Source organism: Athene noctua, chromosome 23 (assembly GCF_965140245.1).
Source record: "Athene noctua chromosome 23, bAthNoc1.hap1.1, whole genome shotgun sequence".
NCBI classification, from domain to species: Eukaryota; Metazoa; Chordata; class Aves; order Strigiformes; family Strigidae; genus Athene; species Athene noctua.
The window spans coordinates 3,832,975-3,902,657 of NC_134059.1; the positions used below are offsets into that span (position 1 = coordinate 3,832,975).

General features: G+C 44.7%; 3 protein-coding genes across 10 annotated transcripts; 1 reads left to right on the forward strand and 2 right to left on the reverse strand.

Annotated features, from left to right (window-relative positions):
• Positions 1-2,922: 2,922 nt before the first annotated feature.
• ETV7 (ETS variant transcription factor 7) lies at positions 2,923-9,622 on the reverse strand. Of its 2 annotated transcripts, none has more exons than XM_074925284.1 (8): positions 9,500-9,622; positions 7,370-7,487; positions 6,920-7,084; positions 6,541-6,648; positions 5,462-5,653; positions 5,008-5,150; positions 4,551-4,651; positions 2,923-3,437 (listed from the first exon to the last, which is right to left on the reverse strand). In XM_074925284.1, the coding sequence occupies exons 1-8, from the start codon at positions 9,503-9,505 to the stop codon at positions 3,152-3,154; spliced, it is 1,119 nt and encodes a 372-aa protein (XP_074781385.1). In that variant the 5' UTR covers positions 9,506-9,622; the 3' UTR covers positions 2,923-3,151. The 2 variants fall into 2 exon arrangements, with proteins under 2 accessions (XP_074781385.1, XP_074781386.1); XM_074925285.1 differs by having other exon boundaries at positions 3,294-3,880.
• Positions 9,623-9,846: 224 nt separating this feature from the next.
• Positions 9,847-40,830, forward strand: KCTD20 (potassium channel tetramerization domain containing 20). Of its 6 annotated transcripts, none has more exons than XM_074925281.1 (8): positions 9,847-9,940; positions 32,090-32,289; positions 33,011-33,290; positions 34,173-34,275; positions 34,799-34,919; positions 35,810-36,007; positions 36,823-36,933; positions 37,534-40,830. In XM_074925281.1, exons 2-8 carry the CDS (start codon positions 32,139-32,141, stop codon positions 37,824-37,826), a joined length of 1,257 nt encoding a protein of 418 aa, XP_074781382.1. In that variant the 5' UTR covers positions 9,847-9,940; positions 32,090-32,138; the 3' UTR covers positions 37,827-40,830. The 6 variants fall into 6 exon arrangements, with proteins under 6 accessions (XP_074781382.1, XP_074781381.1, XP_074781380.1 ...); XM_074925280.1 differs by lacking the exon at positions 9,847-9,940 and adding an exon at positions 10,162-10,205; XM_074925279.1 differs by lacking the exon at positions 9,847-9,940 and adding an exon at positions 23,277-23,367.
• A 981-nt stretch (positions 40,831-41,811) lies between these two features.
• STK38 (serine/threonine kinase 38) lies at positions 41,812-58,543 on the reverse strand. Of its 2 annotated transcripts, none has more exons than XM_074925571.1 (14): positions 58,522-58,543; positions 56,314-56,446; positions 53,962-54,013; positions 53,694-53,816; positions 53,036-53,119; positions 51,095-51,218; positions 50,043-50,197; positions 48,830-48,932; positions 47,811-47,872; positions 47,154-47,271; positions 46,832-46,955; positions 46,014-46,109; positions 45,673-45,767; positions 41,812-45,083 (listed from the first exon to the last, which is right to left on the reverse strand). In XM_074925571.1, exons 2-14 carry the CDS (start codon positions 56,442-56,444, stop codon positions 44,953-44,955), a joined length of 1,398 nt encoding a protein of 465 aa, XP_074781672.1. In that variant the 5' UTR covers positions 56,445-56,446; positions 58,522-58,543; the 3' UTR covers positions 41,812-44,952. The 2 variants fall into 2 exon arrangements, with proteins under 2 accessions (XP_074781672.1, XP_074781671.1); XM_074925570.1 differs by lacking the exon at positions 58,522-58,543 and adding an exon at positions 58,310-58,512.
• Between the last annotated feature and the right edge of the window lie 11,140 nt (positions 58,544-69,683).

Here is a 69,683-nt window from a genome sequence, read left to right on the forward strand (position 1 = left end):
ACCACCCCTGCTCATGGAAGAATTCTCATGATTAAACTGGGAATCAGAGTTGACTTATGACCTCTTGCAGGCTTTTCCTCTTTGTAGTAGCATTTCTGGATACAGCCTGAAGATGAGATACTCAAAGTGACCCCGGGAAAAGTCTTGACCTGAAATGTGACTCTGAATCCAGACTTTTACCCAAGTTCAGATCCCTTCTGGGCTTTGGGACATGTTCAGACCTAATGGGAGAAAGATGTTTGCAAGAGACCCAAGACAAACCAAAAGCCCATTATCAGAGATCAAAGAAGAGATTTGCATCCAAATTTGTCTGCTTTTCTCATCAATACTGGGAGAGAATGAGGAAGCTGCCTGGAAATGCGGTCACACGGAGGGAGCACACACACCGAGGTTGGTATCTGCAGGCCAGCAACATTGGAGGGAAAAGCAGAACTAAAAGCATGGGGGCACAGCAGTGGATAACTGGCTTATTTACAGGAACTTGCTCCAGAAGATGAAAAAAACCAAGGGAAATGCAGAGGGTTACAATGGGCTCAGAAGAAGGCAGGAGTCATATCACCCATATTTCTTGGGAACAAGACAGACAGACCACAGGCTGAGGTTGGACATTGGAAAAAGCCTCCTCTGCAGAAGGGTGGGACAACCTCAAATGGGTGTCCAGAGGGGTTGGGGATCACCATCTGTGGAGGTCTTCAGGATTTGGCTAGCCAAAGCCACAGCCAACCTGCCTGGGTGTTGGAGGCGGTTGTGTTTGAAGTGGACCAGAAAGGTCCCTCCAAGCCAACACCAGCAACAAAAATACCCACAGTTTCAGATCTGAACCACATCAGGGGTGTTGAGGGCACCCACTGCTCCCTGCACCGGCCACAGTTTGGACAGACAGCACAGCCAACACATGGCTCGGTGGAAAACACTCAGCCTCTTTGTGCAGTGCCTCTGATTCAAGATGGTGATGGCCACCAGCCCGCAAAGTAAATCCTCTTTTCTTTCAGCCCTGGGACTGATTTTAGCTGCTTTCCTCAGCAGATGAGCAGTGCAAGACAGCCATGGGCACGCACGGGCGTTTGCTGCTGTGCAACACCTTGTCCCAACCACCGCCAGACCTGGGGCTGCTGAAGCAGGGACGATGACCTCCAGGGAACAAAGCACCTGCAAACCTTCAGGAAAGCCCACATGGGCCACCTGCCTGCGTGCCACCGCGCCTGGACTTCAGCCACAGCAAAAGTCACCAACTGCTGCGTGCTCTCCCTCTCACACCAACCACACCGGCACAAGTGGTGGTTACTCGGCTGTTTATCAAAAGGGATGGGTCCCCATTCCAGGAAAGCAGCAGGTTTACAGCCTTCCCGCCTCTGTTTACCACAAGAAGAAGAGACATATCACTCCGGGAAGGGCATAAGGGCTTCCTGGGAGCATGGAAAGAGCTCGTCATTACAGCCCATCTTTGGGAAGGTGCCCTTTGATTTTCACCCTCCAAGATCCTCTGGAGAGACGGCGGCACAGCCAGCACAAGGAGAGTTGAGTGCTTTTGGCAGCTTCCCAACCAGGAGAGGAAACCCCCGTCCAAGTCCAGCGGGAGCCTTAGTCACCACAAGAAAAAAAGGTGAAGAGAGGGCATCTTGCACGCTCCCTGTGAGCACGGCGCAAACACAGGGGTCACCGACTGCCACCTGCTCCAACAACACAAACCAGGCAGGCTGGAGAAGTGATGGGGTGTTCAGGAGTCATTGGGGCTGTTTCCACAGCAAGAAAACTGGGGGGATGTTCTGTTAGAAGGAGGTCTGGGAAAAGGCACCCATGTGTGTGTATCCCAAGGGGACGCAGGGCCAAGATGGGACAGTTGCCAAGGAGGGAGGTCTGCTTTGCCACCAAAGCTGTCCCTCAGGGCTGGGCAGGACTTATACTGACTCTCTGCCAGGTATCACCCCAAGAAAAATCTGGCTTCGGTCTTCTCTGGGACAAAAGCACCCTTTGTAGAAGGAAGGATGAGGTCTGGGTGCTTCACCGCACCTTCCTGGTATGGTGCATCCCCAGGCTGCAGCTTGACTGGGAGCTGGGTGACCTCCAGCCCCCTCTCCTAGCAGAGATTTTCACCTCTCTTCCCAGCTAAGGCCTCCCAAAGGCTGTGACGTTTTGCTCATTTACCCCACCAGAGCTTCTCATTTCCTTCTTCTCCATCACTTGACTTGTCAAGCACTTGCATTTTGCCAACAAGCTGATGATTTTTTTCTGGAAGTGAAACTTCTCAGCCAGCATTTCTGGAGGTGGTGTACTGTTGAGATTTTGCCCACCAGCCACCATGTGTTCCACCACCATCTCTTGCTGGTTTAGAGCCCACCAGCATCTCCAGGCTTCACTTAATGGGTGTAAAGTAGTTTTGGGGGAGCAACACCAGTTACAGCAAAAGGGACTGTAGTTTCAGGGTGGCAACAACCAGTTTTGGTGGAAACAGCCACCAACCCTTGCCAAAGTTTTTCACAAGACTGAGAGTTCCCCAGACCCATTCACAGCATTGCTGCCCCAGAAGTGGTGCCGATGCAGCTCTGACATAACAGCTTGGGCTTGGGAAAGGGCCCAGAGCAAAAATAGGAGACAGCAGGATAATTTATGCAGTGGTGCAAAAAACCTTGGTTGGAAGAAACTCACCTGCTCCCGTCAGCCATGAAACATGATGCTGCTTCATGACCAGGATCTGTGCTTGCCCACGTAGCTACCAAACACCGTGTGTTTGCACAGCATTCACCCGTCAGCTGCTGAGCAGCTTAGACTCTTGCACTCTGGTTTAGGGGCTGCCGAGCTTGGGGACAAGATCTGGGTGCTCACAGGAGCTGGTTTTAAATGAGAAAGGCTTGTACTTCCCAGTTTCAGACCTTTGACCAGTAAGAAGTGAGATTTTCAACCTTACACAGTCACAGGATTTTATTTCCTCAATGAAAAGCAAAAGTTAGTGGATATTTTTGGAGTTAAAAAACACACAAAGGTTTTTTCTTCCAGGTCACTAACAGTACCTGGGGTTGCACATATTCCTGCTTTGGACTCAAAGCAAATAACCACGTATCTGACTACGAGTGTGGTCATAGTCATTACTGGCTTTGTTTCTTTTCACATTTAGTCAACTAATTACAAAAAGCATTACACGGAGGGAAAGGAGTTAAAATGAGACCCAGCTTAGGGCATCTGTGCAGCCTGGAGCTCCAGCCAGGCCTGATCCAGGCAGGTATTTCAGCACACTCCCACCCTTAAGCACAGGATCAACCCCACAGGAGACAGTGACATTACAGCGTACAGTATATCTGCAATATAAGTCCGTCCTCAAGTCAGGGACATGGCTCGAATTCAGGGCAGTATGTTTGTGCTGAGGGCCGCTCCTTGCTGCAAAAGCGCTTCGGTAGATGCTCAGCCTGGAGCGTGTGCTCCGGTGTTCTCTGCACGTCTCACTGTAAGAGAAGAGCCATCTTTACTGGCAAGTTTGAACCTTAAAGACAAGCATCAAAATCTACAGAGCAAAAATATCACATTCACTCCCTGAGGACAGAAGAGACGCAAGCAGAAGACCATCCCAACACGTTCTCCTGTGCTTCTGGGGCTGGGGGGCAGTTTCTGGGTGTGTTTTGCTAAGGAAGCCCCAGAGATGTCACAGCTTTGGCTCAGAGCAGGTTTTGAAATCCAGGAGCAGCTCTGTGGCCTTCTGTCCAAGAGATGCCAACACTTCCCAGCAGAGCACAAGTCTGTCTATGATGCACTGCAAGTGCCACCTTCAAAGACTTCCTACGGTGAAACCTCCAGTGGGTCTTCTTTCAAATCTTCATGGTCCTCATTCTCCAGCTGCTCCAGTTTGCTGGATTTCTCATGGATGATCTCCCCAGGAGTCTTCAAAAACCTGCAATACATTTTTAAATGGCTTTAAGGGCATGTCCAAACACAGCCCCAAACCAGGCTGTAAAAGATGGAGCCCTTGACCTCATCAGCTGAGCCTGGAGCTTGCCAGAGCTGTACCTGCCATCCCTGGGCTTTGCTGAGGATCCCAGCTCTTGCCTTGCACCCAGGATGCACTGACCCTGGGGAGATAAAGCTCAGCACTCATCAGCTGGCATGTGAAGTCCAAACTAGTCCCAGGGAAGCAGCCAGCACTGGAAACAGGAGGCTCCTGACTTATTTCCACCCTTTCCCCTGTCCAGAGGTGGACTTCAGACCTGATGTCACCGGGGAACAGGCGGGACCTGTCCAGCTTGGGTGGGCCCAGGGGCATTTCCTCCAGCACCCACCCCACTCCATGCAGGAGAGGAGACGGATGCTGGCCCTGGGCCAGGCTGCTGGCCCACAGCCCTGGAAAGAGCATCGGATGGGACCCAGAGCCCTGGCAGCCCAGCTCCTGGCTTGCACAGGAGCCTGGACACAAAGGTCCAGGACACAAAACACAAAACCATCGGGGTGTTGCATTTGCTGAAGAGGATCTCGCTGGATGCTGCCAACATCTGGAGCCCACCACCTTCCCATGCTCCATCTGCACTGTCCCAGGCAGCTGGTTTCTCTGATCTGCTTCATCTCACCTGAACAACAGCTTCTGCCCTGGCTCCTTTTTGATGATGTTGAGCTTGTAGTAATGTCTGAGTGCTCGTGACATCTTCTCGTATGTCATGTTCATCCGGTTCTGGAAAGAAAAAAGAGGGGGGGGGGGCAGTGAATAAAAGCAAGCACCAACACCTGGTTTAGGTCCACCTGCAGTGGGACAACGTGTGGGACATTTGAGGTGGTTCTTCAGCGTTGCAGGCTGCAGTGTGAGTGTCTAACCCAGACTTGCTTCTGGGTCCACAGCCATCATGGTTTGCTTTCCAGGGGATGAGAAAGCCTTCCTCTTTAATGACCAGGAGACTGGCATCTCTCAGTAGCCCTGCGCCCACTCCATCTCACCCTTCCCAGTCCCTGTGCCATCAGCTCTGGGGAACAGGTCATGAAGCCAACACGCAGAAACCAAGGAACAAGAAATTTGTTCTCAGCTGCGTTTACCTTGTGGTTCCCCCAGAGCTGGGCAAGTCCATTTGGGTTAACGACCCGGAAGACCTTGGCTTCCTTGTCTTCCCACCTGATGTAAGGCTCATAGCGGCTGTCGGAGAGCAGCTGGTACACGTAATCCCACAGCAACCTGCAGTCTGAGCATTGGTGGACAATAAATATTCACAGAGCTCCCACTAAGGCATCGATGCTCCACTGAGGGTCAATCAGCAACAGGATTGCTCATGTTAGCAATGATAATAAATACAAGAAGAGCTCAGAGCTCACGCACAGCACTTTTATTGCTAGACCTCAAAACACTAGGAGGAACTACAGGTTTTGAGATGGGGAAACTGAGGCGAGGGAGCACACATTGGTGCATGGAATAAATGGAAGGGAGACAGATGGGCAGACAGGACAAAGCACAGTCTCATTTCCCCAAGGAACCAGGCTATACATTCATAATTACCTGCAATTTTCCCATCCACTGGGGCTGATGGGGTCATAGGAAAAGAGCAGATGGCATCTACCCTGCAGCTGCCCTCCGAGCTGTGATGGGTGAAGTTCAGTGGCTCTGCACGGCTGCGGGACACAGGCTGTGCCACGCAACCCAAGCAGGAAGAAACAGCAACTGGGGCAGCCTCAGCACTACGGTCTGTCCCTGAGAAAGAAAAAAAAAAAAAAAACAAAAAAAAAAACAAACAAAAAAAAAAACCAACAAAAAAAACAAAGCCTGTGGTGTATTATGGCAGGTTCCAGGAGATGTTCCAAAGCCCTGAAACAGGTGGGGAGGGACAGCCAAGGCTGGTTAAGAGCATAGGACTGGCCCAGGCAGAAGAGGCAGGTGCTGAGGAAACCCTGGGACTTTCCTAAGGCAGGAGCAGCAGAAGGCCTAAGGGGTGTTGGAGGAGATGCCAGGTACAGGGAGGATCGGATACAGAAGAACAGCTGGAATAGGAGAATGTAGCAGAGTACAGGCACTCCCTTGTACACTGTCATGGGGGCTTAAGATGTTCATCACCCTACAGCTGGGCCAGCAGAAGAGCTCAGGAAAGCACTCCCAGATCCACCTCCATGCAAAGCCAGGCACTGATACCAACCGATTCCCCACGCCTCAGGTCCCACCTGAGGGCTCTAACAAGCCTCACTGGCCCTGACCTCACCTGGGGCCTCTCCCCACTCCACACACTGGCCCAGAAGCTTTATTTAAGCTCAGCCCTGGCTCCTCTGCCTGGCTATTTTCCTTCCCTGTTCCAGATCTCAATCTGCAGACAGACTTCCAGTGTGCCCATAGTCTCGCCTGGTCACCATGGACCCACCTGATGATGTCTAGGCCTGGTTCTGATCAGACCTGCTTCATCACTACAAGATTCCTTGATGACCTGGGCTTTGTTAGACCTGGCTGCCATCCCCAGGATTGTCCTGCTTGCCTCACTAAGGTAGTGTGGGATGGGTTCATCTGGTTGAGCTTCAAACACCAGATGTATGTAACCCACTGCAGCTGAGGGCTGGCTCTGCGTGATGGACAGCTGCCACTCTTCATCATACCTTCCTCTGTGCTCCTGGCTTCCCTGAAGGGCGAGTTCAGCAAAGGGCTGCACACCAGAGCTCTTCTTTCAGTCTTAATGTACTGGAGTATTTCATATAACACATCACCTGCGGGGAAGGAAAGTCTGCTCAGATTATACTCTCTCTCAGGTGATGTTGTTGCTTAGACTTTGGTCCTAGAGAGTAAAAGGTTATTCCCCATGCCAAAGCATTCGCAGCCCAGATGGACTAAAGGAAGGAAGAGGGTTGTCCTTGTCTCCAGTACCCACTGGCCAGAGCTAAAGCCTGGACTGCTGCAACCCATCCAGCCCCTCGCAGCAGACCACAGCTTGTGCTGTACTGGAATGGTCCTTGGAAACACCCTTGCACTCGGTCTAACCTGAGCTTGGAGCTCGGTATCTGAAGTCATCCTTGGTGAGGATGCACAGGGCTTTGCCGTTCATTTCAAACTTGCTTTCATCAGTTTGCCGAAGGGAATACTCTCTCTCAGCCCATCTTAGCCAGTGGATCACGTCGTCCTTGCTCCACAGTGAGGGCTGGATTCCTGAAACCAGGGGCAGCCTCTGAAACAACTCAGTCTCCATCTTCAACACTGCTCATGGGCAGGGTGGGATACTAGTCTCCTCCATCACCAAATTTTCCCTCTATATTAAGCACTCATGGGTCAAAAATGGCCCAAAAAGAGAAAATGAACCCTAATGACTGGTCCAGCTTGTCCCAGTTGACAGCAGGGAATGGTCCCTGGGTGGAACACCACAGTACCCAACCACGTCCCACCTTGTGGCAGCTCTTTTTTTAAGCAGCATTGACTTGCTTAACATCTACTCACTCAGACTGCCTGGAAGCTTGAAGATCTCCCCCTCGCTGATGGGTGTGTGTCTGGCCTGGGATGGGGGTGGTAAGAAAGCTGTGACAAGGGAGCTGGAAGAGCTGACTGCCACTTTACCCTGGGGAAAAGAGATCAAACACATCAGTGGGGGAAAATTCCCAGTTCCGGTTCTGCCTTTGCTGTGGAGACACCTCCACTGTAGTAAACACCACTCAAATATTTTCTAAGTGGCTTCTCACAGTAGCAGGATGTGGTGTCAGAAGTTCTTCCACACTGGCTCTAGGTCCTTTAACAGCCCCTGGATAAACCTCTGGTTGCCCAAGACAGCATTAGTAGCCAGAGATCCCCCTCTCTTTCTCCAACTCTTTTCCTTAGCAGAGGTGCCTGCCCCCATGCAGGCTCTGGATGTGGGTTATCCATCCCCACTGCCCCATGACTGCGGGGAAGCAGAAGATGGAGCCAGGACTGGCAGAGCCTGCAGTGCCCCTGCTGCCTCCTGCAGGATCCTCAGAATGCTAGTTGGATGCCCAGGGTTTTAGGCCAGTCCTTCGATTCTTTAGAGCTGTGAAATCCAGCTGGCAGTAGTGTTGAGATTTTGTCTTAAGAACATTGTATGAAGAGATCTCTCTAACTTTTTCCTTGGTGATCATTCGGACAGAAGTGGAAATAGGCATCGCACGGTTTAGGGAGGTGTTCACTCATCTTGCTCACCTGCCATTAAGTCCCAGACCCTCAAGAATTACTCCTCCCCCTCGGTTGCTCACCAAGGAGCTGCCCAGCCTCACCAAACAGGTGAGATGGTCAGTGCTGGGAGGAGAGGCAGCCCCAGCACCTCTGCTGGGTTGGGGGGGTCAGCACGGCCCCCCCTCTGCCTCCAGGCTCTCATCCAGAGCACATGAGCCAGGAGGGAGCTCAGATCCTGCTTTCAGCCCCATCGAGATCTTGAAATATTACTGGCAGCCAAGCAAATAACATTCCTCTTAAAAATCTATTAACTTCAATCCCAGCAATTTCTCAGCTTCATTCTGTGGAAAATTAACAATTTTGCCTACAAATAGTATTTTCCAAAGTGGTTGTCAACGCTGGGTGCTTCAATACACCCTCAGGCGGATTTTCGGAGGTGGTTTGAGCAGCCAGCGCTCCTCGACTGCTTGTGGGGGTAGAGGAGCTGAGCCCCCACTGAAAATCAGCAGTGAAGAAAATCACAGTGTGCGCTGACAGAGCAGGTGGTGGCTGGACACATTTTAAATTAAAACCTGGTGTCTCCAAAACCAGGAGCGTGGGAGATGGGAGCAAAGCGCCTCATCCCTCCTGGAGCAAATGCTTCCCTGTGATCCAGGGGAGTTACAGCAGGAGAAAGGCAGCAGTTTGGGGAGGGGTTGAGGGGGTTTCTTTCTTCAGCAGAAGCACGAGTGTTAACAATTTGCCTGCTAGTGGTGTAACGATTGCTGGCGGTCTTGGGGTCGTTGGTTTTAGCAAAACAAGCAGCTGCATAATATTGCATGAGTAAACCAGAGAAACTCCAGTACAAACCCTGAACAGGCTTGGTAGCAATGCAATGTGTCTTTCGGATTCGTTCTAAGCAATAAGCTACAGAAAAAATAAAAATGAAATAAATTATGAGCGAATTTTGTCTGGAACTCCCCTAAAAAATTGCAGGTTTTTTTCTCATCAGCGTGAGATTTCTTCCATCGAGATTTACAATAAAAACAGACCAAAGGTTTGATTCTTTTTCTTGCTCCTAAAGATTTCTAGGGCATGAGACACATTCTGAATTTTTATTACTTTGTACCGATTTTATGTTGGTTTGTTTGGGGTTTTTTTCCTGCTTAGCCTTTTTCACACACGTTTCTGAGGCGGCGTTTCCTTGCTTGAAGAAGAAATACGGTCCTTGGAGCGGTTCGAGTGGGACAACGAGAAAAGGGGGATGAAAATGAAACCCCAGATATGTGAGAGCAGCTTTCGGCTCAGTCCCAACCGGGGGGCACGGAGCCCGTTTGGAGGTGGATGGGGTGGTCACACCCCCCAAACTCCCCCGCGGAGAATCAAATTCCGGCTCCTACTTGAGGGGGGGGGGGACGACCAGGGACGGGGGGAAACGGGACCAGGCTGGGGGCGGGCGGCTCTTACCTGCATCCCCGGTGGCGGTGGGTGGCCGCTCTCCGCCGCGGTGCGACCCGGTGCGGGCGGGTCCCGTCCCCGCGATCGCTGCAGCTTCGGCGCGATCCCTCCGGGAAACGAAACCGAAACGAGCCGGAGCCCCGGGAGGCAGGAGAGCGGCGGAGGGGGGGGCGGGCAGCGCCCGGGGCCGGGCCGGGCCGGGCCGTGACCTGTCCTGTCCTGTCCTGTCCCGTCCCGTCGTCCCCCCCCGTGCCGTGGCCGCCGCCTCCGCCCGACGAGCTTGGCTGCCACCCGCTGCCGACACCGGGATAGCGCCCTATTCCTCCTGGGGGGACCGTCCCGCCGGGACTGGGGCACGGCCCCGGGGGCGGACGCGCTGCTGAAGGAGGGAGAGATCTTGGGACGCGCCGGGGGCGGGAGAGGAGCGGGCACAACAGCTCGAATAACTGGGTTTGTCCTTTTTTTTTCTCCACCGGGTGCGGACAGGGCGGACGGGACGGGACGGGACGGCCCTGCTGCAAGCGGGGCCGGGGGAACCCGGAGCCCCGGCGGAGCGGGGCACGGACCCACCGCGACGCCCCTCCCGCACCCCCGCTTCCCATTGGCCAACCGGCTCCGAGCGCGGGGCCAATCAGGTAGCGGCGCGGACGGGGCGGGGCTTAGCGGCGAGACCCCGCCCACCGCCCGCCTGAGGGAGCGGCCTCGGCGGGACGCGGTGAGTGAGGCCTAAGGACGGGGGGGGGCGGCGGCCGGGGGCCCCTCCTCGCCCTTCGCGGGGTGCGGGATGGCCTGTGGCGCCTTCCCGGCCCTTCGCGGGGCTTGAGGAGGCTGCGGGGACCCTTTCCGGCCCTCTGGGAGCCATGGCGGGGCTCCGGGGGCCTTCCCGGCCCTCTCTGTGCTCTGAGGGCGACTCGTGGGCCTGGGGGCGCCCGTTGCACGCTGTGTGCTCGGGCCAGGGGCGGCACTCGAGGCTCGGCGGAGGCCTTCGCTGTCCCCTGCGGGCACTGAGGAGGGGGGCTGTGGGGTCGCAGCAGGCTCCGTTGTTGTGTGTGGGCGTGGGGGGCTGCCCTTCTCCTGTGGGTGCCTGGGGAGGTGCGTCTGGGGCCGCCTTTGTGTGCACTGGGGGACGGCCAGCTCTGGGGCCGGCAGTGCCTCCACCTGGCCCCTGTTTACTTGGCGAGGGGGCCTCAGGGGCCTCTCCTGCACTCTGTCTGTGTTTGGCAGGGAGCTGGGGCTGTTGTCCCTTGAGTTAGTGCTGCATCCCTACGTCTTTGACATGCTGCCCCTTTCCCCTGTAACATGTGGGAGGCCTCGGGGCCTGGGCTGTGCCCAGTGGCCTTTGGTGAGGCTGCTGCTTGTGACCACCACCTCGGAGCAGGACACGTCCTCCTGTCAGGGTGCTGGCTGGTCACACTGCCCTCCTGCGCATGTTCTAGGGTTGTAGGCTGGTGCGTTATTATTCTTAAGCATGTTTTTAGGCTTGATTCTACCTTTCCTCCCTCTTTTCTGCCACCACCGTGCTTTGAAAGGGAGCAGGAATTTCTTAGCAGGATTTTCCTGTGAACGGGTGCAGGAGGTGAGACCTCAGCCTCCTCTGTTTGTAAGAACCTTTTTGTGTCATGACTTTCCCTATCTTTGATCCTGCTCTCTCTCTTTCTGTACTGCCTTCTCAGTGACCTTAGGTAAGGTTATAATGCTAACAATCATGGGTATAAACCCGGGAGGCTGAGAACACACCTCTGTAGGGAGAGTGTTTTGAATTACTTTGCTAGGGTTACTGCAAACCCGAAGCCTGTTGTAGCAGTAGGTTATGGCTTTCAGGCAGAAAATTCACCTGTGCTCCCTGTGCCTGCCTTATCCTCACCACAGTCACAGACCTTCCTGCTGGCATTAGCAGAAAACGGGAACTGTTAGTGGGAAGGAAGTTGTGTCTGGACAGTCAACAGAAGGGATCAGCTCTCCCTTTTGAGGTGTGTCCTTGTTTACCCCAGTGCCTGGACTGTGAGGCTGCACTGCTGACAGTCACCTGGATTTCGGGGTTATAAATACTTCTGCCCTCAGTTCACAGAAGCATTTTCAGTGCTGTAAACATCAAAACAGTGAATTACTGGGCTCAAAAACTGTGGACTACTCTGTAGGCAAAGCTGTTTATAGGAGTTGTTATTCATCCGACTGGATTTGCACATGCTTTTATTACAGTGGAGCAATTTTATTTAGGCAAACAGTCACCTTTTAGTAAAATAAATACACTGATACTGTTTACAACCTCTGTGTACTTAAGTCACTAAAAAAATGCTCTTTTGCAAAGCAGCCTGTACAACAATTGCTTATACTGGCACAACTGTATTTTCTACAATAACATCCGTGTTAGAGGGTCTTCTGTTGTCTGATCTTATGGTTGAAACAGAGCAGTTCATGTAGACTAATCCTAAGTGAAACCTGTGCAGAAGACTGTCCCGTCTTCTTTCAGCTTCTCTTAAAGCAATTAAGAACAGGTTAAAGTAATCTGTGCTGTTATGGAAATAGGTGTGTACTGAGCTAAATTGGTGTTTGTTTCAAGACAGACTTATTTGCAGCACATGAAATGCTTTTTGATCTCTTTTCAGTGCTGTGTTTTGCTGCTAGAGGTGAAGGGGATGAGTTTTCTGTTTGATTTGGGCTTAAAAGGAGTGATCTTTCTGGTAGGAGCTCATCACATAATTTTATTTTTCGGGAGCTTTCTGTTTTGTAGTTATTCTGTATAAAGTTGAGTGGACTTCAGTGAGCCCAGTCAAGCTGTGGGTGTCTTCCTGGAAGAAGTTCTAGTGGAAAGGACCAAACCGCTTATTTATGTGCTTTTCAACAGTGGTGAGAGACAAGTTATAGCAAAGACAGTTGAGCTGTTTGATGTAGATTGTGTGTACCTGTACACAGAGAGAGTGGTTGGGTTTTCTGGGGGTTGTGGTTTTTTCCAGAAAGATTTTGTGACAATTCTTTGAGTAGAAGGTAAGATAGTAGTAATTCCAGGGCCTCAAAAACAGGAACCCTTGTCGCTGCTCATACTTGTGCTAACAGGAATGTATCATCTAAGATCCATCCCCAAAGTATTTTTTACCATCAGAATTGAGGAAACCCTCTTACTTTAGCTGTTTCGATATAAATCTAATCTTATCTCAGTCTTTTTGAGGTGCCTTCATATCTTGGCATGTTCAGTCTTGCCTTCTCGGAATCCAAGAGATTTCATAACCACCCGCTTTGAGTTTTCTGCTCAGGATATTGTAACTTTTTTTGTGTGTGGTGATTCAGTCTGTCTTTACAGGTCATGAGAAGGAAGAATCATGCCTCGTTTTATTAGTTGTTGCTTTGAGCACAAAGTTTGGGGCATGCTAGGATATGTTTGTCACTTGACCTGATCTTGAACTCGTTCCATGTGCCTATGACAAGGCAGCCAAGTGTTCAGCTCACAGTTCAGCAGTGTAGTCAAAGGAAGCGGAGTATAATATTGTTTAAAAGTAATGCTATTAACTCCACTTTAAATACCTGAAAACCCATAAGTAGAAAATTTGTGTGTAGAGAAATGTAAATAATGCTTCACCCTTTGTAATGAATTTGCTGTAAGACTTCAGTGCTGTATAGCAATTAACAACACCTTTGTCTCCTTTTGCCAAAAGCTATGATCATAAAGGAATACTGGCCAAGCAGTAGGTTGTAGTGGTACTGTATTAATAATTGCATCATAAAGTTGCAGTCCTGTTAGGAAAGTCACTGTGTGATGACAGGCCAACTCAGCGGCCAAGTAACTCATGAAAGGAGCCTTGCAGAGCTCCCTGAAATAGCACGTACCTGTGCAGTCTCTCTTAGTTACATGTTCTTGCCAAAGCTGATGTCAGAAACTCTTCCTCCTACTAGAAAGTAAAATCCTGTTTAATAAATGCAAAGTGAGCGTCCCTAATACATTAGCTTGGGAACGGACTCTGGAACTGCTGCATTCTGCGTAGAGATCCCTGAGGAGTATGTGGATAATGAGCTTTTTCTTTACAGGAAAAATGCTGAATTGGTGCCTGCTGATAAAGGCCACTTCAGCTGTCTAAAGGTTCTCCTGATTTTTAAATGAATTGCTTAATAGAAAGTAAATTTAGAGGATGGGTTCATTACTGGGTAATTTAACCCATATCCAGACAAGCAGCATAATAAATACTTTTTCTGTGGGGAAATGTAAAGGGATGGGGAGCCACCACCATTTTCTCTTCCACTTTATTCATAAATAGTGTAACCAGAGCTAATGTGTCCAGAAATTATCAATTTCGTAAAATTAACATTTTCTGTAGAAGCAATGTGATTGCAATATCTGGTCTGGGGGGGGGACTTGGCCAGGCTGCTGCTGAAAGCCCCTCTGATTTGAGATTCCTGATCCCAGCATCCCCTCTGATTCCAACATGACAGTCAGCTAGAGTGTGTTGGACCATCTTTTGCCAAGGTTAGTACAATTTTGGGTCTCTGGCTTTTGGATGGCCTTGCCATGTGAATTGTTGTCTACTGAACAGCCTCCCAGTTCTGAAAAATTCATAAATTTCATCTTCTGTCCCGTAACCCAGCTTGATCGCGTCTGCATTCTGGGGAGCTGAATCACCTTCCAGTGCTTGTTTCTTACTCGTGTGTGTGTAGGAAAGCTGGGACTCGTGCTCTGGGCAGCTCGGGTGGGATGAATCCAACCCCCTGTGCTCCAGAGTGAACAGGGAGCACTGAAGCATGCCCCATGCAGCCCTGATTTATCCTGGGGAGAAGGAAGGTGACCACTGCTGTGTGTGAGGGGGACCCACAGGAGGGACTCCAGCCAGCCTGCAGCAGGGAGGAAGGCAGGTTAGCAGGGTGAATATCAAAACTGTTGTTTTCTGAGGTAAGAATGGCAACTCTGCTACCTAGTCTGCCACCCTGAGTTTGCTGCTGCACATTCCCCAGAGAGGCTCGGGCAGCTCACAGAGAAGATGGAGCCCTGGATCTGTCTGTGCATGGCAGGAGGAGAGGCCAAGGGTGAGTGGTTTTGAGGGTGAAAGGACATCCTGCTTTCCAGAGAAGGGGGTTATAACACGAGGGCAGAGATGAGGAATATGTCCTGTAATCTCAGGTCTAGAAATACTTGGAGATTATGGTTTTTTAATCAAGACCTTGTTAGCACATACCCATGGAACTGGTGATTGGTCCTTTGCAGCAGACTGGTGACCAAACCTGGCTGGGTTGTAACGTACCAGGACCCCAAAAGGCAAAGTGGGCTTTCACATGGGTGTGTTTCAGAAGTCTCTTACAGGGAAATAATTACAGATGCTCTAAGTAACTGAAGTCCTGGGACTTGCCTTCTCTATGTCTCATTTCATCAGCTTTTGTGGCTGTTTCTCCTCCTGTCGCTTGTTCCAGTTCTAATTTGTGGTCGTGATGTGTCCTCTGACCTGAGCAGAGACTGTATGCTGGCCTGTGTGGGTTTTGGCTCCACTTGTCAGAGCAGAAAAGAGGGCTGGGACTTCTGAAGGGCGGCTGTTTCATGAGCACAGAAATTGAGAAGTAAAATCAACAGCTGTTAGTCTTAGAAGGAACATTGAACATGGGCTGTAGTTGCTAAAGTTCAACATTCAGTAATTTTGTCTGCAATCGCGGGAGTTGTTTTTTTCCTGACTTTGCCCTCAAAACAACCTTTAATGTGTTATGTACAGCTATCAAAAATGGTGTTAATCCTTCGATTGCTTCTGAGCGTGGGAATGTTCCATCATTGCATCGGTTTTGCTGCTGAACGCACCAATATAGTAATACCCTTGTGAACTTTAAATTGGAACAGGTTGTACATATCCCACTGTCAGAGTGGCTAGAGAACTAGTCAGCAATTCACTCTGAGAATAGAAAACTACCCGGGATCCTATACTGAAATAGCTAAAAGAAGCAAAAAAAGGGGCAAAGGAAATTGAATAAAGATAGAGGAATGAGAGCACAGCTCAGTGTGTGCCTCTGCCGTTTGTGGACAAATAATATGTATTAAAATTTGTTAGTCATACTTTCAGTGGCAAAAATGTGTATTACAAGAACTGGGAAACAAATGCAGCTACTAACTAGCTCATAAAACAGTGCTACATCCCTGACCTGTGTGTTGGGATGTAGTAGTTTAGTTCACTGAGAGTTTTCAGAAGGAAGTAGAGCATGGCAGCCATAAAAGTGGCAGAACTGAACCTTGTGCCTAATGCTCATCTCGACAGTGTGAGAACGTGCAAGTCCAGTGGCAGTTGCTGTTGTGACAGCAATAAGAAACGGTGTGTAATAATTAGTAATCCCTACTGCCAGCTAATGCTTCTTGTATGTAAAGTTTGGGTAATGTAGCTTTGAAAAACAGATTAGGCAGGCAAAAATAGTGAGGCCATATTTAAAAAAGAAGGGTTCCGTCAATAAATATAATTCTGGGTCTAGAAAGTGTAGCTGGATCTCTTGGAGCCCAGCCCAGTGGCTCACTCTGCTGGACAGCAGCTGGTCACGTTTCCTGATACTCATCTGTGAGTCCACATGATGCTGTAGGATGTCCTGTTGATTAAGCATATGCCCCAACTTTAGTGATTTTCTCAGTTTAATAGTGATTGACATTCTTTTTCTCTGAGTGGTATTTGTTTTATAACTTGAATGACTGCAGTTCTCACTTGGTGTGTTTTGAGAGCTTGGAGAAACTGGAGGGAAAGGTCCACAAAGGAGGTGAGTAGGGAAGAGCAGGAAGAGAGAAACCCTTCCCAGCCACTGCGTAGCAGCAGCTGAAGGAACAGTTTCTAGTAGGACTGGAAGTGAGCTGGGTGGATTTTGCAAATTCCCCAGTTCATGTACGATTGATGTCATCTGCTAGTTCATCATAACTGGTACAAATAACAGAGGAAAACAGAATAAGGAAGCTTTAGCCCATGTGTAAGATGGCTAATTTCTTCTTCCTCTGGGTGAGTGGATTAAAAATCATGGCGTTGCATAACCTCCAGCCATGGAAAAGGTTACATCTGTCTGGAATGTTATCTGCTGCAGCACTTGGTAGTTATGAATGAGTTCCCTAATCCATTGACATAAATGTTCTGGCAGGCACTTGCAAACCTTCTTGTGGCCTAATGCTTTTTGAGAAGACTGCCCTTCATCAGGTGTCAGGACTGGTACAGGCTTGGGAGAGGGACGCTTACACTAGCAAAGGCCTTTTCTACAAATATGGTTTTTAGAAAAAGACTTTACTGCATGTGTTGAGGAGGAGTCTTTGGAAATTCAGAAAAAATTTGCTTTATTTCTTGTAATTGTTCGGGAGGCCAACTAAGGAATACAAAAGAAATAAAGATTCTTTACATTTCAGTAAGCGCTGACTTGCTGTTATGATTTGATATGACGGAGTTTCTCATATATATAAAAGCACAATCTTTTTTCTTCAGGCTGTTTTCTATAGGATCTACTTTGCTCTTTTTCCTTTGAGACTAAGTTGCAAATATGAAAAGTCGTAAGATTATTCAACGATCAGATCATAAAATCAGATTATTCAGGTATATTTGTGAAATGCTTTAATATAAAGAACCTCAAAAACTCAAGTTTTTGCTCATATCCACAGTTTCTGAGATCCAATCTCACAGTGTGTAAATTATCTAATGTTTGAGTCATTTTGGACTAGATGGGTTTTAGCTTTTACCCTTAATGCTGCTTATCTCTGGATTAAGCTGTACTGCACAGCAATTTAAACCCTTCTTTTTGAGTATGATCGAAAGCCATTGGTTTGGATGCTGCACTAATGGAGGAAAATACTGATCACGTGCATTTCTTGGACATGTGGGAGAGGAGCTTTCTCATTATCACCTCCCAGAACAGTCCCCCCTTTTTGGATCCTGTAACGGGGCCTGAGCCTGTGTGTGCCCCCCTCCCTGCAGCAACCTGTCCGTGTTCGAATGCAGGCGTGAGGCTGGGGTCAGACGTGCTGCTCTGGCTGCTGGTGAGTGGTATGAAAAGGTTGCTGTGACTCAGCTCTGCGGCGCTGCTCCCAGCCTGAGGAGATGGCAGTTCCCCTCGCAGGGCTGTATGATGTGGCACTCTCAGATAGACCTAAATGAACCTATTTGATAGCGAGGAAATGTGGTTACGTGCAGTTTTGCTGCCGGGCTTGAGGAGCAGTGATAAACAGCTGGTTTTGAGATGGTTAGCTTTGAACGAGCTGCACAAGATACTGAAGTGAAACCAGTCTAATTATGTCTGTTACCTAATTTTGGATGGGCAAGGGGAAACTGGATTTCTGTTTACTGGTAATTATAAAGCCGTGGAGAGCTCAGTGCATTAGGGCTGTGCTATATTTAAATGGTACCCTGTCTGTCAGATGTTCCTATTACAAAATGTTCTTTGCCAAGATCATGGGGTGAGCCTCTCCTTTTAAAAGGTGTTGTTGAAACTCTTGGTTGTTTTCAGAAAATTGGTAAATATGCCATGGCTGTGGCATCTGTATCTGTCTTCGCTTTGTGCTATTAAGTCATTCCAAGACCCTTTTAAAGGTGTTGTAGACAACTACGGGAAATGCCATTTCACCACTTGTACAGTGGATTTATTGCATTTCTGAAGGATGAAACTATTGTTAATGCAAAAAATAGACTCTTCTCCAGTCTCTCACCCTGTGTGTTGCAGTCACTTGGTGCTATCTTTAATTAGGAGACTGTCACAGCTGAATTAAAAATAACAATTCAAAAGAAAACCAACCTCCTGTGAACTCGGGCCAGTGTGATTGACAGTCATGAGACTTAAAGGCTTTACTTATCCCCAGAGGAGCTGGAGCCCTGACAATGAGCATACCAGCACCCTCGTGCTGCCCCGGTGCTGTCCCGGTGGGAAGAAGCATTCACCCACTGGTGTGGGGTGTGCTGAGACTTCTGCCCATGCAGGTTTTGGTCCAGGTTTGCCACCAAGAGGTTCACTTAGTGATGGTGGTTTCTTGTAAGTGCCTTGTTTAGTTGACAGCTAGACTGACAATAGCAAACTCATTTCATGGAGTTCACATTAAGAGCTCTAAAATGTCACGGTTTTGGTCATGTCTGGGATTGAGTTGAAATCCTAGGGCTAGAGAAGAGCTGCTTTGTACATTAATAGACCCTTTAATTAGCAGGCTCCGCAGTAAGACCTATCTTCTTGTTAAGGATTTATTAAAATCATGCATAAGCTCTGCTAGTGGAATATGCTAATTTATTTGTGAATCTCTTGGATTATTCAGCAGAGGAGTTGAATGTTCCTCACAAGGTCAGCCTTTGAAGACTGTTTCCTTTAAATAAATAAATTTTTAAAAATCCTAGCCCTTCTTTTGCTTGTTGTCTTTGAGATGAACGCTCATGAAACCAGCTGCAATTTTGACAAGAATATTGATGGGTTTACTTGCTTGTCAAATTAAAAATGAGCTGGAGTGGACTGTTCTGGAATAGACTTCAATTTTAGAACTTTCCACTTTCAAGAGCGACCTCATTTAGTGCCCAAATGGGCATCTTTACTTTGCACAAACACCTCATTATGTGTGCTGAAATAGGTATCGTCTCTGCTTCTTCAATTTTATAATTTTTTTTTTTAAGTGGTATTTTTCCTTTTTTAAACTTCCACAAAATACAGCTACAGTTCCTGGCTAATTTTGCTGAAACATGACACTAGCCAAATATTTTTGTGAAAGAATTATTAGTCATATAAGGAAGAATGTAGTGGAATATTCTTAGAAAGTGTTATAACTATGCTTGACATGTAAAATATTTATCCAGACATGTAAACAAAGCAAGAGGTGTCTTGCCAATGTACCATTGTAAACCTTAGTTATTTTGAAATCTTGAGCAAGATGTTTTTCAATTCTTGAAAATAAGTATCAAGTTCTGTGCTGACATAAATTGACAGAGTGCTAATGGTTGGCTTTACCTAGCTGAGATTTTAGCCCCTGCTTTTGGGTCCCTAAAAATAAATCGAGATGTGTTTTCCTGAAGAGCTGCAATTGTGCGAAATAGAACTCTACTGTTTGTTTTGGTTTGGGATCAGTTTAGTATTACTTGTAGAGTTCACTAATGCGGCTGCGCTCTAAAAGGTAGCCTTATGTTTTGGGTTTTGTTATTGTCTGTATCTTAATGAGAACTGAACAGCTTGTTTGGTTCAGAGAACTCCGTTGTTTCTGCAGACAACGCTGATAGTCTTTGCTTTGGGGTATGTCCTAAGGGGTGTGTCAGCCCTTTGGCTGGACGGGGCTGTAGCTTCGGTGGCTTTATCTGAACTGGCTTCCAGCAACTTGCCCTCCTGAGGGTTGTGGTGAGATACGGCAACACCTCGTGAGGATGCCAAGCACTTACCCTGGCAGGGACCCCATGGCAGCCTGTCTCGTACCAAAGCTAGGTAAAGACCTTCTGTGCCAGGTTATGACTCTCAAGTTTTGCCAAGCCTGGTTCTGCTCTTCCACATTGGCCACAAGCTGCTGGTGGAGCTTTATTCAGTGCCAGGCCCAGAGCACCAGGGCGCTGTGCTGCCTGTGCAGGGGCTGGCTGCTGGGCTCTGCCCTCTTCCCGTTCCCGTCCCCCTTGTGCAGCCTCTTCAGCCCTGAAACGCTGACAGGGGTGTACAGCAGATCAGAGCTTATTCAGGTACATCAGCAGGCACTGAGCTCCTCCTGACTGTAGTACGGATGAACCGCTTCTTCAAGATGGGAATATTTACTTTCAAATTTAATTGCATGTCATGCAGCTTCCCTGGTTTTGTTTTCTTTTTTTGATGCTGTATGCTCTGTTACTCTGAAATCTCTTTGGTGAAGAGCTACTGTAACTGCATTCAACTTTCAAAAATCTGCCATCCATTGTTTGGTTTTCAAGCTGCTGCCATGTAATTGGTTAAAAATGAATGGCAGTTGGAGTTGTAGCAGATGAGCTGGGAGTGAGTGAGCAGTTACTTGTTGGGATCCCTTCCAGAGAAGGAAGGTGGAGTTTGAAGCTGCTCGCAGCCTTTCTAAAATAAGAGTCAAAGCAAGTAGGTGCTTTTTGCTATGGATGAAACAGCAACGAACTTTTTTTGTAGGAAACTAGAAGTTCAGTAAGTGAGGAGAGGAATTTTTAGTCTGAATATTCTTTCTACCAATATTCTACTGTAAAATAATTCACTCCTATTAAAACTGTTGTGTATTTCAGCATACTCTGATTCTTAATACACCAGTCCTCATCTCAAGAGGATCTCCGCTGGCTAGTTGCTATGCCAAGAGCAAAGAGGGTAGTTTATCTGTTACAGTGCTGCAGGTTGGTGTTGGGACCCTGCACTGCAGGTCAGAATTGCAGGTGGTGGTGGTGGCAGCAACAGCTCCAAGTACTGGGCTTCAGGTGGTGTCTGCAGCTCCTGACTCTCCTGAGGCCACTGTGGTGAAGGAGACAGGAGGGGGTTATGGTGTGTTCAGCCCCTCAGTTGTGAGCTGGTGTTAATTTGTCCCCTGCTATTGTCATCTTTTCCACCTGCTTTCTAAGTGCAACAAGCTGCATGGCTCTCGAGCATTGTGTGCTCTGGGTGGAGTTTTCACAATCCTGAATGATGGTAACCCACCCCACCTTCCCTGGGACAGTATGCCTTAGTGATTAGAGGCTGTTGCTCTTCCTTTACATCTCCCCAATCTCCTTAACAGGCTACAGGTACTTTCTTGCACCTATATCTGGATAGACTAGATAATTGGGCATTAAAAAATTAAAAGCTTGCACCCAAACCAAAAGTAATAACAAGTGCTTGCAATACCTTGTATGTATGTACAGTAAAAACATGAGTTACTGAGTAAATTAGTGACAACTTGGTTTTATTATGTTGGCTTGATTGATTTGTTTTTAAGTGAGGTATCTCTTAAGGCATCTTTCGTTAATCAGGTGCTATGTAATCATCAGGCTTTAAAACTCATCAGTCCACACACGTGCTTTATCGCTGGTATGAGTCAGAACAAAAATAGTTTCTTAAGGTTCTGTTGCATTAAAAAAGATATATTATTGATGACATGTGGCTGATGTCATCTACCTGGACTTGTGCACAGCATTTGACATTGTCCCACATAACATCCTTGTCTCTAAATTGGACAGACATGGATGTGACGGGTGGACCACTTAGAGGATAAGGAATTGGCTGGATGGTTGCGCTCAGGGTTGTGGTCAGTGGCTCGATGTCCAAGTGGAGAGTGGTGACCAGTGACATTCCTCAGGGGGTGGTGCTGGCACCGGCACTGTTTAACATCTTTGGTGGCATGGAGAGCGAGATGGAGGCACCCTCAGCAGGCTCCCTGCTGACACCGAGCTGTGCGGTGCAGCTGCCGCGCTGGAGGGAAGGATCCGTCCGGAAGGACCTGGGCAGGCTGGAGAGGAGGGATGTACAAACCTCATAGAGTTCAACAAGGCCAAGTGCAAGGTCCTGCCGTGGGTCGAGGCAATCCCAAGCACAAACACAGGCTGGGCAAGGAGTGGACTGAGAGAAGCCCTGAGGAGAATGACTTGGGGATGTTGGTTGACAAGAAGCTCAACATGAGCTGGCAATATTCACTCGCAGCCCAGAAAACCAGCTGTGTCCTGGGCTGCAGGGAGAGAAGTGTGGCCAGCAGGTCGGGGGGGGGCATTCTCCCTCTCTGCTCCACTCTCATGAGACCCTCTGCAGTGCTGGGTCCAGCTCTGGGGGCACCGACAGCAGAAGGACACGGACCTGTTCGAGTGGGGCCAGAGGAGGCCACGAAGATGCTCGGGGGGCTGGAGCCCCCCCTGTGAGGACAGGCTGAGAGAGTTGGGGGGTTCAGCTGGAGAAGAGAAGGCTCCGGGGAGACTACTTAGAGTGGCCCCCCAGGGCTGAAAGGGGCTGCAGGAAAGGGGGGGGGGACTCTGGATCAGGGTGTAGGGATAGGGTGAGGGGTAACGGCTTTAAACTGACAGAGGGCAGATTTAGATGAGATGTAAGGAAGAAATTCTTCCCTGTGAGGGGGTGAGGCCCTGGCACAGGTTGCCCAGAGAAGCTGTGGCTGCCCCCTCCCTGGAAGGGTTCCAGGCCAGGTTGGACGGGGCTTTGGGCAACCTGGGCTAGTGGAAGGTGTCCCTGCCCGGGGCAGGGGGGATTTAATTTCCCTTCCAAGCCAAACCATTCAGTGATTTTTAATTCTGTGAAATTGTGTTTGGAGCAGTCTCTGAGCAGTCCAGATATATCTTAGGGGAAAATATTAAGAACAATGGGATAGAATGATTTAATATTTGAACTGATAGAGGGTAACATTTCCAGGTGACACAAACGTGGAATGCCTGTGCAATGCTGTGCGTAGGCAACCCAGGCTCTGCGGGAAGCAGGTACCTACTGGGGCTCCTTAGCAATGCATCTTAGGGGGAGTTAATGTATCAAAATATCCTCAGTTACTGTAAATTTGTTTGGGCCCAAGTCCAAGGTCTTCTGGACTCAGGAATCTGTATGTACATGGCTGTGTACGTACTCAGAAATTCTGGTAGTTAATTCTTTTCTGCCTGCATAAGGGATGTGTGGCAGGAGTGTGTTTAACCATATGGCATCAAGGATTTAATAAAACCTTGCCTTTTCTACCACATAATTCCTGCAAAAACAGGCTGAACCAGGCATCTGGAGAGACAGATTTGGGGGGGCTTTTGCCGAAAATAGAAGGCTTAAAATAAAGCTGTTTGCTACCATACAGGCTTTTTTCTATTCAAACTTTTCAAGAATCAGCTGGGGGGGAGACGGGGACTTTTAAATTGAAATATTTACATGAATCAGACATCTGGGCTTTGGGGGAGTGACCATTGCTGCACAAACAGTTTAAACTCTGAAGCTTTGCTGTGACTTAGTGCTTCCCTCTATTAAAGAAGGATTTCAGGACATTGGTGCTGGTAGCACTGAGAACATATGAGCCGCCAGTAAGTAAGGAGCTGTGTTATTCGAGAGGGGGTGCTTGGCAGAGGGTTTACTCCGGAGTTACAGTAGAAACGTGGGTGATTGTTTCTGTTCAGAAGTTCTGGTTGCTGTAAGTATATCGGACTTGGGGTTAGAGCAGCCTCAGAAATACTGTTGTCCTTATGCTTTTTTGTATAGTTCATAATTCAGAAGCTTGACTTCTTGTAGTGTAGATGTAGGAATTGGTGTGAATTCGAAACCAATTTAAATTTAACTGCCTAAGAAGAAAAACTGAGAAAGAAAATAGCATTTTAAAATCTAAACAGTAGGTCTTGCTTTTATGTTTTGTTAAAACGTGGGGTTCTTTTCTGAAAGCTTTGTAAGTAGTTTTGCAGAAAATGGTGGAGCAGAGAGTACAGGGCAAAATTCTGCTGCTATTGCTCCAGTTCAAGACTTTTGCAGAAGTATTTGTGGTTTAACCTAATACAGGTGAAGACAAAGTGTAACTCATAGGTGTCACCTGGCTTAAAACTTTATTTAGCTCAGTATTATGTATTTTAGCAGGGGAACGTTTGTTTTTCCTGTTTCTAGAGAAGATGATCCTGCTTAGATTTGCAGCAGCTCATCTTTCACCAGGGTTTTCCCCCCTTACCCTGGTCAGATCTGCATACTCCAACCTTCTGTCTAGAAAGAAGATAACATATTCTGTATTAGCCAGCTTTATTTAAATTGCTGACTGAATTTAACCAGATAGCACTAGCACAGCTGCCATTACTATGGTGTTAAGAAGCTCTCTATGAGGATCAAATACAAGAATTACAATTTTTCAGACGACTGTCTTAAACCCTACAGAGTGAAGAGTGGGAATAGCCTTTTTAGGTGGCTTGGTTGTGCTCTTTAACACTAGTACCTTTGAGCCTCATGGAGCAGAAGTAGCCCTAGCAAAGCATTAACCTGTTGCCTGATTCAGAAATTGTGTTCCCTTCCAAGACACGCAGTGGTAGGATGTTTTTGGATGCATTTCACCTGTTCACTTGGTGAGGCTGCCACGGTATGACTTGACTATTTTGGAAAAGCCTGTAAGAGGTCACTCTGAGTTAATAAATCTCAGTGAGTTTTCTGCATGTGTTGGTCTTGGTGATTATAGGTTGGCAAAAGAAACGATGCTGTCAGTGGGGGGCACTGATGGGGGTCAGTGCTGTCAGCAGCGGTGTGAACTTTCCGTGTGTAAACCAGGCTCTGGCAGTTACGGGAGGACCTGGTGAACCACAGGTTTTCAGTCAGGGTGTGGATGTGCAGTGTTAAACCATCAAAACCATACTGCAGACTGTAGTTTGGAATTGCATTTGTAGAAACAGTGGATTTTTGTTAAGACTCAAGAAAACGAGTAAGTCTGTAAACTTTGCTAACAGTGAAGCACTATGCACAGAATAGGAGAAAACAATCGAGCGTTTCATCAGCCTTCTTGCTGTCTCTTGCCAGAATTTGCAGGCTGTCCTGCATTGCATCAGTCCTGCTGGACATTATTTTCCATCTATATTTCAAACCCAGATGGAAAATGATTCCTCTGTATATTGATAGAGTTATTTCATAACAAGGGAAAAGCCTTTTGTAATGTGCCCGTGCTAGTTCAACCTATAAATCATCCTTTTATTGTCTGGTTATGTTTGTGTCTATAGCAGAAAATGAAACGACCATTAGTAGGTATGAGAAAAGCATGTTAAAGGCTCCGGGTAGATTTTCTATCTGATGCAATCTGGGTGAATGCACCTTTATGTTGTTCTCCTGTGGTACAGGCGTATCTACAGGTGCCAGTGAGTGGCCAGCCTCAGCCCTGCCGAGTCTCCCGTTGCCCCGAGTGTCCCTTGTTTGGTTCGGTGCACAGGGCAGCGCCTGGGGCTCAGACCCTTGTGCTTGTCCAGGGCAGCTTCCCTGCTGATGTGAGACTTCACGCATGGCCCCTCACCTTCTGGAAAAAGATAAAAACTGATCACCTAGACAAGTCTTATGCTTGAAAGAGAAATAGTAAGTGAGGAGCCATGTTTCTACTTGACAACTGGAAAAACACTTTTAAAAAACCACCTGCTATGAGAATAAGAGACCCTCTGAATCTTAAAATGTTTAAAGATTGTAGAATTTGGGTGAAAGCAGGAAGTAGGATTTAAAAGCAAGATGTGTCATTGCTTTAGAAGTGCCTTTATTCTACTGTAAACTGCAATACTGACAATGTTGGCCCATCACTCACCTTTATTTTTGAGTAGGTTAAAAAATCGATAGGCTTGTGTTTACTCCAAGCAACTTGTAAAAGCAAAGGCAGCTCCTTGCAGTTTAAACTCTAGAGGAGTTATATACAATTTATACTGAAGATGTGTTTTAACAGGCAAGTTTTGTACTTATTTTGTCTTTTCCAATTTCCTAATGGTGCTGTTTCCCTCTTACTAGGAATGCAGAAGGGAACAAAGCAGAACAAAAGACAGGAGGCTCTGTAGAGCAGGCACAGCCTGGCAGGTTTTTTTTCCAGTGCCCTTCTGTGCTGTTTCCTTTTCATACTTTCTCCATTTTATTTTTTAAAGCCTTTGGGGACTCCCAAGTTACAGGTGGAGGAATGAACAGAAGCTGGGGCCAAAATTCCTAGCGTTAGACTCCAGTCTCATTCATTCAAATTCAAACCTGCTGTTTTCGGTGGATTTCCTTCATATTTACAGAATGAGACCTCAGATCTGATCTCAGTCTTAAATAGAGCAGAAAGTTTTACTTTTTGCCTTTCTAATAGTTAGATTTCTTGTTCTGTACAGGCCTCTGGAATGCTTCCCTGTGACTGGGGAATTTTTATTGCCACTGAACTGAGCTGACAAGCAGTATGATTATTTTTTCTTTTCTTCCTTTCTCTGGGGAAGTATGTATCTGATGATGAAAAGCAAATAGTTTTAATGAAAATTAGAAAGTTGGATTGCTGCCTAATTGCCAGTATGATATTTTTTCGTAGCAAGTTTGATTGCTTTTTTTTTTTTTTTTTTACTTAACCCAATTCCAAAATCCTGTAGGGTGCACAAGAACAGACCAGCTGAAAGATGAATGTGAGTGGTTACTCCATGAGAGAGGCCAAGTGTACAAACTCAGCATGGTACAGGGCTGGCACAGCTGGACTGCGTCTGGCCTTCAGCTGAGAAATCTGCACCTTGTGTGCCACCCAGGGAAGCCTTGCCCAGCAGATCTCTCCTGGCTTGGGTATCTCTGTGCTGCACTCCCATTGTGGGTTAGAGGTACCCGATACTGATTCGCTAATATTTATCTTAAGCATGTAAGATTTCCCTTTTTTCTCTCCAGGGGAGGAATTAAATAATTGATAAGTTGTTTTTCTGCTTTTATGTTTAGAGGAACTTTTGGCATATTCCAAGAATATCTTTTAAGAAATTAAAGCAAGGCAAAACTTTTTTGAAAGACGTGCAATTGTATTAGAAATACATCTTGTTCCAAAGTAGTAGACTGTAGAATTAGGTCAGGCACACCCTGCATACGCGTGTTTCCTGCTTGCTCATATTTCTGAGAATAATTGTACATGGGAATGTTTTTGTAGATTTAAAGGAGTGTTGTCACCTTAAAAATGAGTTGTTTGGAGTTTTATTTAAGTCATTGTGGTTATGCTGTGGTTTAGGAAGAGTGGAAGATTGCTAACTGTCTGATTCACTGCCTCAATGTGCTGCTGATCCTTCTTCGCCATTCGCAAACCGAGTGGTGAAGTAAGGTTACTCACTTCTACTATTTTTACTCTCATACAGCTTCCTCCTTGTCGTGCCAGATGCCATTGAAGCAGTGCATAAGCTGTTGGATGTTAACAGTAAAGGGCTTTACTTTTCAATGGATTTTGACAGCTCAGCTTTTCATTATTTTTCTTTGAATTTTCTGTGATGTTCTGTGAACTTGATACCTAAAATATTTTATCATGGCTCTTAAAAAAAAAAAAATCCCAAGGGTAAGGAACAAGTAATACAATAAAAAGTGAGGAACCAGCAAGTCTGTACTGATCTGTTATCTTTTTGCTTAATAAAATGTCTTGTATCTAAATGGGTTTTCTCTGCTGGACATATTACTGCATTTCTTTTACTTTCTTACTACTTTCTTTTCTTTGCACACATCACCTATGTAGTGTTCATGTTGGTCTGTACAAGTTAAGCCATTCAGCTCCTTCCAGTAGCTGGATGAGAACGGTATGCTTTGTGAAGTGGGTTTGGACGTGCCTCAGATCTGTTAGGATGGGGAAGGATAATGTGCTGAAGATCAGCCCAGCCCTTTTTACTTCCCAGTACGCTTCCCTTTTTTCTTAATTACATAGAGCAAGGATCAGCCTCTTCATCTCTGCAAAAGGATTGTATCATGAATTGTTTGTGCCAAATATGCATTGCTAAGTAAAAATGTTTCCAATTTTTGTTTAAAAAAAATTAAATATCACTTCCATATTTTTCTGTCAACAGTGTTGTCTCTAAACAAGTTCAAATAGAGGACTTCACTGTGACCATCAGCACGTGATGCTTGTTCAGTTGCACGGCTCATTCTTAACATTGTGTTCTGGAGGCAGGAGGGACTTACACGCTCAAAACAAGCAGCTGGAGTCAGATGTGAATTTTGATTTTTGACTGTGATACTGATTTCCTTAAAAAACAAACAACAACAACAACCACTACAAAACAAAACAAAACAAAAATTAAAAAAAAAATAAAAATTAAAAAAAAAAAAAAAAAAAAACCAAACCAAAACTTCTTTAGTGCTGGGCTTTTGATATTCATGGTTCCCAGCTCCTCTGCAGGCTGGTCCCTACCTGATCCTTCAGAATCTGAGCATACAAACAAGTTACTGTGAAGTGAGCTAAGAAGTCAGGGTGCTTGTTTACTGCTCATGATCAATTCGGGGGTACCAGCCACTTTATGCTTACCAGAGGGTAGGAACGTGCATAGAAACAGACCTCAAAAGAAGATGGTAACCTGTTAGTATTTGTTCTGCTAACCACAGGGTGATTGCTGGTGCATGGCCAGGGAGCTTGAGTAGTGAACGTGCTAAAAGTCAGCGTAACACCTAGTTAGTGGGCATGAGACTTTGGCTGGCCCTGAAGATTATGTCTCTTTTTCTGTGTCCTTGTTCTCTCATAAAAGACTTCCCTGCAGTGCTTCCCAGGGCTGGTAGGAGGAATGAGCGGTTAGTATTTGTAAAAAGCTTTGAAGATGAATAGTGCTAATTATTATTTATAGGTATTCATTCTCACCACGGGTAGTTCACCTTGATCCTGGGCATGAAAGGAAACCAGGACATTTGTAAGCTGGTCAGGCATGAGTATGGCCTTCTGAAGTCTTTATGTACTAGTTTCCCTGCTGGGTTGTATGTGTGATTGCATTATATTTGTCATGTTAAATGACTAGTTTGGCTATTTCTTTTACCAGGCATATGTGTTAAAGGAACCTTACTCATTTTCCTCAGTTCTGCTGACACATAATGGGTAGGATTTGGGCATGTCAGGAGGGGACAGAAGACAGGAAAATGCCATTAGCCTGGCCCAAGTCGGATTATCAGCAGGGTTGAACATTCACCTGTCTGTAGATTTAATGAGGAAAGTCAGATCTAATGCTTGTAAGAGCCTCTACAATTGCAAAGAGCATCTGTTTCTGAATATTCCCATCTCTGCAGTTTTTAGCACTGGTGCTAAACTTGGTGTAATAGAAAAGAATGAGGAGAAGGGTGCCAACAGCTGGGGTTCTTCTTCCGAAAAATCCTGTTTAGCAGATTAAGCAGCGAAGGGTGGGGAAAAGATCAAGGAAAACTAGTGTAATGTAGTTCCTGCTTATCTGATAATATTTCTGTAAATAGTTGCTGATATATTGTAGTAGAGAACTCTGCTGAGTGGTATGCAGGCTCTCTTGAACTGCGTGTGCATTTAATTCAAAGTTTAAGGTGATGAAAAAAGATTGATTGTCAAGTTAGAGATGCTGCATTCATCAAACCCAGTTTGACTGTTGTGAAAATTCAGTCTGTAGGCGTTTCATGCTATTTGATATCACTTAAATATGGCTTCTAAGGCAGACCTCTTGTGAAGTTATGGAGTGTAAGTGTCCCTTGTTACAGCTGCTCTTTGCCTGGATATAAACTGTTTGTTGATCTGACTCCCTGCTTAAATTTTCCTCTGTGCTAAGTAATGTATTAAATAATTAAGAGATTGTTCAGACAGTGCAAGGGGAGCTTACTGACAGGACTGCTGCAATGGAACACTCTTGAAAAAGAGGCCTAAGAAGTAAATTTTATGCTTATCAGGTTTTCTTAATAGAGTTCTTGTCAGCTCACAGAGCAAAGTCTGTTCCAAGCAAGTGCGTTAGCATCTCAGTTTTATCAGAGAGCTTGTTTCTATATGGAAGTATTGGGGGGAAAAAAAAAATAGTTCCTGAGACACAGCCCAGTATGTTGTTTGTGTTCCTCCCAGCGATTAGCCAGTCTCAAGAACAACTCCTCTTAAGGGCTTTCCCAAGATGATTAATTGCATATCCTCTCAACAAAGATTTTTATTTTCCCCATCTCAAAACACTTTTGCACAAGTAAATCAAACTACAGTTTAAAAAAATACTATTTTGGCTTTCTGTGCAGGTTCCAAGCTTTAAAGCATTTTGGTCAAAAGGTATAGCACAATTATAACGTATGGACTGCACTGAATGTGTTTGAAACAACAGTGTTCGTTGTATAAATAGTTTAGAAATTCCATTTCCTCACAATAATTACAATAGGCTGCATGAAATAGAAGAATAGTTGACTTTTTATTGTTCCATTTGACATTGTCAGTTGAGGAATTGATTTAAAAGCTCCCCCCCCACCCCAGGGAGTTGTACAGTATGTGGGTTTGCATACTTAGGTTTACTTTAAACAGTATTTTCTACATATTCTGTATGTTTACTCATCTAGAACATTCCTGGGGTAGTAGATTTGTCCTGAAGTTGTATGAATAGGGCAGTTGGTATGTTCTGTTTAGATACTGGGGGCTCCCCACACCATGTCCCACTGCCCAGCAGCCTCCTGGCCTTTCTTACAGCCCTTTGCTGCTCTGATGCACAAGAGAAGAGGGCAGAAGATTGCAGAGGTTTATTTCCGAGGAGTTTGGGTTGCCCTTTGCTCAGGCCAAAGGGGGTGGATTTGTTGATGTGTGACCAAACACAGGGCAGCGTTCACGGGGACTGTTGGGGTGTCTGGTGGGACTGAGGAGGGGATCTCTCCACGGTCCAGGCAACCAGTGTGGTGGGTCCCAGAAAACAGCCTGGAAAGTGGCAGGAGAGGGAGTTTTCTGAGCCAACGTTGGGTGTTTGGTGAGAGGAGAGGTGCGTAGTGATGCACTGTGTGCTGTTAAGTTTGCTGGAACCAAGGTGGCCCTTGTAGGCTCCTTGTGTTGCTGTTCCTACCAGCCAGCCAGAGCCTTTAAAAAAAAGAAAAATCACAGTAGCTTTTTATATGCTGTTGCCAAAAATCTTCTTTCTGATGAAGATCACATGATGCGTAAGCAACAGATATTCTAAAAATATACAGATATAATAATACTGGCAACTTATTATTTGTTTTATGGAACAAGAGGAAGGATTTGTTATTCCTTTTCTAAATTTCTAATTAAGAATGAAATGCTTGTGCTGACAGCCAGTAATGATGGGCTTGAAACCCACCACTGAACTGCTCATTAAGGCCTTCATCCTCAGCAGGTCCTGACCAGAAAATTTGCCAACTCTTATTTGGCATTTTGTTGGTTTATTAGTGCTGTATTTTATCTGGTTCGTATCTAGCTGTGTCCATGTTCTGCCATGCTTTATAGATGGCATCCGTGGGCCCTGGAGTCTTAATTCAGCCAAGAAAAAGACACAGGACAATTGTTCTGCAGGGGGGAAATTGGGAAAATTCATTAATGAGGAAATTGGTGGTTTATGTTTGAGAGAGTGAAAGGAAAACTCTTCAAGCCAAGAAAGGAGAGCTGTTTCTTGTCCAAGGCAATAGCAGGACAAACTACATGCCAAAGAGAGAGTGAGGGAAAGAGGCAGCAAAAGAGAGCTGTTAGGAGATACAGAGGGCTGAAGTGGGACTTAAGTGAAATTTTTCTTCCCTGTTCCTATCTTTAAGGGTGAAATCTCCAAACAGGAATAATGGAAGATGTCTCTGTGTGTATGCTGTAAGAACATCTGAGATTTGAATGGCCAGTGGATGCGAGGCTGCTGCAGTCATGGCCATGATGTGTGCAAGGAGTATTTGTTGTAGGACTGTAAGGGTGGGGTGAGCACTGTATGACAGGAGGGGGCTAAATCAAGAAAGAGGAAAATTAAAAAAGCAATGACTGGGAATAGGGAACCTCCTAGTCAAACCTCAGAGTGATTAAGAGGCAGTGCCTGAGGTGTTAACTGGGAAGATGTATATTGGGCTGTTGCCAGGTTACAGACCTCATCTTGCCAGTGCTGGAATTGAGAAGTATGTAAACGTTTTTGAAGGGCTCTGGTTGTCTGGATCACACATGTAATCTAAAGATGTCAGGGGCTTTAGACTTACTTTTAAAAAAGCAAAGGTTTATAGATGAAATAGACCCCTGGTTACTTTAAAATCCTTTTTTCCCCCCAAAGCCCCTATCTAAAGAAATGCCTCCTGAGCCTGAGGGACTTTGCTTGCAGTATCAGATAGAGGGATTTGAACTTCACTGCTTGGGAGTTTCTTCCAAAACTAACAACCTGGTATTTTCTCTCCTAGCTCTTCCCTTAGGAAACGCAGCCACCTCCTCGCATCACGGAGGCCCAGCATGAATGTTAACTGTGCTGGTGGGACAGACTGGTCAAGAAGTCTGGAGTCCAGTTGCTCTGTGGAAAACATAACTGTAGCAGTCCATGAGTCAGAAGAAAGTAATGTGGTGCTAGGAGGTCACAGCCCTGCTGCAGTTCCCAGGACTGAGAGTAAGGATAATATCTTTACATTATGGTAATCTTTAAGGGAGATTTTTTTTTTTTTTGAGAGGTGTTGTTTTGGAAAAATTCTAGTATCCCAAAGCAGCTTACACTGGGGAATATGTACCCTGCCTTTGCCAAACTGGTCTGAAGAACAACAGTCCACAGCAGAGTTTAGGGTCTTGCTGTCTTGGCAGGATCACTGCATGGGTACGTCCTGGCTGGCCAACTTGCAGCTCCTCCTGAGGTTGTCCTGAAGTTGAACAGATGAACTGAAAGTAGCTGGACAGTCCTGATGAGCTGGGTGCCCACTGTGGACCAGGCATCAAGCGCTGCTGGTTTAAACCACCTCCAGCGTGGTGTGTGCTTCTGCTCCAGCTTCCCTGCGAGAGTACTTGGCAGTGCTGGCAATCTGTGTCCGTCTTTCTGGCCTTGTTTAATTCCTGTGCTCCTGCTCTTAACACACTGAATCTGTCTTGCTTTATCAAGGAGTATTAAGCATTGAGGTTCATTGGAAATTTTTTTATCCAAAATCCAACTGCTGGCTCAGTTTGAAAATAGAGTCTAGTTTCATGTCAGATAACATATATCGACATCCTTTGTTATTGTGTGGCTGTTATTACAGTAGGAAGTGTTGCTGTCAAATGATGTTTTTCAATAAATTATATTTTCAATAAATTCTTTTTTTCAATAAATTATTTCTTACCTTTGCAATATTTGTGTGTCTCAGGTTTAGATTCTGATTGTCGACACACTGCTTATCCAGTAAGTCCCCAGATCAGTAGCATGTTGTCTGCTCCTGAAGACACGCACAGTTGTCATTTCCAAGAAGGAAATAAGAGACAGTCAGAATATTTTAATACCCCGGAACGCCATGGATGCTGCGCTTTGTCTTCAAGCAACAATTCACAAACAGTTTCTGCAGAGAAAGTGACACTTGTGGTAGATGGCACTCGCTTTGCAGTGAATCCACAGATTTTCACTGCTCACCCTGATACTATGCTGGGAAGGTGGGTGATTTTCACTATTTTCGAGATATCTCAAGGGGGTCAAATGTTTGCTAAAATGGAACCAATTCCCAGTGTTTGTTTTGCAATCTCATCTGTTTGCACAAACGAAGCAAGGTTGACCTCATTCAGAGCTTGACTGTGAGGCCTTGAAAACATGACCAGATGTAGAGGGAGTTGGTAGTTCTCTAGATAACATTCTCCCTTTCATCCACTTCCTTCAAACAATGTGCACTTTTAACTAGACGTGGTCTCCTTTTGCCTTCTCTCCAACTGTTTGCCTTGTTTGTGAGTAGTACATCTGTTCAGAGCTGATAACCTCGGTTCCAGAATGAAGAAAATAATAATAATCCTTCATCCCCCTCCTGCTCTTATCTTTGGATACTCTACTGAAAGATAAGTTACTCAGCTCCCTGTAACATGGCTCAAAGGTTGGAGCCTATTGGTGCAGCAAGAAGCACTCATTTTCTGTATTGCCAGCACTTTCACCCATCTCTGACCGAAGGGAGACAGGTTCTGTTGGGTTACTGACTCTTGCATGGATCATTGTGTAAAACAAGGGGTCACAGGGCGTGTGGCGGTGATCTTGTATAGCCTCAGCAAAATACTGCCAGGGTATTTTCTGACCCAGGCTTGAATGATCTGTTCCTTTGAGCTGTGGTTTGTTCCATACCATGCAGCTATAGCGACAGACAAAGTCCAGCTATAGGAGGACTTAGCTGAGACAGCTCTTGTGCTTATTTACTGTGTAAGAGAGATGAGTATAGGATTGAAGTTACTGTATGTGTCCCTGATGATTTTGTTTAACCTCAATGCACCTACTGGTCTCTAGAACAAATGCATTTAAATATACTTGTGCACTTACCTAGATTTTTATTTGTTCAGAATGTTTGGACCAGGAAGAGAATATAATTTCACCAGGCCAAATGAAAAGGGAGAATATGAAATCGCAGAAGGAATTAGCTCAGCTGTATTCCGGACTGTGCTGGTAAGGAGATGTTGGAGATTGAAAAGAAACCGATCTGTTTGTCACATGTGCAGAGCTGAGCCATCTCCCAGGCAGCTGCACACCCCCTGGGACATATTCTTTTATTACTGTTTTGCATTGTGATTTTTTTTTTTTTTTTAATATTATAGTAGACTTTGGTATGAGTCAACGTTTCAGCTATTTGCTAATGTTGCCTTTTACCTTTCATGTGTCATGCCATTGTAGTTCCTGAGCTGTGTCCTGACCTTGTGGTTGCATATAAATGCATATTGCATATGAGATGTTATGAAACCTAATGCCATGGGAAAAGTTTTAACTGGAGCTCACCGTTTATCAGACCCAAGAGGATCAGCAGAGAGACGTAGATTCTTGGACAGGCAGGGCTGGTTTTACTGTTCGCAGAGCTATATATAGCCTCTGTAACTCTCAGATGGTGGTTAAGAAAACAAAGAGCTAATTAAAAATTACAAGAGTCCAAGATACTCTTAGTTTTTCTCTCCAAAAACTGTCCTTTTATTTGCAGGATTATTACAAAACTGGAATCATTAACTGTCCTGATGGGATTTCCATCCCAGACCTTCGAGACACGTGTGATTACCTCTGCATAAACTTTGATTTCAACACAATCAAATGTCAAGATTTAAGTAAGTATGGAGAGAAATCAGCTCTTAGGAGATCATCTGCATGATGTTGAGCACTCTGGTCCTGATTTGGTGCAGTTCGCTTTAATTTAAGTGTGAAGGTGTCGTTGCATTTAAACAGCTTCCTGAAGTGGTTGAATCCGGCAGAATGCAGACACCTTGCTCAAAAAAGCAAAGTGAAATTGTAAAAATTCTAGTCTCCTCTTGTAACAGAGGCTGAGAAGAGCTTGCTACTACAGCCAAACAAAATGAAGGCTAAAACCAGGGTTGTAACTCCTATCTAAAATTTACCAGAGAATTACGAATAATTTAAGATAAAGGGTGATGAGCAGAGCAGGAACCAAAGATACCGGAGTTGGAAAGTAGCAGAGAGTTCCTAGTCATGAAGGGATCTGATTGGGAGCAGCTTTTTGGTGGGTATGCTGGCAAAAAAGTACTTTTAACGTAGGTAAACCTGTGAAAGGTCCTACAGTGAAATGGGGTATATGGTATCATAACACAGCTGTGGGTGGAATTTCCTACCCTGTCCTCTGAGGAGTGATCACAGAGAAGGCAGAAAATGTGCTTTCAAGGACAGAGGTTGTTGCTGAAAATTCAAGTTAAGTATCATAATTAATTAATTCAGTCTATTACTGTTTCACTGTATTGATTGGACCTTGGTGGTTTTTTAATGATAATGGAATGGTTTTACAGTGTAATTTGCATCCCATTTGAAATGCAGTGTCATATATCTGATTTTGCCATTTCGGGAGCTGAAGACTATTGATATATCTGAACATATGTTAAGGAGTTTGTCTAAAGAATGTGAAATGTGCTCTTGAATGTGTCTGGAAAATGTAGACATATTTTCATACTGTGTAAAAAAGCTCATCCTGTGATTTATGTCTCGTTAGGTGCTCTGTTACATGAGCTCTCCAACGATGGTGCTCACAAGCAGTTTGATAGCTACCTGGAGGAGCTAATTCTGCCTATAATGGTGGATAGTGCAAGGAAAGGGGAACGTGAATGCCATATTGTCGTGCTGACAGACGAAGACACTGTGGACTGGGATGAAGATCATCCACCTCCGATGGGAGAGGAGTACTCACAAAGTAAGAGCACTACACTGGGGCTCCTGGCTCTGTGTTCAGCCCCCACCCAGACACCTGGCCATTAGGAAAGGACCCGTTGCCCAAACAGCAGTCTTCCTCCAGGAAGAGATGTTGGCACGTGGAATCGTGTTTTGTACATTCCTTCTACAACTCCCTGAAAGGAGGTTGCAGAGAAGTAGAGATGAGTCTCCTGAACCAAGTGCCAGGCCCCGAGGGAATGGCCTCAAGCTGCCCAGGGCAGGGTCAGGCTGGCTCTGAGGAAGGATTTCTGTGCAGAAGGGGCTGTTGGGCGTTGGAATGGGCTGCCCAGGGCAGGGGGGAGTCCCCGGGATCCCTGGAGGGGTTGAAGAGTCGGGCTGAGCCAGCGCTGAGGGATCTGGGGGAGTTGGGAACGGTCAGGGGGAGGGTCATGGTGGCACTGGAGGAGCTTCAAGGGCTTTTCCAACCGAGATGATTCTGGGATTCTGAACTGGCTGCTGCTAGAGGCAGGATAGCTGGCTAGTTAGAGCTTGCATTGGTAGTGACAGCACACATTGCATCTTTTCCTTTTGTTTGTTGCCTCCCCCTCAGCCTTTTCCTTACTCTGCTGAGTGAATATTCTGCTTTCCCCACCCATCACCATCCATTCTACCCAGACTGTAATGTGTATGACTGCCCTCTCACCACGGAAGTGCAGCTAACCCCAGTGATGAGAACAGACACCTGAAGTAGTTCTTGGAAACCAGACCTGCTTTTGGCACCCCAGTGGCTGAGCATGTCAAAACGGGGAGAAGGTCCCTCCTTTCAGATTGTAATCACCCTTTTTATTTCTCAAGTTCTTTACAGTTCCAAGCTGTACAGATTCTTCAAGTACATTGAGAACCGTGATGTTGCGAAAGCTGTATTAAAGGAACGGGGCCTGAAAAATATTCGCATTGGCATTGAAGGTAAAATATTTCTTCAACACAGGAAATTCTAAAACAGGTGCCTCGTAGTCAGTAAAGCCTGGTTTCCTCTGGACTCTAGGCATTTCCTGTTTTGCTCTGTTTTAGTAAGCATTTATTTTCATTAAACTAGTAGAAGCTGGGCATGTTCCTTCACCTCTATCACGTTATACTGAAATTGGCCAGGAGGCTTAAAAGTTAAAGGACCAGCAAGTGCCTTGTCTCTTTAGGACCGAGTAAACAGGAAGCGGGAGTCAAACACTTCAGCCTGCTGATCCAAGCATTCCCTTAGGGAGCTCAGAGAACGTTGTGCTTGCTCCTGAGAGACTGTCTTATTTTTACAGGAGCTGTGTTTGCTCACAAAATGGCTAATGCTATGCAGCCACTGATCGTATGACTACAAACAATGCTGCACCCTCTTTTCAGGGAAAGAGAGAACGGTCTTTTGCAAGCTAATAATGATAAATGTGGAATGTGAGCATTTGTCTACTGTCCCCCCTGACCCCACAGTCACGCCTACCTGGCTGTTCTTCTGCAATCCTCTTGTCCCTTTGTACAAGTCAGAGGTGTGTAGTGCAACTGACTGGCTGTCTGTGTTTTCAGGATATCCCACCTGTAAAGAGAAGGTGAAGAGGAGGCCTGGTGGCCGGTCAGAAGTGATCTACAACTACGTCCAACGGCCGTTCATCCAGATGTCGTGGGAAAAGGAAGAGGGCAAAAGCCGTCATGTTGATTTCCAGTGTGTTCGGAGCAAATCTCTAACAAACCTAGTCTCTGTGGGGGATGACGTTTCAGAGGACCATGAGGTTATAATGCATCACCCTCCACAAGTAGATGAACTTGACAGGCTAAACTCACCATTCTCCCAAATGGCTGTTAACGATCTACCAGATTAGTCCTGGCTCAGGGTGGATAGTCCTGCTTGGTGTGGGAATGTCTCAGCATAGTTTCATCCCAGGTGATGGAACACAGACTCCTGCAAGGTGCTTTATCCTCGTTGATGCTCTTACTACATTGTCATATTTCAAGCATGTTAATAAAGAGCCACACTCCATAGTCTGATTGTGCAATCAAAAGCAATGTCTCCTCAAACAGAAAGAAATTATGCTGTTTGTTTCTACTACAAAGGCTTCCAGGTTGGTGGGTGCTGAATATTTCACCTAAGCAACTAAAAGAGGACCAGAAGTATTTAGAAACATCTTGTTTGACATGAGAGAGGAAATTCTGGGCCTGTCAAGACAAAGCTTTCCTTTATCATCAGGCACTTAGCTTTGCTTTTGTGATAATCCGTTACAAAGGACTGAACGCCAGAGCAGGACAGATGATCCTCTTTCATCAACCAGCAGAAATGTAGCACAGTTGTGATAGCAAAACACTGAATGTGGAGGAATGACAGCAAAATCCTGAGTGTGGAGGAATCTGTTTACACTGCCACCTGGCTTTGCATCCAGCACGTTGTACTGCTGTTCTAGGGAAGGATGAACTAGTTCAATAGGAAGCATATGCCTGTTCACAGGAATTTCCCATATATATTTCTCTAGGAGGTGGAATCACTGTTTTTAGGGATGTTGCCTGTTAAGTTCAGTAAAACAAGTAGATCATGCTGAAGGAAAAAGCAAAACGGAAGAGACTGTAGTTGATATTTTACCAATAAAGTAAATCTCTTTAGTAGCCTAATAGATGTAAGGAGCTTTCTAGAGGTGACTGTGCATGCTAAAGACTTTCAGTTGTCTCCTCCATCTCCCTGCTAAGACAGAAAAAGCCAGTGGAGGAGCACCCAGTACAGACAGTTTACTACCTGAGTAAAATCCTTGGTCTCATCAACCTTAGTCAGAAATCCTGTAGACTCTCCAAGGAGCACTCCACTGTTGCAGCTTTAAAAGACCGGCTGCTTTCTTCCCAAGTTGGAACTGACTGGAGCATTTTGCTGTCAGGCAGGTGAGAAATACCAATAGTAAACCAGCTTTCAGTAGAGAAAAATAGATGTACCTGGGAACAACTCTGCTTTGCTGCTCTGAATAGATTATCTTCATCTGTGGTTAAGGCGCTCTGTTCATTTTGAATCCAGGGCCAACAAAGCTGTGACTGTAAGCATAGACACGCTCCGGGCTGGTTTAGCTTGGTTATGTTAGAGCCTAGCTGGTCCTGTTCCTGCTGCATGGAGTTACCTGTAGGCTTGCTTAACCCCCTGATTAGCCCAGAGTGAGCTCAGCACTGCCACAGCCAGGCTGCACATCAGCTGGAATGGACCTGCCTTACAAAGCTGTCGTTTCTGACAGCTGGGTGGAGGTTTTACATACCCAGAGCAGAGTTCTTAAACGTGGTGCTGGTGCAAAGAAAAGCTGAAGCCCGTTCAAAAAGAGAGGGAAATTGTTCCCTTGCAATGTTGTTAAGTTCAGGTCAGTTCTGCTCTTGCAGTTGGCTGCTGTTGAAACCTGTACCACTTACGTGTTGAGTTAACCCGGTTATGCTTGGAAAGTAAAGGGATGTATCAGCCTGCCCCTAGTAGGTTTAATCCTTTGTTGTCGGGGTTGCATCATCAAGCAAATCTTTACTATTCTCCCATCTGTCTGGTAGACTTAGCATTAAAGTTTGCTGTTACTGTTTGCTGCTAAGGATGTTTGGTTTTTTCAGGGTAAGTAACGATGATGATATCAAGCACAAATTTTCCTGAAGGTTTATGAGTGTCATTTTAGTTACGAGTAACAAAATCTCTGCCAAGGCATGTACTTGCTGATATATTTAGCTCCCATTTGTATGGATACAGGTTCCATTCTTTGCAGTATTTCTTTTCTTGGCTTCTTTCCGAAGTGCAGCAAATAGCTTTCTTCTTTTTTGTAAGTGCCTATGGGAAGATTTCCAAAAGTGCTTCAGGACCTCCTGAGAGTCCCAGGGGTTCAGAGGCCCAGGTCCATCTGACTACTTTTGAAAAATCCTCCCTGCGTGTCATTGGATCACTATAGAGAAGTGTCCTTCAGCATCTGCACAGAGATGGTGTGCAATCACTTTCCATTATTGCTCTAGATTAATTTCTATTTTTGTAGCAGAGAAAGGAAGACATATGGACCATTAACCTTCCAGCTAAGGGCCAGATCCAACCCATTACCTGCCTTGGTAATGAGCTGTTCCCACAAGTCAAGCAAAGGCACTGGTGAGGCTGTCTCCCTGGCATTGCCCCCAGGACCTATGGATTTTTATTTTTTTTTTAAATGTGTATTTATTTTTACAGCAGTGTAAGTTTTAAGTAAATGTGTATTGGTGTTGACCAGCTGGCTTGGAATTGGGAGTTTACACATGTCCTGCTCCAAGGCCCTGAAGTGTTGAGTGCTACCCTGCAGGACTGTGTCAGGGCATCAGAGACTGAGCATCTGCTATCGATGGCACCTCATGGGATCTGATAGCTCAGCCAAACCTAACCCCACCAGTGGGGCTGAGCCCTGGGTTAGTTTGGCCTCTCAAGAATTCAGCCAATTTATTAGAAAGGGTGACCACAGGTACTTACTGCAACTGGCCATTGCCTGAGGGTTAAAGACTGTTGGTGCCTTGTAGGAGCTTGTTGGGACTCTGTAATCAACTGGACCTTCAGCATGGGATGGAGATACCAGCTGCCATGATTTCCGTGTAGTTTTTATCACTCCACAAAGCCTGATGTAGTTTATTGGCTTTCCTAGGTAATTAAAAGGTGGATTTTGAATTTTATTTTTTTTGTGAAGTGAGTTTCACTGAAACTACATCAAATTGAAAAAGTATGTATTTGCTTTTCCTCCATCTCTCATGGTCACCTACTTCAGGTACAACGTCAAGTTTTGTCTTATTCTAGATATACTGAAGTGTTACCTGTGGTGTGTACAAACTACAGATGTATGGTTTTTTCTGTATTAAAGTATAAATTATATGTGGCTTGTTTGGCTCTCTCAAAAATTGTTTTAAATGTGGAGTAAAAGAACGGGCAGGGGATTTTGTTTCCTTGCATCATAAAATGAGCGTGGCTTGTGACCACCAAGTCTTCAAAGTATTTTGCATCAGACAGAGCCTGGTTGTTTTGGCAGGCACCCTCTAGAAGTGTTGGCACCATTTGTGCTGAGAGCACCTCAAAGTTCACCAACTCACTGCAGTGATGTTCCAAAAGCATCACAGAGCACAGGTATGAGACAGCCCTATTTAACACACAGACTGCAGCATCTATAACAGGCCCTAGGGATATTTTTGGTTAGTATGCTGTGAAAGAGGCCTTCTGCTTATACCTACTTCTGTCTTTTGAAGAAAACAGCTTTGGAATGGGTCTGGCTTTTATTTCCATCTTCAGGGTTAGAGGTATTTAAAGGGTTTTCTTGATGAAGCTTGAGAAAGGTGTTAAGAGTTTGAAGAAGGTAGAATTCAGTCATTCCCCTAAAGTGATAAAAATTTGTACTCACAAGCAGAGCTGTCACAAATCTGAAGCTATGAAATAAAAGCTGCAACTTGACTTTGTCCTGTTACAAACTGGTAGTAAAAAAATAAAGGATCATAGCTTTCCTTCCAATGCCACTTGCTCACTGCTTATTATCCCTTCTAAAAATAGAAAAAGATTAACAACTTGCCCTGAAGTTGGTAAACTGAAGTGACATTTACACAACACAGACTCCTAGGCCTGAGTAAGGCCAGGATCATCCACCCAGGCCAGGCACATTCTGCCAGAAAGGTTTAATTCTTCTGAAGATCAGCCCTGTCTTTCACCTTTAACAGGGTGCTCTGTGCCTTTTGGAAATGTGGTCTTCAGCCCCTGAGTCACCACTGCATTCTCATACCTAAGCAGCTGATCCTGAAATCACTTTTGAAAAAAACTTTTTGTTTTTAGAACCAGTTTGTAAAAACAAAACATGCTAGCAAACATGTGTTTACTAAGAGGGTTTTATTTACACAACACAATGCAAAGATCATTCCATAAAAAGTTGGCTCCCCCAGCGACACACAATACACCTGCCAAATTTTACAGTGCAATTTAGTAACAGCTTTTAAATATTTACAGAACACTTTTTCAGCTTATAGGTTAAGGCAGAGTCAGGGCACAGTGATAAGAAACACTTAGTGCAGTTTTGTGCTAGGCATGATACAGAGATGACCTGGCAGCATAAATCATGTTCAGATCCATTAGAAATTCAGTTTGGAATTACTGGTAAAAGTCCAGCAACTGCTTGCAGCTTTAAAAAAAAAAGAGCTAAAAGATACATACAACCTCAATACACAAGCCAGCAGCTAAGAAAACTGTTTGGCTAACATGGGAGATGGAACGGGCATACCAAAAAAAAAAAAAAAAAAATCTTAGTCTGTTAGCAGTGAAGTATGGATCCTGGAAAGAAGACACTGTACTTTTTTTTTTTGTAGTATTGGTGAAGAGCTGTAATAGAAAGCAGGCTTACAATGCAACTGTGACACAAAACCTACTGCTGGAAAGGTGTGTCCAAGAGGACTTAAAACATCCAACTTCTACTGAAAGACAACAGGAGTGAGGTACCCAGCTGCTCCTTATGCCTTTGAAAAACTTCAACTCAAAAAAGTGAACAGTCTGAGGTTTCAGAAGACTTTAAAACACACGCACTAAAAATGCACAATACATATTACTATATAGGTTTTTTCACAGCAAGTTATCACAACTTGTAATTGTTTAGCTTCTTCATCTTTGGTATTTATAAATAAAAATGCCAGTCCCTTTTAGAAAAGGGCTATAATGCAGCTACTATCTCAAAATCATTTATTCCTAATCCACAGCAGCTTTAAAGGACTCTGATATTTTGTATTATTATTAAGGCAGTAACTAAGCTGTTTAGAATTCTAAAAAAAAAAAAAAGTTTTGATATTAATACCTCTTAGTTTTCCACTAGTTTATAAGGCAACATTTTCAAATGGCTAGAAGAAACTGCAGGATAAGGAGATGGAGCAATCTGAGAAACTGGTATCAGTCCTTCATAAAAAGGGAACAGAAGGTGATATTGCTGACTAGTTGATGACAAGCCTGATCCTGTAAATCATTACTTCAGTTAGCCCTTATTCTTCTGAGTAAGCCCTACTGACTACAGTGATCCTGGTACTTCTAGTTAAGGCTAGTTTTGCATTTCAGCTTTGTAGGATCCAACTGGTGTCTAAACTGCTTATGGCAATTCATTAAGTGTCTAGGACACACACAAAAAGGACAAGGGGTGGTTAGGGAGAGGATGCTAACGAGTTATCACCCAGTTTTAGCTGTATAGGGTACTTTCAATCCCCCAATCCTTCATGATGGCACTCAATTCAGAAGACATCTAAATAAAAATTCCCTAAAAGCACCTATTAAAAAAAAAAAAGTTTCACTACAAACCCATTTTGGTTTATTTCCTAATTAGAAAGGACTAAATATAACTGAAAGCCTTCCTTTTACATTGAAACACATCTCTAGCTTTGTTTCTAAACAGCTAATTTCTTTTGCCTGTGCTATGTACTTAGTGTTCAGCACCAATAAAAGTTTGCAAGTATCCAAGACAGTTAAAATTGATACATTGTTTTTAGAAACCTCATTGTATTTATTTTTTTTTTAAATCTAATTAAAGACTGGAACCAGGCAGGCCCAAAGGTTACCACCACCTGCCCCTGGAAGTGCAGAGTTAACTACAAAACAGGTGCAAAATGGTTACAAAAAGGAATTAGCAAAAGCTCAGCCGAGGGAGAATCCTCCTTCCCAAAATGCAGTCATGCTCTGAGAGACGCTTAGGCAAGGAAAGGCACTTTGGGGCTCTCCTGGAGAGCATCCTTGACCATAACTGAATGTACTTTTATGAATTACACTAGGCAATAATCAAGAGTGGACAGGGTGGGGTTCCGCTGCCCCAAAAGCGACCCCATGAGGCACCATCTTTTTGGAAGACTACAGGGACAGATGGTTCAGCCGTGACAGCAAGAGCAGCTCTGTAAGGAAAAGCCAGGGATGCCTCCATTATCAGGACTCAAGAATCTGATACTCTTCTGCTCAAAACCATAAGCAACAAGGCCACAGAAGATGGTTTTGTTTTTAAACCGATGAACATGCAGCAGCTCTTAGAAGTGACCAAAAGATGGCAGCAGCAGGACCGGGAAGCCTCAGGGCTGACCCAGCTGTACACAAGGTGCCCAACCAAGGATCAGGTTGAATGAATTTCCCTCCCTCTCTGCCCTAATTCCAGATTTACTTGTGTTACCAGCTGTAGTTTTTATTATCTGCATTGTTTACAGATCCAACCTTTCATACAGTAACTGAAAACTGTTGGCGCTTGGTGGAGGAAGTGGCCGTTTGTCCTATCACTGTCTAGAAAAGAAAAAAAAAAAGCGTTGCGCAATTTTTTTAATTTAGAAAAAATACTAAATGGCTTGAGGGTCACTGTCTTAGTACCAAAAGTAAAGTGCACCACAACTGGAGACCACTGCGACACAGTTGAGAAATGCTATTAAAGAGGCTTCCAAGTAGCATTATAAAAAACAGCACTACAAACTAAGGTTAAGGCAATACAAGTTGTGTCCTTCTACTCAATAGTTTACTGGAGAGGTGTCTATCTCAAGCTTTAATTATTGCTTTGATTCCTCTGTACTGAAGTCCTTAGCCACCGGGAAAACAGTGCTGGCAGAATTGGCAGATTGAGTTTGTCACTTAATGCAGGACTGGCAAAACAGTCCCTATGAACACCACGTGCTTTGCAGTGTCAGAGTGAAGGCTTGCTCTCATCTCCTGATGGACTGTACAATCTGGCAAAGAATTTAAAAAGAAACCAAACTCTCATTCCTGAAGCAGCAAAACATGCTTGCAGCAGAGATGGCGCAAACATTTTGTGGAATTTTTCAATGGCGCGTAAAGAATAAATCCTTAGTAACAACCAGGGTGTGTAACAAAGCAGGGTCCTGAAGTCTTCTCCAAGAGTTGATAGCCCTCAAGTTTTGTTTAAAAAAAAAAAAAAAAAAAAAAAAGTTCTGTTATGAGTATAAACCCAAAGTACAGGAAGAGAATTCCATGTCTCAGAAGTCGTCCCAGGTGAAGATTTATTACTTTCCTGCTTTCATATAGGATGGTATTGCTCCTCGGGCTGTCAGACCTTCGAAACGCTTGTAGGTGTAATTGATAAAAACCCAGTCTTTGTTCTTGTAGTCAGTCTCTGGATGGTTGCTTGTTGCCACTGATAAGGCACAAAAAAATAAAATTACCCTTTGAAGTTTATTATCATACAAAACAATGGACATGGAGTAGGGGAGAATGCTTCTAAAGAAAGAAATAGTATTTGGTTTCATTCCGCAATCCCAGTCAAGAACTGCTGTAATGGGTTTTTTTTAAAACACACAGAGACTATGCTTTGACACATAAATACAAGGATCCTCTAGAGATTTACACCCAAACGTATCATCCCCTTCTGTGCCACCCTCTCCCTACCCTCTATACTGCATTAGGCACACTAGCAAGAACTAGCCAGTACCAAGGGGTACTCGCAGTGTTGGGCTCACAGGTCCTGCTGAGATTTGGACCTGCCAGGAGCTCTTAGAGATGCCCTTCCTCAGACAACTCCTGCATCCCAGCTCCCGAAACCCAAACTACAGCTTGCACACCCCTGCACCACAAGGCTACCAGCTAACAATTTGATCGTGATTTAAAAAAAAAAAAAAAACCACACCTTAGCATCTAGTAAGATCCTTTCTCTGATTAACTGGAAAGTTACAATATTCTACTGGAGAAGAGGAAGGATTGTTTACATGCAGAATCGAAGCATTTACCTGTTGGTTTAAGGATATCAGATTCTGGAAATTCATCAAAGTTTGAGGTATCATCGATGCTTTTAATTTCTATTGAAATTGCAGCAGGTCTCTCTCTGCCAAGAAGAGCAGTTTCAGCATTAAGATTTCAAAGGCAGAAGAAAGCAGGATTCAGCCACTTTCCATTTCTTAAGAGAATCAAAGACTGAAGGTACCTAAACCTTAGCGAGCTTCAGATAAGGAACAAAACACTCTCACCCACACCTAGATATAATAAATGCCAGTCAAGCTGCTCCCTTCTGTTGAACAGCTTTAAACAGTCCACAGAGAAGAGCAGCTTGCTTTTCTGCAAAGCATCTTACCTGATATGCTCCCAATCAACCCCTTCAAAGAATGGGTTACTCTTTATTTCCTCCACACCAGATGCACCAATTCTGTGCTCCCATTCACAGCAAAATCTGGGATGGAAGGAAGAATGAAAATGAAGGAAGAATGAAAATGAAAGCGTTCCATGCAGAAATGGAACAGCTTTCTGAACTGCTACTACTACAGTTTCTTAACATATAAATGGAGAAGGTTAAGAACTCCCACTGCAAAACCAACACACAAATTTATGCTTGGGAATGTCATGTCAAATGCTACAATTAAGATGTGGTATTCTTTCACAACAGGATAATGTGTCCTTTCTATTTCAGGACCAGTGTAGAGCAGGAGAACATACAAGGCCTAAAAAGCTAGACATTTGTATTTCTGTCCTGAGAATAGATAAGTGACTGGAAATATAAATGAAAGAGCAAGAATCAGCACACACTGGGATACATTTGTATGCTGCAGTGCATACAATGTCAAAACCATTGCTACTGTAAGAAGCTAGCTCTGGCAAAATGATTAAGTTGCTTCCACAAGAAGCTCCCAGGCAAAATAAAAGAGCAGAAACATTTGTATTTTGCCAGACTAGCAGCACTTACGTGGCAGCTCTTTTTTAGCACAGATCTGTCGGGGCTCCACTAAACGACCTCTGAGAGACAAATGTATTTGACTAGGGAGTTCACTTGATGCATGTGCATACAAGTATGTAGCTGTCACAAGCATCAGGTTTTTATCATGTGAAGCAAGCTATGAGAGACACAGAGTACAGTTTGCAAGTACTATATTAACTGGCAAACCATATGGCTGGCACCTCAGAATAAGATCCTTTGCTTTATCAGATATTGGAACTTCTGGAGGAAATGTCAGAGTCTCTTTCCAATTCATTACTTTCTTATATGTTTCTTGAGGAGTCTCCGAACAGAACGGTGGATAACCTGAAAAGAAATAAAAATACTATCTTGTAGAAAGCAAAAATAGTTCCTATGGTTACTGAAGTCTACACTGCACCAGAACACACCTCGCAAACCATGCAAGGAGGGGATGCTTTGAGAGCCTGACCCCAAGCACATAAATCCAGCTGATGTCCTACACCCCAATCCCTGCATAAACCTTGTGCACCGCCGGTTTCTTACCGATCAACATCTCGTACATGATGACCCCGAGTGACCACCAGTCACAAAGCTTGTTGTATCCAGTCTGCATGAAAACTTCAGGGGCAATGTAATCCGGAGTTCCCACAGTAGAAAAAGCCTGGAACAAATACCATCAGTTATGTATCTTCAGAGAAAACTGCCTGATATGGAAGTGGGAACTTACGCAACAACGGTTATTTTGAGGAACACACCAGATTTTCTCTAAAATCCTTTAGCAAAGTTGTTTAAAGCCTTTATTTCAAGATATCTAGAGATAAACTCAACACGTTCATGTAGAAGTGTCTTTAAAATATCATCAGGGAAAGGTACCACTGTCTATATACACCTTGGAATGTGTCATTAGCCCTGTGTTGTATTAAAAGTGGCAAGAACTGTTAGTTTTAGCTGGGAGGCATCAGATAGCAATGTAAGTAATTATGGCAGAGCTATCTCAGGCACATATGTCACCAGCTGTTCAGCAGATGGATGAAGGACAAGCTCGAGTCATTCCTCTTTTTAAAAGAAAAAGGATGAACCTTTTAATTTCAGCATTGTTCAGGACTCTGAAACGTACTCCTGCCTGGCATTTAACTACGTGTGCCACCTGAATGCAACAGCTCAGCAGAGAACATTTCCAAGCAGGTGAAACGTACTTACCAACTGCCGCCTGTTTCTCTTCCAAGTCTCTGCTTTCCTTTTGGAATTCATGTTCTGGAAAGCTGGAGGAGATTGGAATATACATGACCGGTCACCTAACATACACTTTTACCCCAAAACCATTACATTAAAAAAATCTCCTTTACAACATCAAAAAAGGCAGCCAGGGCCTGGACAGCCAGCCCACTCTGGATTCAGCTGTCCTGGGAAGAGGTTACAGTCCCCAGGTGCTCAGCACTGGCCTCTACGGGCAAAGTTTATCACCCCAGTGAAGCTGGAGCTATTTGGGGAAGCACGCCTTAATTCACCTCGCTGAAGATAAGCCACACCACCAGAGATGAACTAGTTAACCTGCCTCAGCCTTGCCCTCCTCAGCTTCGCTGACACAGTCTAAGGGGTTGCGATCTGCGATGCAGATCAGAGTGGTCAGCAGCCTCTAGCAGGCAGTGGCACCCAACACTGACAAGCAAAGCAGGGGGTGTAACCTCTCCCAGCAGTACAGATGGCTGCAAAAAGCACATCGGTCAATACCCTAAACCCATCAGCAACTTCCAAACCTATGTAATGTTGGTAAAATTTTACCAAGCCGTACATAAGCAATCCATGCTTTCAGGGGTTTTTTTAACTCCATGATCAAAGTTATTCCCTTTGAGAAAATTACTGAATATTCAGAGACTGTGTGCTGGCTGATTAATTTAAATAACACATGATTAATTTAAATAACACGGCTAGCATCTACCAAGTCACACTGAGTTTTCATTCGAGGTTCATTACACAGGCAAAGAAGGGCTACAGCAGAGTCTATTTCAAAGACAAACTTCTGGAAATGAAGATTGTTTTGTACATTACAGGAACTGAAGTTACTTTTACTAAGACATTTTACAGAAAACCAAAATTACACCTCAAGGTGCAATGTTGATTATTAGACCCCCTGCGTGGCCTTCAAGCCTCACGCTGAAACAAGTTATGTCAGGCACTGAGAGCAAGCACAGACACCCCTCTGAAACCAAATAACTTACTGAAGTCACTAGGAAGACTGTGGTTCAAATTTCTATAAAATTCTGTTCTGTGAGCTTTCTTCAGTCCAGTACATAGACCAAAATCTGAGAGTTTCACGTGGCCCTAGAAACAAACAAAAAAAGAAAACCCTACTACAAAACCAGTATGAGACATTATCATAGCAAATAAACTCTTCTACTCCTTCCCCTCCTTTTATTTTGTAGATGCACTCTTTTTGCATTCCTTGTTTTAGCCTAAGACTAGATGTGTACATACAATCAAGCTATTAATACCTCTATCACTACTACACAGAGAAAGACCAGTAGCTATTTACTTCAAGGAAGCTCTGGTCCTGCAAACTCCCGACTGCTTCAGACTGAAAGCAAACATCTCCAGAGAGCGCTGTAATCCCTGGATTGTGCGTTAACTCCAATAGATAAGAAGAAACACCTTAAATTCAGTGACTGGATCTGTCCTAGCACATAACATGCGACCACACTTGACTAGGTGCAATTTTTAGATGTGTATCTCAAATGTACATCCTTTTCATAGTCCTGGATTTCTCTACATCTAGATGTAGACATACTGAGTCACATGGGAAATTCCACACGTGCATTATTAGCTGGCTAGTGGTAAAGTGTAATTATTTACCGTCGGCAAACTTTTTCCAAACAAGCTAAATTTTAAGCAAACGTGTCGTGAGCAACAGGAGAATAGTGAAACAATCAAGCTTTCTGCAAACTGCCTGCAATAAGCATCTAGAAGCAGTGAGGTAGCCCGGCCAGCCTGCAGAAATAAGTCTTGATTCTGAGGGAGATACTATCTCCATTTCCAGTCTCGCTAATGGAACAGCTACGTTCTTCACATTTGATATGATCATCTACCCAAGTTTGCAAGCGTGAGCATAACAGTTGGGAGAGCAAAAGGAAACATCTTTGACTAAGAGGGGAGAACTGAAACTGTTTTAAACTGCAGCTGAAATAACCAAAAAATAGCTTAAACAACTGTCAGAAAAGCTCCTAAGGGAGATATGGATACAGCTGGAGGTAGAGGCCCTTCTTGGCTTGTTTTTCTTTCCCTGGCAGATATGCCCTCAAAGCTAGAAGGAACAGGGCTAAGAAAGAAGCACCATCTTCTTTCACAATTGTCCCTACCGGTTCAGGTCAATATTAAAAACGACAGGCCTTATTACACCCCCATTCACCCAGCCACAGGCCAGCAGTTAGTACATACCTTGCTGTCCAGAAGAAGGTTGTCTGGTTTTATGTCCCGATGGATAAAACCCAGCTGATGAATAGAATCAATGGCTAGCACGGTCTCAGCTATATAGAACTGTGTCTCTTCCTCTGTTAGAGTGTCTTTTTTCATCAACAGTGTCATCATATCACCTAGAAGCCACCCCGCAAATAACAAAGGTAAATACAAGCGAACACACAACTCCACTCTCACTAATTTTGAAGACATTTATGAAAAAAAAAAAAAAAACCTAAGCTATTTAAAACCTCAGGAAATCTATATTGATTTCAGAGAAAATAATACAGTTCCCCAGCACCTCTGTGCCAAACTTTTCTATTTTCCCTTGTATCACCCTATGTGGAAAGGCTTGTACTGTAGTTGCATTAAACTTCCTGAGACAGCTAAATAGCATAAAGATGAGATGGCAGCTTAGAAGCATCCTAAAACAAGACTCAGCTATGGACTGCCACTCTTGACTGCAAATCTGAATCACAGATTAAAATAGATACTTTCAGCTACCGAGCTGTTACAAAAAACAGATTGCATTTGTGCAGTGTCATCTCGGCATTCCTGTGGTTTCATCAGTCACATATATTACAGGCTTTCAGTATAACTTTCTTCTTAAGCGAATTACAGCAGCATTATCATTCAAGGACAAACATCATAATCCTCTGAAAAAAGGATCTTAAAAGTTACTCTTGCTGCAAGCCAGCAAAAACAAAAGGTTAGAAGATCAAAAGCTGGTTATGGATCTATAGATAGCCAGTGCACGGTAAGGATAAAAACCAGCAGAACATTAAGGTCAAGTTTCAGACATCTGCAGCTAGAAGGCCCAAGCAGATAACCTCGAGTCTGACCCAAAGACCTCAGTACCCTAATTCCTGAAAGCAGAAAGCTTCACAATGACTTATTTCCTCACCAAGTAACGTCCAGTACAAACACCACTGTACTGTAACCACATACACTCTCATCCCAGACTACATTTGTCATTAACAAGTTAGAAATCCACAAACAAAAAGGAAAGCAGCCTTTTGATTTCAGGTACTTACCTCCAGGCAGGAACTCCATGATAAGGTAGAGGTTTAGCTTGTCCTGAAAACTATAGAACATTTTCACAACCCACAAACTGTCTGCTTCCACTAGAATGTCCCGCTCTGCACGAATATGGCCAACCTGGGGATACACATATGCATCGGATTAATTACAAGTCTTTTATTACATGCATTTATTTCACAGACAATTCAAAAAAAGCAGCAGAAAAGCATCAAATATTGCAAAGACAGCAGTCAAGCTTCTGCACAAGGGCAGAAACACCATCAAAACTTCAATAGTTATACACCTTAATATTTTCAGGTAATAAAATGGCATAACATGTTCAAAATTAAATCCAAAAGTCACGCTTCTGACAGCAAAAAGGTGAGAAGCTTTCATTAAACTGCTGTGTTTTTCCAGAATGTTGTGGTTTGGTTTTTTTTCTTCTATCTGGTAAAGCCCATTGAACACCAACTCCATTTTATTCCTCAGCATGAAGATGTGAAAGACCCTTTTAAATTCAAAAGTTTCCACTGGAAAGTTTATGGGGACTTTTGCCTTTGGACATTTACACTTGAGTAACATTTATACTTATTGCATGACTTCTGCTGCCATAAACTGAGACATGCATAGGAGGGCAAGAGAGCACTAACCTCATTCTTTTAAGTAAAAACTCAAGCTAGAGAAATTTAAACCACCCTCCTGAACAACAAGGTTCCATACAGAAAGGTAACTCACATTTACATTCTTATTCTTTCAATTTTGATGGCATTTGGTGCCCTTCGAATCAGAACTTGTACAAGTGATACGGGACGCTATGAAAACACCTATGTTAAAACCAGTAACAGACCACTCCAAAACACAATTTATTACTGTGGGAAGATTCAGGAGGAGAAACATATGGTCAATTATAAGAACAGGTTAATCCTATACACAAGAATTTCTCAATTTTTTACAAAAATATCTAAGAATTAGATCCCTAAAATCCTAGCTCTTCTCTAAACAGTTAGCACACTCTTCGATATGGCCACAGCCTAGTCCTGCAGGTTTAGGCCAAAGCTCTAATTTAGCAGTGCTGCATAAATCTCGTGTGTGAACACACTACTGTTTGTTTTTTTAAAAACAACAACTTTCAGAAATGAAAACCAGTTCCTCATTTTATGAACATACACACACACAGAGCGCTTCCTAGATTTATCCCAGTGCTGAACAAGAAATTATTTTCAGACCATTATATTCCCAGAAGTACTAACAGAGGAAAGCCTTAAAAATGTTTAACGCTGCTACTTCATGTCTTTCCAAGTCCGAATTCTAGCAGTCATATCACTTTGATATTTATATCTGATTCCACAAATCAGAACTGCAGTAAAACACAGATCTTGACATCTACACCGAATCATTTGCACGTGTAACATACATCATCATAAAATGAGGAGGAGGAACATAAGATACGCAGGACCATCTTCCTCTTTCCCTAGAGAAAGACAAATATAGTCCTTAGAAAAATGTTCTTCCCACGTTTTCAAGGAGAGAGTTCAGAGTCCTACCTTGCTTCACACTGAAGAGCCTCTTAGAAAAACATTACAACTTTAAGACTAAAGCAAGGCATTAGAGGTTATTTGAAACACTGTTCAGAGCATTCAGTTACATACAGTAGCCTGTAACTACTACCATAACCCTATACATATATTCCTCAACCTTTTGCATTATTGTAAAGAATGTTTAAAAAAAAAACAATACTTGAAAAGCCCACTAGAAGACAGATCCTTATGAATTCATACAAGATTCTTCTGAACCATTTCTTCCATAAAAAAATGAAGGAAAAAAACCCCAATATAATATTTTAGCTCGTAAACCTAGACCACAGATGCTTATTACGCCTCTCTACACATCACAATTACCTCCCAAAGTCATCTAAAACACAGACGGTAGCATTGCTACTCAAGGTGGCTATTCACCTGCTCTTTTTCAAGCATATCAGCTTTACGCAGTATTTTCATTGCATAAACATGCCCCGTATCCTTCTTCTGGACAAGTCGCACCTAGGAAGTATGCAAAAATCTGAGTCAAATACAGCATTATCACCACCACTCTTGACAAATCTGGATATGAAACCCTTGGCTTCCATTTAATAAAATCATATTGGATTATAAAAACAAAAAGCATTATGTAGCGCACAGTAATGGTAAACAAGTTCTGCTAATTCTGACGGAATAAATAATTTTAACGGAGTTGACACACTGAGCAATCGTTCACCCAAAGCAGGTAAGACCAAAGCCACTTTCTCTGAAGAAGGACACCAGAAGAAGCTGCTGTGAGTGGCTCTCCAGCTCTCCCTGTCTGTAGGCCAGCCCCGGGAGGTCACAATTCAGGTACACTGCTAAACTTGTATTTAGCTTACCCCTCAAATCCTTTTCAGCAGCATTCATGTTCCCTTAAAGCACATTTTGTTTTTAAACCAGCAGTTATGAGGCACAGACACAGGTACATGTGACTGTTAAGCTAAAAATCAATCTGTTGTTACAACATTTATCTTTCACTTGTATAAACTATGCAAGTATTTAACAAATACCAGTGCCGTTTAAAAATATGTTTAGTCATCTCTTTTGGACTCACCTCTCCAAATGCTCCTCTGCCTATTACTTTTAAAGACTCAAAGTCTTCCAAACCGAGTCTTGTTCTCTTTAGGCGAAGAAACTCTGTTTCCTTTTGTGCATGTGCTGATCTCCTGATTCTTTTCTAGTGTTCAGACAAAAAAAATCAACAGTCAGAGTTCTGCAGGTGGGCTGCACAGAGATCACAGCAATTCCCAGTAAAAACCCCAGATCTCCATTTATAAATCACTTGTGTTTAACTATTAAGATAGTTGTCCCACATTCATTACCTCTTCATCTTTCAAGCCTTCTTCTTCCATCATTTGTTCTAGCTTCTTTTGTCTATAGCAGAGGCAAATTAAAAAAAAAATAAAGGTTGAATCATTGTTTCTTAATCACATGTACATATCCAACACCTCTGGTCTATACTTGCTGTGAAAGGAGGATGTAATGCCAGCAATTAACAAGTGTAAATGATATATAAGGGAGACTCAGGCATGAGATTAATTTTGAAGAATAACATTAGAGCTTTACCATTCCAGCTTTGTCCTCTCTAATTCTGACAACCTAAACCTGCCTCGTTTCCCATCTTAATCAAGTGTATGTTTTCATTGTATATGAATGTAGATTGAGGAGATCTGGGTTCAATTCTTGTCTCTCTCTTTGAAAACTGGGCAAGTCACTCAGGGCCAGAGCCATAACAAATATTTAATCCCCAAAGTCTCACTTATTCCAGGGAGAACTGGCTATCTAAACACATCTGTGGATCTGTGTTGTAATTTCTCTGCATCTCAGACTCATCATATGCAAAATGAGAAAAGTTACTTTTTATTTCCTAATACCTGAGATACTCAAAATATTTGGGAAGAGGAAACTTGTCCATACATATTCTACCCTTAAAGAATCAGAAGTATTTACAGCCTTAGTGCAAAACGATTATGTGAGGAAAAAAAAAAAAAAAAAGAAGCAAGACTTCAGAGGGGGGATGGCTTCAGAGGACATTTGGTTACCCTCTGGGAACTTTTTCCCAACACTCATCATATTAATAGCTGGCTGGACTGGGATTGGTGGTTTGTTTGGGTTTGGGTTTTTTTTTTTTTTTCTTCTCTCCATGTGTGTTTTTATTGGTATAACATTACAAATGTACTAAAAAATTCCTTCTCTTTATGCAAGTCATTCTTCGCAAGATCCTCTTCCGGTCTCCTGTGCCACTACGCAGCTGCTGCAACATGATAATATTTGGGGTTATCACTTCCACTATCAGGCACATTTAAATCGTTTTGCTCTTAATTTAAGTACCCAGTGAGCCCTGTCCAGTCATCTCATTTAGCACTCAAAGCAGTGACTCCAGGAGCAAGACAACTGCTGCAATATGCAGAATTAAATAGCTCAGCGTGACCAAGCGATGCTGAAATTCCCCCAAATATCCTTAATAGGTCCTATCTGCACCCTAGTGTGCGTCTGTGAACATCCTTTAAACTCCAAACTGCACATCCACTGACACATCCCTTGTTAAAAAAAACACACAACTTGTCAAGTCTAGTACAGTTGTTCAAACAATGTCTTGATCCTAAACAGAAAAAACCCTGCCATTGAGGTGTGGGGGTTAGACAATAGCACTTATAATAAAAAGCAAGAGCTATGCAAAGAGAAAGAAAAGAATTAAATCAGTCATATTTTCTGTTTGGATTAGACCTCAATCTCTCATTACTAATTTGAAGCTTTGAAGAAAATATGTACTCAAGTTAGTATTTATTTCTAAATTGCTTCCTCATTTCTGCAGTTATTGTCGTTAGCAGGCACTCCTCTTGGATCTAGTTAGGTTTTTGGCAGCAAGTCTGCAAGCAAACAAACACTAAACCTTTTTGAAAATTCTGATTACAGACTGTGTGGCAAGTTGGGAGAACATCAGAAGTCCCAGTATGAGGATATTGAGGGTATTCAGAAAATTACGAGGGTTCCAGCCAAAGGAAAGTAAAAGTAATGCTTCTCAGTAAATCGCTTGTTATATTTTGATCAATATATTTAAAGAGATTCCATAGGTTCAGCTAACTCACGTACAAGAAATTAGCATTAGGGGACAGTCCTTACAGCAATCCCTCATTGTCTCTAAAAAGATTATCTTCCTTTTATCAGATGACTTGATCACACATTATATAATCCAAACAAACCGATGCTCTAGAATGAGTTTTAAATATTCCAGAGACATAAAATGGGTAGAGGCAACAGGACAGACATAAGCAGGATAACCATTTGTAAACACTGGCTTTCTACTTCAGAACTGTGCTTGAATCGCCCCAAGCACATCCCAAACTCGGTTTCTACTTAGTCACACAATCAAATAAATTTTTTTTTTTAAAAAACTTGGTAACAGTCATATCAATTTTACATTTGCAAGCATGTTTCAATTCATTTCAGAAGGAACTTGAAAAGCTCCAGCCTAAACTACCGCAGGATTCAGAAACCCAGCTGCCACCTCCAGACGCTCGTGCCAAGCCCCATCCAGGTGCCCATTTCAGGAGCTGAGGTACACGCTCAGCAAAGATGGTCTATTTTTGCTTTGGCTCCAGAAAACTAAATGCAGTTAATATATATTTTTGGCTCTTACCCAGTTTGGAAAGGATACAAGAAAGATTTTTTACCTCATCTCTCGCTCTTCGTGCTGCGCAATGAGATTGCTGTAGAAGTTTTCTAATGTCACCTTTGTCATCGTAACTCGCTCCTTGGTGTGGTTACTCATGGACGAGCATGGTGTTGGGCCTGTCATTGCCATGGCTATTGGGAAAGAAAAAGGGAGGAAACCTTTAACATTTTAAATGAGAAATGACCTTCAAACAAGAGCTGAAATCAATTAAGTGATGCTGAATCACAGAGTTAAGATTCTAACAACGAACACTAAGAGCCCAGTGGTCTAAACTACAACTAAGTAGGAAAAAGTCTTACAAAATAAAAGGTACAAGTCAAACTTCCTGTTTTGAACATTTTTGATCTGAAAATAAGAGGGAAGGAAACTTAAGAAACACGATGCCTCAAAAACCACAATTTCAGGCAGTACTGCAAATGTTTATTTCTCCAAATATATTCTACCTTTCATAAATGTTAAAAATTCAGAAATATCACACTGAAACATCTAATCCAGAAGTAGTTCTTCCTATGACCCCTGCAGAAATAACTCTGTGTGTCTGTGCTGACTCTTCTGCTGTGAAATTTATCAAAATCCTGAAAGCCATCCCAATAATGGAGCAATTGAGGAGGAAGAAAAAAAGGCATTTAGTTGCTTTTAAGCACTCTCGCTTTTACTAATGCTTTCACACAGAAATCGAAAAATCCAGAGGACTGCTGCCTTTGAACAAGGTGTGGTTCAAAAAAAAAAAAAAAAGAAGCCTAGTGTAAGTATCCTACATTTATATATTGGATTCTCTTAGGAAATAAATATATCTGAGTGTGCCACTTCCAACCAGCAGCACAGCATCGGGGCATATGTGACAACCCAGCTCTACTATGTTAAATGCGTTAAAATGCAAAGATTTCAAGCGTAAAACCACCTCAGTCTAGTTCTGGTCACAGCGTACTTGCGGGAAGGTAACCAGGTTTTGCAACTGTTACTAGAAATTGCACACAAATACAGGTTAGACACACACTTCCCGTTTTTACAATGTCTGGGCACTGGATTATACGAGTTATTCTTTTCTGTTTATGTTTTGCTAAGCTTTACAAGGAATCTTGTGCCTTTGGAAATTCTGTCCTTTACAGACACCGACTATTTTGTTTGCTGCGTTTACAGGTTCGTTCACACAAAAGATAACAAACGTGGGAGCCGGTAAGAACCTCCAGCTGTATGTTTTTTGAGATGGAGCTGTTTTTTTGAGGTGGAACTCTGACTTTAGGGCAGAGCAGCTCCGAGTGACCACGCGCGCGGCAGGAGATGGCACGGTACATCCCTGCGCGCTGGGAGCAGGTAGGTACCTGCCAGCCTTGCCTCGGGGTTTCACTTCCTAGCGAACAGAACGTGAAAATTGTCTGAAATAAGTTATGGAGGGGGTGCAGAAAAAAAAAAAAAAAAAAAAGGTGGGGGAAAGTAACCAGCTGGAAGGGGCCAAGCCACCTGTTGGTGCTCGGGACCCCGTTCTACCCGGGGCTGGTGCTCGGAGCCAACCAACACCCACCACGGCGAGGGGATGGTGACGGGGCAGGATGCTGCCGGCACCGGGGCTCGACCTGAGCCCGTCGAGGCCGACGCAGCCACCGGGGGCGGCGGCTCCGCGGCCCTTGGTGCGGCCCGACCCGCCGCGCTGGCCGAGGGGCCCGGCAGCATCACCGGGAGCGGACAAAAGGGGCCCAAGCCCCCCAAACCATGCGGGGGGAGGGTGCCTTCACCGCTCCCGAACCCGCAGCGCGGCCACCCCCGGGGGGAGGCGGGACCTCGCCGCGGGAGGGACCCCGGCCCCAGCGCCCCCGCTCCCAGCCCCACCGGACCCGGGGGCCTCGGGGGGCCGCCCCCTGCTCCCCGCCCCCGGGAGCGGCAAAGGGCCCCGGGGTTGGGGGGGGGGGGGGGAGGATAGCGGCGGGGGGAGGATGCGGAGCACCGGGCGGGGGGCACACAGGGGTCGCCATGGCAACGAGGAGGGAGCGGCTTACCGGAGCCCCCCGGAAAGGGGGCGGTGAGGAGCTGAAGGCGACGACAAGGTCCCGGCGCCGCCAAGTCAGGCGAAGCGGCTACGGAGAGACGGAGCGAGGCGGAACTAGCGGGTGGGGGGGACGGGACGGAACCGGGGCGACCGGAGCCCCCGCGCCGCTACCGCCGCCCCCCGCGCCGACGGCGACCCGGCCGGGACAAGCACCCCAGGGACCGCTACGGCAGCGCGCATGCGCCACCAGCCGCCCGGCCACGCCCCCTGCCCGCGGGGCGGGGCCTCCACGCCACGCCCTCTCCGGCCGGCGGCGCATGCGTGGGGAGGCCTCGCGCCAGCCCGAGGGAATGGCGGGGCGGGGCGCGCCCTGGCGCATGCGCACGGGGGGCTGCGGGCCGAGGCACGCGCCGTCTGCCCGGTCAGCCCTTCTCCTCCGGGGGCCCGGGCGGGGCTACGAGCGCTTCGAGCACTTGGGTGCTAGCCTTGCCCACAGCGCTCCTCCTTCCTTCCCTCCTCCCCACAATGGCGGGGACGCCTGTGCCTTCACGCACCCTCACTGCGGTGTCCAGCCCGCGGTGGAGGGGAGGCCGGTGTCTCCCCGTCCCCAGAGGAGTGGCACACGTTGGGTCACCCGGTGGTGACCCCAGGAGTGAGGGGTACCCCGGGCCAGGTGCCACCTAGACCCCGATGGTCAGCTCAGGCTCCCAGAGCTCAGGAAACAGTCCCCCAGCCCAGGAGGACAGCACATCCGCGGGGGCAGAGGGACTGACCCGCTCAGCGGGACATGGCGGCCGTTTGAGCTTCTCAGAGTCCGCCCCCCTGGGTTTCAGTCCCCAGCTCTGAAGTCTGGCCCAGCGCAGAGGTTGGTTTGGGGCAGGAAGGGCTCCCCCGTCCCAGCTCAGCAAACTCACTGCTTGGGCGCTACAACCCGTTTGCATCGTGGCCCTCTGGGCTCTTCAGGAACATCTGAAACCATCTGCTTCAGGAATGGTTTGATTGGCCTTGGGAATCCAACAGGGAGCCCTGAGGAACGGCATGGTGAAAAAAATGGGATTCCGTACTCATCCCAAATATGTGGAGATGCTGGTAGAAAAGGATTTTGCTTTGTTTTATTTACATTTCTACCAAAAAAAAAAAAAAAAAGGCAAGTGCAATTCAGAGGGTGAAAAGAGTTTTTATTATTGGCAACATCAAGGAGTTCCTGGGTTTTAATGACTGAGAAATACCTTCTGCACATGCAGCTGAAGTCTATCAGCAACAGGAAAATTTCAGGATTTAAAACAGCGTGTATAGTCCCAACGTGATGGAAACGCTGATGTATTTGTAACACACATGACAGATTGAAAGACTAGTTTTGCGATTAAACTGGACCTTGCTTTGCTGAGACAAAACTGGTCCGTTTGATATTAAAGGTGAATAGCAAAATGATGTGCTACCTCTCAGGAAACACGAGCAGCCTCATGAAGGTGTCTTTCTGCCAAGAAAACGTCGTGGGAGCTCTTGGAGAGGATTTCACATGAATGAAGAAAACGTAGGAAGTCTTGAAACAAAAGGCTCAAATATGGACCCTGGAAGTTGATCCTCATCTTTTTCCACCAGCAGAGGTGGAAGTCTAGGGCTTTGGCTGGGAGAGTGGGGATCACTGCCAGCTTCTACCTCTCTGGCCTGGCAAAAGTTTGCCACCCTGAAGAAAAACTTGAGAGATGAGAGACTTAAACCATTCTGTGTGGTGGAGAAGCAGGAAAAGATCAAACATTTGGACCTAAAGTATAAGGGAAGTCATTACTACTGCAGAGCAGGGCAGAACAGGCAGGTGTGAAATAGGAGAGAATCTGTATTGGGAGGTAACTGCTTCTCCATGAGTCAAATCATTAGAGCAAGTGAGCCTGTGAATATGCAGATTAATGAACCAAACTTCCTGCTACAAAGAGCAGCCGAAGCCCTAAAATATTAGGGACAGAGAGGGAGGGCCCTGCCATGGCAAATGACCCCGACTCACAATGGGAGTACTCAGATTGCCTGCTAGGGAGAGAGCCTGCGTCCTGACAAGGGTCTCTACTCAACATCTAGGAGTAATTAATGGAACAAAGGGACATTATTATTCTTCTGCGGTTCACATTTGCGCTAGAGCTTTTCCTTACAACATTACATGTCTAAAGCAATGGATGGACTGGGCTGGATTGAGACTAGTGGGAAAAGTTCTGTGGCTGGGTGCTAGGATTTCTCTTGCTGCCCAACTCTGATTTGAAGGAGGTCGAAAAGGTCTTGTGGGTTCCAGTTACCCTTCGGGCTCTTCACATACAAATCCGGCTGCTTTAACGGGGGGAAGCTTTGCTCCTTCTCCGTCAGCTCCAGCAGCTGCTTCAGCAGGCTTGAAGTCTCGTCTCTGTTGGTGGTGCTGTAGAGATCTGAGGGATCTTGGCTCTTCTGCGAATCCCACATGGCATTTGAAAGCGAAATATCCCTGCTGCTGGCTGTGTGCACGCTGCCTAGGGCGTTGTGGAGCCACATCAGGCGCTTCAGCCCTTGAAACGCCCTCCCTTTGTCATGCATGAGCTGATGCTCTGTCACTGCTCTTTTACTGCAACAACGGGAAGAAAGAGTTAGGTTAGGAACCAAGCACAGCCAGATCTAAGCTCCAGCTTCAAACGTGGCAGATTTGCAGCCATCAATTTTAGATGCTGCTCTAAGATGAGGAAGGAGAGGCGGTGGTGTCCACCCAGGATGTGGAGGACAGCCCCGAGGCGAGGCTCGTAGAGCCTCTGTTACCCTTGCAGAGCCCGCGGCGTGAGCACTCCCGAGCTCCGGCAGATGGCAAGCTGAAAAACTGTGCCATTTCCAAAAGGTATTCCTTGGATCATCTTTGTTTTAAAACACGCACACACACACACACACACCCCCCAAAAAAAAAAAAAAAACAAAAAAACCAAAAAACCACCAAACCACAAAAAACCAAACACCCACCAAACTGGGGAGACAGTGACAAAATTACCTTAGCAGGCTTAAAAAGCTATTACAGAAACCTGGTCTTTCCCAAATTTGGGTTCTTTTCAGTGTTTTAAACACCAGAATAAAATTCCCTTTTCATGACGTTAGTGTTCTAGGATCGTTGGGTTTGTTTATTTCTTTCCAGAGCTGTAAATCAGGAGTAATTTAACTGATATTAGTGTCCATGAAATTAAAAAAAAAAATCCTTATCTTTCTTCTGATCTACCAAAAATTTTGAGCCAAATATTGACTGGGGAGGGCAGGCTAATTCTGGGGTGCAATATTTCTGAATTTCAGGCTGTTTAAACACCTCACTGCAGCTCTCACTGCAGATTTGGATCTGAATGGGAACCTAAATATGGAATTTTAGTGTGTGCCATTTCCATGGCTTGCATTGAACATCCTGACGTGGTTTGCTGCACTGTGTTTAAAAGCATCAACTGAAATGTGGTGTATGTTACGCATCTAAAAACGCAAATCGGTCTAATTTTATACTGCATAGAGGGCGATGTAAAATGTTGCCATATCAAATGTATAGAATTTTCCTTCCACCATGCCCTGGAGTAAATGACAGTGGTGGGGAATACAGCTTGTTAAATCAAAGGCAAGCAGTCTTCTAATGGTATTAAGTAAAAGGATGATACTGCTTACTTTTCAGTGTCTTGACATGTTGCGAAACAGGCAAAAAAAAGAATTGCCAAAAATGTAACCATCTGCAGAGATCTCTGGGGCAGGAACATTTTTCTCTCTTCTTTAAATCTGCTCCACAGGAGAAGAAGCTGGCAGGATGATCAAAAATATTTTTTTTCCTCTGTTCTTTCTTTCACCTGACAAAATGAATTTCAGCCTTTAAGCACTGGTAAAAGTGGAGCTTTGTACCATGTTACATCATCCCAGGACCACCCAGAACATCAGACGTGGATTTGTAACATATACCAGTAAAAGATTAATAGATTTCATAGTATATTTCTACATTTCCTTCCTAAGAGTCTTAAATCTCCTTTTCCACTATTGCCTCCCAATATACTACTTCCCACTCTTGTACGTTTGCAAGCACAGGAGATTATTTCATTCAGAACTGGCGAGAGACCTTCCTAATAAAAACTTAGAAGAAATTTAACAAAAGGATCAGGATTGGTGCCTAAGAAATCTGTCACAAAACTTAAAAAGAGTTTAAGACTGGACAATGCAGATCAAGTGAAAAGGTGTAGACAGCCCTGGGATTTGACCTTTAACAATACAACCTTTTCCAGGAGCAATACAAGCACTGACATCCAAATCTGCCACTGCACAAGGAGGATATTAGGCTGCTACTGGATTTCTTTTCTGTAAAGAAGTGGATTTCTGCTTAGGGAAGTGATAACTAGCAAATGTAATTCTACACTGATTATTTTCATCTAAGTTATAACTGCATTCAGTTCTATATCTGCTCTTGGCATTGGTGCACCTCTGCCTACCCATCCTTCCAACCCCACCACTCTTTTATCACCAGGTCTATCACCAAAATTTCTGCATTCTTTTACACTAATGACTGCACCCTGCTTTTAGGATTGGCTCCAGCTTGTCTCTTTAGTTTATTTACTAAATTATTTATTTACTACCAAAACCTGTATTAATTGTTACATCAAAACTTAGATGGACAACGAAACAGAAGTTGCAGCATTTAAACTTGTGTAAGAATAGTAAAGATACGTCCCTGTACAATGAGGCTACTATTTTTTTAAGAAATACTTCTTTTTGTGCTGAGCCAGTTTGGGTTAATAAAAAATGCAGCATCTCATCAAATTACTTTTCTTTATACTAACTTGAATGTTGCAATGTCAATGACTGGGTAGAAAGGCAAATTATACATAATTTGTAAAAATTAAGCTTGTTCTTAATAAGTCTACTCCACTAATTTGTGAATAATTTCCTTGGACAATGTGTTCAAGTTAAGTTAGACATGAAATAACAAATGGGTATTAGTTCTGATTAAAAAATATCTGTATTAAATACAGATATATACACATAAATGTTGGTATGTGTATATTTACATGCTGTATATTTTGTTATGCTAATGTAGAACTCCTGCTCATATAATAGATAAGCTATACTTTTCTATTGTGATCAACAGTAAACTATGTATTAATGAAAAAGCATCTTCCAGTTACAAAAGTAACATTATCTACTTACTGATGAACTTGTAGCTATCACGGTGAAGTTCAGATCTGCCAGTCTTGGCGTGACGTTCCAGTCGCAATGCCAAGGAGTGCCTTTCACCTTCTTTTATACCAGCACAGAAACCACAGAAACAATAGAAATGATCTCTACAGCACTTTGTGACTAAGACCTTTCCTCTCGTGTCAGTGAGACAGCTCCCTGTTTCCAGCGATAATAAATCTTGGATTCTGAAGTGTTCAGTTCAGCTGTGACTAAAGAAAAGATCACGTTTGTGAACAGTTTCTTACTCATTTGCCACCTCTCCTGTTTTGTGAGGACTTTTTATTCTAATACAGCGTTCCTGTGCCCCAAGTTGTTCCAGGGTTGATCAGGAGAAATGTCTCAGTTGTGCAGAAGAGATCTCCTTCCTTTGTGTCCTCATGGACTCACGTACAGGACACTGAAGTTGCATAGGAGGATGCAAATCAACAATACGGATGAACTCTGTGATGCCAGTTATCATACAAACAGCAAAATGGGACAATTCATAGCAAATCTAACTGAGGAGTTGGTAAATAAGATGCCACTTGATTTTAATGTTCAGTACAAATTTAATTTAAATACGCTGATTGTACAGTACGGTAAACATTTGTTTTAAATCTTGGAAACTGGGGACATACAGAGAAGACTTATCAACTGATTAAACAATAAAACTGCAAGTAGTAGCTCAAGCAAAAAAGCCAGATTCTGATCTGCTTTGGAACCCTACGAGTTGATGCCTTGCAAGGTTTGATACTCCCTTTATGATCTCTGACCAGGTACTTTCAACAGAATTTGGATACTCAGGATGTGGCTGGACCATAAGGCTGCAACAGTAGTCTAGAGGACAAGTTCCTATTTCTCAAAGTGAAAGAAAGTGAATGTATTTGTCACCTCTGAGGAAAAATTCCCTGGAAGGATTGAAAAGGTAATTTGCTTATGTTATCAGAAGCTACTGATTCCTTTTAGCCAAGCCATAGGCACAGCCATACGTTCTCATTAAACCCAGTCTCGGGTGAAGGCAAACACATTGTCCAGACGGAGACAGGCCCTATTAGCAGTGCTCGCACGGCCTCATCTATTCTCGTGGCTTCTACAGACATCAAATTGCTTTTTATTACAGTCCTCATGACAGCTTATTTTGAGCCCCGCTATTTCAGAGCAATCAAATAAGCGTTTCTGATTTTATTACGCGAGTCCCAATTGTTAAGGAGAGTGTCACTCATTAAAGAGAACAAAGTGTATCACCAATTAAAGATGACATTTGTTAAATATTGGTGAAACAGGGGCCTGCTTCACATCTTAGTTTCCAGGGTAGCAGTTACACTGCAGTTACACTGAATTATCAGCCTCTGAAACCAAGGTTTCTTAGTTACATCTTCAAGGATTAATAAGCACCGGCCAAAGTCATGTCCAGAACATCTAGTCTAATTCATCCATGAACTTTTTGAGTCTCCATTATATAATGGGTTTTCACTGAAGGTGGTTACCAGCATCTCCACTGGAAGAATATCCCATTAATCCGAGTGACTGCAGACATGCCAGAGACACTGACCTGGGATCAGTAAATGGGCACTTGAAGCATTCTGTGATGGCCAAACAGCATTGCTGTGGCTACGCTCTTCCACTGGATAACTTAGAAGTCAAAATAACCCTGGACGTGACTTTGTTACAGCTCCCTGAGATGGGAGGACGGACTGTGCTGAAGTTATGATCTACCTTTGAGAAGCATCTGGCGCAGTAGGGAAAAGATGCTTGCAGGGATTTGTTTGCAATATTTCTAAAGAAAATATAAAAGGTGTTAATTGCACAGTTTATACCACAGCCACACACGTAGCAGTTAGTATTTCGAAGCATGATGGGGACATTGATCATTTCACAAGGAGAAATGCACAAACAGCACTAACCGGGTGATATTTTTAGCTGGTATAAATCTCTGCAAGAGCTCTGAACAGTGTAGAGGAGACTAAGAGGCCATTTTGTCAGGGATGTAACCAGCAAACCCAGCTGACTGGAGTTTGGTTACCTCGGGGCCTCCCTCCGAGCACAGTTGGAGCCATCAAAGGTTTTAGCCTTGGCTTCAAAGCCTTCGCTCGCACCCTCCGGCTTTTCCTGGTCCTAAGGCCTGACCTCATTAGAGGGTGCCTTTGCTCTTCAGTCACCTCTTTCAGTGGGAGCGGCTGAGCGAGGAGGGCTGTGCAAATTACCGTTTCCCAGTGAGTGAGTCTGTTGTTTTGCTTTCCAGTCCTCTCCCCAGGGAGCCAGGTGGGGGAGGAAGAGAATATGGCTTGCTGCAGAGCATGAAAGAAAAAAGCAGGAGAAAGCCTGGAGGCCCAGTTGAGGGGGAAGAAGGAATGGGGGGAGGGAACAGAAAGCAAAGCAAATGTGCAAATAACCTCGTTAGGGCATGGGGGATCCTCTTGCCTGGGATTTGAAAACTTAATTAAACAAAGACTGTACTGCATCAAAGGGATCCTCTATCTGCGGGGAGATGGACAGACAGATCTGATGAATTTTTTCCACATGCTGTTCTCTGTTATTCACCAGTAACAGGAGCGGGGGCTCCAGCAGGCTTCACACTTCTCTGATGTAAAAATCGACTCTGCGTTTTCGGATTGGTTTGTTGGTTGGGGTTTTTTTTCCCTAACTGCTTTTAGCCTCACAGACTAAAATTCATATGAGCTGTTCAGTGCGGTGTGTGGAAAGAAAGACACCGCCCTGTTGAGAGGAAACTGTTTGACCACACTTGGATGGTAAATATAGTTCCCCTGAGCTGCTGGTGAAGCAGCTGCTAATGAATGGCTGCTCTCCCTTCCTGGCCTCCTTAATTGAGAGATCAGAAGAAATGACACCTCGCAGCAAACCCGGAGGCCACGAAGGTCTCTGCACCACCACACCCACATCTCTGGGCACTACGGGGGCCATCACCAGCCCTCAGCCTCCGGGAGGAAGGAGCCAGCAGCAGCAGCGCCTCGGTAACCGTTTAAAGGAGATGAAATTTGGCTCCTAGAGAGCAGGCTCCAGGCTTCCCCTCGGCTTGGGTGCTTATAGCTCTTCTGTATCACCTTCTTACTGCGGGGGGAACAGTCTTGTGCGATCCGGAGAGGCGTATGTAATCGCATTTGTGGGGGGTAGCTCCGGGGCCAGCGCCTGGCCTGCGTGGGCAGTTTTAAATCCTGGCCCCTAATCCACCACATACTGCATCATCCCAGAGAGAACTCCCATCTTCCAGGGGATTAACATTGGAGTTGAACAGCAGTGAGTCAGGCTCACTGGTTTAATTTTCCGTTTACTGATTTCAAGCCAGATTTACAGAAGTGCCTGAGCCTCACAGCTCTGCCTGAACAGGGTAGCAAGAGTGTTTTGTCCTCCAAAACTTGCCCCGGAGCCAAGCCTGGGGCTGATTCTTTTTCCCTCCCCAAATAGTCTCCAGATGGAATATTTTCTGTGTGCAAAACAAATTCAGGTGACGCTGCGACAAAGCCACGGGTCTCTTGTGCTGCTTCTGTAACACCTGCTGGGCTTCTCTGAGCTTATCCCTGGTTCGACAGGGCTGCAGTAAACCTGGAGAATTCGGCCGAGAACCTCGACTGAGCAAAAACAAAATACAGGGAGGGGTGTCTGCCCTGGAAGCAGCGGGGATGCGCCCTGCGAGAGGCGAATGCCGCCATCTGGTGCCTGCAGCTCGGTGTGGCCGGGCCGGCAGGGTCTGGCCCCAGCTGTGGGGAAAGGGGTGCTGAGGTTCAGGGGCACCCCAAATCCTGCCGGAGGGGCCCCGAGGTTACCTGGGAACCAGCTGTCTTGCCCCCAGATTAGAGGGCTTTGTGCTAGAGGGGGTGCCCAGTTGCTAATGTCTGTAGGACCAAAAAGGGGGTTCTTAAAGGACCAAATTGGCCAAGGCCTGTTCAGGGTTTCTTATTTATCAGTGACAGCAAATGTTTCTGAGGGAGAGTGGTGTGTCAGTGTGCCACCGTGCAGGGGTCATGGGGCTGCCAGCAGTGGGGTTTGAAGTTGTAATCAACACCCTGCCCGCAGATGTAAAAGGTGCAGAAGGAGGTGGAACCCCAGCAGTGGCAGAAGGCTCACACCTGGGAGGATGGGGTGAAGGCTGGGGAGATAAGAGTCTCCAAATGACTTGGCACTCAAGTAAACAGGACGTCTTGCTAACTAGTCCCCAGGTGCTGAGGTTTGGGGATGTGCTGTGCCCCTGTGCAGGATGCGGGGTGTGTCTTTAGGTCTATGATGATCATAGTCTGTTGTTGCACTCTCCCTTTACTTGAGGACTGAGGCACAGCTAAAAGCTTTAACAGTGAAAAAAATCATATACTTTAGAAGTGAGGGGATAAAGAACAGGGACTTGTACCCTGTAAACGGAAGAGCAGTTGTGGTGGGAATAAGCTTACAGAAGCTGGTTGTAATATATGTAAAGATCAGGCAAGTGTAAATCACTGTTTCTTTAGAAAATAGCCTTCATCAAGATTAGTCTATTAGCAGGATGTGAAAATGGGTTGAATCCACAAGAACTTCACAAGCAGCTACCTGAGGTATGGCTATGTGCAGTCAGCTTTCTGACTGAAGGCCTGTCCCCTCAGACCAGTTCCTGTTGTGTTTGTGTCATGACATTTCCTAGCAAAAGACATTTCTGTAGGTAGAATAATGCCAGTAAATAAGTATTTTTTCTAATGTTGTCTAGGTTCGCTTGAGGAGCAACTCTAAGAGATCCTATTGCTAATAGAAGTATTCTTCAGTAAATGTTGTCTGTCTCCTGAAGTATCCCTTAAATTTGGCTCACATGGTTGAGGTTTCTTCCAAATCATAATGGCTAGAATATGTTCATTTTCTTATGAGATTTAAATCTCAGAATGATAGCAGCTTGAATAGAACACCTTACTTCTTGACAGTCTGGTCATGGATTCTGATCTGGCCATGTTATAAAATAGATAACTCGGTAATTGTGCAGATGTTAGGTGCCTTTTCAGTCTAGCCCACCTGGTTAAAGTAGATCTGATCTTGTTTGTAATGTCAATGTTCTCTCCTTCCTTTTGTGGAAGATCCGGTGAATGTAAAAGTTCTATACCTCTCACAAATATTAGACCCGAGTGGTATTTTTTTACTGCAAAAGCAAGAGGGGTGCAATGCAGCAGGATTTTTCAAACACTTCGAAACTTGGAATAAGGCAGAAAGTAATGTAACACAGTGCAGCGTTCATATATGTATGTACACATATACAGTGCTGCTCAGAGCTCTTTCAGGGTATCATCTTTTGGAGGACAATCAAAACGCTGACTTTTGAATTACTGAAGTGCTGTGTGGCTGTGTTGGGTCGTCCTAAAACTGACTGTGGATATAGGTTGGGTTTTTGGCTGAATACAGTTGCCTCTGTTCTGACCCCTGCCTTTTGTCACAGTTACGTGCCACATTTAGTTTCTTTATAATGCCAAAAGCAAACTGAAAATGGATGATGTGCTTTTTATGGCATGTGATTTATAAGGCATGGTGATGGGCCTAAGCCCACCTAAGAAGTGTCTTGAACAAAGCAGGTAGTACGTCCTAGATGAGTGCTGGATGCTGTGTTTATTTTGCAGGAGGTGAACTTACTTCTGAATAAATCCTTTGTTGCTAAGTGTGTCATCTATAACTATTTTCTCATGTCATGTGTAATTCTGGTACAAAGTTAAAAGATCTGTTAAGATTACAAGGTTGTCCTAGTTGCTCTCTAACTAATTTTTGGTGTGGTTTGGGTGTTTGGTTTTTTTTTTAATATTCATTATTGCAAAACTTAAATCATGTTTCAAACATACCTTACGTTGATACGAGGCAGGGTCTAGTTAATGTTGTAAACCCCAGTTGAGAAGGGAGGTGAGCATGGGAAATCACCATCTCAGAGGAGTCATAAAGTCAGATGGCTGAACAGCCCCAAGTAAACCTCGAATTATTTCCTTTATGTTGCTACAGGAAATTAACCATCAACTAATTTAGATTACAATACATTAGATTAATTAAATGTGGGTGACTGTCAGATAACTGTACACTTGATAAAGATACTTTAGAGCATCAGTTACCTCAAAATCCTTTGTTTTTCTGTCCCTTGGCCAATTTTGACTCTCAGGAGGATTTTACTGAGGTTTTTAAAAATAATGAGGGATGCGGCAAAAGATTTTGGAAAATTCTACTGGTTGTCATTAATTCCAATTTTATTTTTTACATGCTGGCAC

Coding starts and splice junctions, on each gene's coding strand:
- KCTD20 (XM_074925278.1), top strand. CDS start 31,758: ATGTATATTGGGCTGTTGCCAGGTTACAGACCTCATCTTGCCAGTGCT. Junction 34,920..35,809: donor AATCAAATGTCAAGATTTAA/GTAAGTATGGAG, acceptor ATGTCTCGTTAG/GTGCTCTGTTACATGAGCTC. Junction 36,934..37,533: donor TATTCGCATTGGCATTGAAG/GTAAAATATTTC, acceptor CTGTGTTTTCAG/GATATCCCACCTGTAAAGAG.
- STK38 (XM_074925571.1), bottom strand. CDS start 56,444: ATGGCAATGACAGGCCCAACACCATGCTCGTCCATGAGTAACCACACC. Junction 48,933..50,042: donor ACCTTCTTCTGGACAGCAAG/GTATGTACTAAC, acceptor GTTTGTTTCTAG/GGCCACGTGAAACTCTCAGA. Junction 45,768..46,013: donor GTTGATTGGGAGCATATCAG/GTAAGATGCTTT, acceptor TCTTCTTGGCAG/AGAGAGACCTGCTGCAATTT.
- ETV7 (XM_074925284.1), bottom strand. Junction 6,649..6,919: donor ATACCGAGCTCCAAGCTCAG/GTTAGACCGAGT, acceptor CCTTCCCCGCAG/GTGATGTGTTATATGAAATA. Junction 5,151..5,461: donor AGTGGATGGGAAAATTGCAG/GTAATTATGAAT, acceptor ACCAATGCTCAG/ACTGCAGGTTGCTGTGGGAT.